The sequence below is a fragment of the Mytilus edulis genome, chromosome 6 (assembly GCF_963676685.1).
Source record: "Mytilus edulis chromosome 6, xbMytEdul2.2, whole genome shotgun sequence".
NCBI lineage: Eukaryota > Metazoa > Mollusca > Bivalvia > Mytilida > Mytilidae > Mytilus > Mytilus edulis.
The window spans coordinates 41,128,718-41,184,025 of record NC_092349.1 but is presented as its reverse complement, the minus strand read 5'-3'; the positions used below and the strand labels follow the sequence as shown (position 1 = coordinate 41,184,025).

General features: G+C 32.3%; 2 protein-coding genes, 1 long non-coding RNA gene and 1 pseudogene across 3 annotated transcripts; 3 read left to right on the top strand and 1 right to left on the bottom strand.

Annotated features, from left to right (window-relative positions):
* The first annotated feature begins 6,692 nt into the window (after positions 1 to 6,692).
* Positions 6,693 to 11,366, top strand: LOC139527645 (uncharacterized). Its single transcript, XR_011665406.1, has 2 exons — positions 6,693 to 10,619; positions 11,083 to 11,366. It is a non-coding gene; the product is annotated as an uncharacterized lncRNA (long non-coding RNA).
* Positions 11,367 to 21,797: 10,431 nt separating this feature from the next.
* LOC139527644 (fibrinogen-like protein A) lies at positions 21,798 to 40,272 on the top strand. Its single transcript, XM_071323182.1, has 8 exons — positions 21,798 to 22,817; positions 23,430 to 23,498; positions 25,503 to 25,583; positions 27,168 to 27,242; positions 29,674 to 29,807; positions 31,799 to 31,895; positions 37,717 to 37,878; positions 38,958 to 40,272. Exons 1-8 carry the CDS (start codon positions 22,634 to 22,636, stop codon positions 39,212 to 39,214), a joined length of 1,059 nt encoding a protein of 352 aa, XP_071179283.1. The 5' UTR covers positions 21,798 to 22,633; the 3' UTR covers positions 39,215 to 40,272.
* LOC139527643 (uncharacterized protein KIAA1958-like) lies at positions 33,166 to 36,302 on the bottom strand (annotated as a pseudogene).
* A 12,276-nt stretch (positions 40,273 to 52,548) lies between the features above and the next one.
* Positions 52,549 to 54,885, top strand: LOC139526090 (uncharacterized). The gene is made up of 2 exons (XM_071321243.1): positions 52,549 to 52,569; positions 53,716 to 54,885. The coding sequence occupies exons 1-2, from the start codon at positions 52,549 to 52,551 to the stop codon at positions 54,277 to 54,279; spliced, it is 585 nt and encodes a 194-aa protein (XP_071177344.1). The 3' UTR covers positions 54,280 to 54,885.
* Positions 54,886 to 55,308: the final 423 nt, after the last annotated feature.

The following is a 55,308-nucleotide window of genomic DNA, read 5'->3' as shown; positions in this document are numbered from 1 at the left end:
CCTTCCCGTTAGGGGTTTAGTATCATACCATCTTAACATATATGAGAAGAACATAACCCGTGTCATGCCAAAAACTGGTTTTTGAATAAATGTGTTTAGTTCCGATGCAAAGACCCTATAAGTGAATCAATATTAACGCCAAAATATGCAATCTTTAATGACCTGAAAACAGTATCGTAACTATATCCCTTCTTAATAAGTCTATTCAAAGGTTTTGTTAGTTTTTAAGGTGAATACTGACACCTTTGTGCTTTATAAAGAATATTTCCATAAAAAATTGGATGTGAAATACCTGAACGTATAAGAAGTCTGCATGTTGAGCTATATTTACGAATGATGTCCTTATACCGATGATAAAATTTAGTAAATGTTTTGACTAGTTTGTGATATCGAAAACCCTGGTGTAATAATTTTTCAGTAATGCATACATTTCTCTCGTTAAAATCTAAAACATTGTTACATACACGAGCGAATCGTACAATTTGAGATATATAAACACCGTAAGATGGTGACAAGGGAACGTCAACATCTAAAAATGGATAATTAACGATAGGAAATGAAAAATTATCTCTTTTATCATAAATTTTAGTACTCAGCTTTCCGTTAGTGATATAGATATCAAGATCGAGGAAAGGGCAGTGGTCATTGTTAGTATTAGCTTTATTTAAAGTAAGTTCAACAGGATTAATTCCTTTAATATACATACTGAAGTCGTCATTATTGAGAGCCAAAATGTCATCCAAATATCTAAAAGTATTATTAAATTTGTTTATCAGATGTTGTTTCGATGGGTCTTTGCTTATATTTGTCATAAATTGTAACTCATAGCACTACAAAAACAGGTCCGCAATAAGTGGTGCACAGTTAGTCCCCATTGGAATTCCGATTCTTTTTGCTTCTAAATTCCAGTGGGACATATAGTTAAGGACGAGACTGATCAATAATGAACACGAAATCTCAAATGTTATTTTTAGTTTTCTAACTGAAAGCTTGTGTCTGCAGAAATAGAGAACATGCTAGAAGTATCAGTACCATAAAGTACTATTTTATCGAAAAATGAAACCCGAAATTATTTGCTATTCATGAGAATACGCTACTCAGTTTTGTATTTTCAAACACATAAAAATATGAGAAAACCTTGCCTTTGGCTAACTTGTCTCTTGATATCAAGATGTCTTAATTGCTTAAATCAGGCACAAATAACTGATTTTACTTCATATAACGATTTGATTTGATAAGGCAGACTCGTCCAAAACGGTTCACGATAAACAAATAAACATTTTTGTTAAGAAGCCAGCTGAAGGACGCCTCCGTGTGCGGGAGTTTCTCGCTGCATTGAAGACATATTGGTGACCTTCTGCTGTTGTCTGTTCTATGGTCGGGTTGTTGTCTCTTTGACAAATTCTCCATTTCCATTCTCAATTTTATATACATATCTATTTACTTTTAGAATGACTTTAGAAAAGATCCTAGCATAAATGTATTAACAAAAATATCTACCTCCAGGGTAAATTCACAGTTATCACGGGTTATTTTCGTAGGCGGATAAAACAAAATCGCCAAAATATATTCCCTCCAAATTGAAAGTGCACATGCAAAGTTATGGATAAAAATTATGAACATGCCCAAATAATAACCGCCATAATTTTTCGTATACCTTATTCAATGGAAATTGCGAAATTTACACCTGCGAAAATAACCCGATATACGGTAATGTTTCTCTCTATCTATCAAAGAAGCTGCAACAACAAGAAAATTGGGAAAAAAAATTATTAAGGGAAATAGTTACTGGGTCCTGATTGCTCTTCGTCCTTTATTTCATCTTTTTAATTTTGGTGAGCGTCACTGATGAGTCTTTAGTTGATTTTTAGATTAACGAAATGTATGAAAACTTTGGACAATTCTGAGGTAATAATGCACAACTTTTATAAGATATTTATAAATTTGATGTAATGTTGATAGTTTATCCACCAAACCTTTTCTAACCATAAAACCATCCCCAGTATGACCCAATTTAGTTCGTTTTGTGATATAATTGATACTATGTAAAATTATCATCCTCTCACATAGAAATACTTGTAGACTTGAAACACTTCAAATTCTAGTGTTAAGTAGGATAGGTTTATTTTGAATTGTATATTATATTGTATAATAATAAAGAAGATAAAATAACGGATGAAGTCGTTTTGTGAAATTTACGACTGTTTTATGAAGAAAAGAAAACAGAAAATATTGGATTTCGGACAAGAGACAATCTTTTCCGTCTATGGCAAAAAAGGTGAAAATATCATTTGTATAAATTTTGGAGTTCGATCTTCTACACCTAATGCAACTTGGAATCTTTCTGATTTCTTTTTGGATTACATACGGGAAACTTTTACATTTTGTGTCAAATATGGTTAAGGTTATTTATACCTGGCATAAGAACATCCTCTGTATTTCGAATAATTCATAAATTTTGCAAACAGTAAATTTATAAAATATGACCATATTATTGATATTCATGTCAACTTCGAAGTCCTGACTACCGGGCTGGTGATACCCTCGGGGACAAAAAATCCACCAGTAGTGGCATCGGTCCAGTGGTGTAAATGAAGTTGTGATCATACAGAAAACTGCTTACTTGCTCGCAAAGAAGTTAGGCTATGAATGCATAGATGATTTGAAACCGAAAAAAATCCAACATGAGGTTTATTGAAGTTAGAGAACCATGACATGGAAAGTAAGGGGTATGTTGCATTAATTCGTAACACAAAGTTCCAACACTCAATTGACCAAAACCAAAATCTAACGAACAAACCTTTGATTAAAATGTATGCAGTGCATATTAAAATCACCGATGATAACAAGCTGGTCCAAATATCCAATTTTAGTTATTTTCATCTTTGTAACGTTAACTATCAATCAACATAGGGAAATCCCACTAAATGATCCTAGACAGCCACTTAACCGTAATATATTGTTGCTCTTGAAATTTACCATGCTATTAAATCGAAAGGTTTGACATTTGACACTTTCAAAGATTGTTGTAACAGATGTAGGATATCTTATAAAAGAACGAAGATTTCTGTGAGGTGTGTAACCATTTCTATAATGGAAGACAAAGAAGACCGACCACGACAGAGTCGAATTCATATATTTCTACGACGGTATGGTAGGCGACTGTTCATTTCTGCTGCTCTCATTGTTGGATGTTTGACAGTTGTAGGAATATGTTACATTTTTTTTGCTCTTGGCGAAGAATCAACAGGTAATTTCATTAAGGGTGATATAATATTAAACTATATACATGGATTCATGAAAAAAATATTTGTCTATTCGACACAATATATTAGGATAGAGATAAAGTTTAGCAACATTATTTTCATAGATAAATAATACAATAAGCAGATTTGAAAAAAACCCATCATTATTTTATAGCAAAAATAAAGGCAACAGTAGTATACCGCTGTTCAAACTCATAAATCCATGGACAAAAAACAAAATCGGGGTAACAAACTAAAACTGAGAGAAACGCATAAATATAAGAGGAGAACAACGACACAACACTACAATGTAACTAACACACACAGAAACGGACCAAGCATCAGACAAAATCCCACGAGAATAACAAATATAACATCAATACGAGAGTGTTGATATTAAATGCGGTATATTTGGCTGTAATTATTGTTTTTATGTGTTTTATTCCAGTATCACTTATCATGACATGTTTTATGTGTTAGTAGACGTGTTTGATAAACACCAAAAGATAGTATAGTCGAGATATGATAAACATTTAACAGTGTTGTCTCGAAAGGCATTTTCTGTCATATGTAAAGTCAAATGTAGCATGATGAAGCAATGATTTCATTAAATTAAATTGTGCCCTCTTTCTACCAAACCAGCGCAACGTTAATACTCTGATTTGATAAACATTTAAATCTTCGAATAACATATTTGACATTAACTCGGCATTATTGGATAACGGTTAGCCAATTTCTTATCCGCTAATATCAAAACTATAAAAATTATTGAAGTCCATATCCTATTTCTGACATCGAGTTGAATTATTGTGCAACATTTTGGTGCCCCAGGAAACTGCGGCGTACAAGTCGTATGCGGTTTTGGTCGCCAAGCAAAACCTGTTTTATCGATCTAATGAAGTAAGCCATGTTCAACAGATTTTTATCGTTTGTTCTTATGTTGTGTTGTTTTATTACTTTCTAAGGATAGGGGAGGGTTGTGCTATTACGACCTAAACAACCCCGCCACATTATTTATTTGCCTATACCAAGTCAGGAGCTTGTAGTTTAGTTCTATTCGTTGGTTCATATCTGTAATTTGTTGACATTTTTTTGAAAGAAAATGCTTTCGTTTTATAGGAAAAGAAGGGAAAACATCAAATAGAATATTAGGGAATGCAGGTAATTAAGTTAATTTAGTAACATCACATATCAAACCTTTTCGCTTACTAAAACGTTCTATTAGTATTGTTAAAGCTTTCGAATAAGTGTAAACGTGCTTTAGAGAGCAGAACGGATAATCATTAAAACATTTTAGATTGATCAGTTTTAAAAGTGATCTTATTCTACTTGAACTGTTTTAATCTGAGTGATTCTAGAGTCGGCGTAGGGAAATTATATTTTCTTTATAAAATGTTTTAAAAGATAAAAAAAAGGACAATTAGAAACTTTAAGTCAAAGGTTACGAAATTCCATGGCAAATTAGAAAGATAAAAGGCAAACATTTGAACAAAAATCATTATCCCCCAAAACCCAAACTAACTATCTAGGTTCATTCTTAGTTAGTTCAAAATTTAAGATCGCAGCAAACAATGTTTCTTGCATTTAATATAGGGAATATATAAATAGATATTATTTACTTCACTGATTATTTACATGAGTAAACATAGTTTAATATTTCAGAGGGTATTGTAGGCTTTACAAGTCATGAGAGGTTAGATGAGGCAATAGCAATACTTCTTATAAGAATGAGACTAGGTATTGTTTTTATTTCGGTTTGTATATGTGATTTGCTTACTACGTAGTTTTAGTACTTATTCATCGCTTAAGTTCTGTTTTAGTTTTATGTAGACGAAACGCGCGTCTGGCGTATTAAATTATAATCCTGGTACCTTTGATAAGTATTAGCATGTTGCTTACATTTGTCTTTCATTTGTTTAAACATGCATATGAAGAATATCATGGTTTGTATGTGTGTATTGTTATGTAAATGGTGTTGTCTGAAATGTACTGTGTTATTTTATGTAGTGGATTCAAAAGCACTAAATGTAATTTGTAAATTATTAACGTGTATTAAAACTTTGGAATTTCAATGTTTCTATTTATGTTAATAAGAATGTAAAATAGTGCTCAAGCAATTATATATTCAATTTGTGATATTTGTACAAAGTAATACCGGTATGATATGTTATGCATGTTTAGATTATGAGCTCTTAATTTAAAGTTCTGATTTTACTTAAACATGTCGGTATAACGTCTTACTACGATTTCTAAAATATAACAGGACAATAACATTGGATTTCGCAAGCTTTCCGCCGAAAATTCGAAACCAGACAATATTCAACAATCTCCTTAGTCACTATTTCAGTTCGGAAATATAATTTAGTATTGTGAATACATGGGTCTTATCTTACAGAAGAACATCTTATGACAGATACAAAGACTCTGATCAATGCACTCAAGAATATAAGTGTTATTAAAGGTAGGTTTAGTATTTTTTTTTTATATAATCATATAATTTACTGTGATACAACATAATCAAGTTTTAGTTCTAAATATTAGATTGTGGAATACATTGGACTAAGCTGACTCTATTTGTGACTTCATACAGGCACTTCTTAGGAAGAAAGATAAGAAGTTAGCAATATCCTTTAACTTTACGTTCCGCTATATAGATGATGTTCTTTCACTAAATAATACAAAATTTGGTGACTATGTTGAACGAATCTATCCCATCTAACTAGAGATACAGGATACTAAAGACACAGTTAAGTCTGCCTCATATCTTGACTTAAATCTAGAAATTGACAATGAGGTTCGGTTGAAAACAAAACTTTACGACAAGAGAAATGATTTCACAAGGAAGCTAACTTCTTATCTTTCTTCCTAAGAAGTTCCTGCATGAAGTCAGCCTCATAATAATAAAGAAACAAGTCGGCAAGTAGAGGGGCACAGTTTGTTCCCATTGGGATGCCGACAGTTTGTTGAAAAACACGTCCTCCGAACGTTACAAATATACTGTCAATCAAGAAATCAAGCATCTTGATAATATCGGTTTCAGAGAATTTTTTGTTTGAATCAGAGTGATTCTTTACAAAGTATGATTTATCCCTCCCTAAGACAAGATACTTGTATCTACGTTTGCCATTCTTTTTTATGAAGCAAAGTCATACCAACTCTTTCAATTTGTCTTTTAGTTTGGAATGTGGAATACTTGTGTAAAGAGTAGAAAAGTCAAATGTTTTAATACTGTTACAAGATGAAAGAGAGTTAGATTGTATGTACTCTAAAAGATCTTTGGAATTTTTAAGTATCCACATCTGATTCACGCCACCTCTAGAATAGGCAGTTTCACAATAACTTTGAAGCCCGTCTTTGATTGCTGATCAAATAGATGTTAATAATTTAGAAAGAGGTTTCGTGGAGCACTTGGAAGACCCAGCAATATACCGTTGTTTGTAAGGACACTTATGTAGTTTAGGTATCCAATTGAGTGATGGAAGATCCAGTTCTTCATCTTTGGTTGAAATACCAAAGGAACAAAGAACAGACCTATGATTATCCACGATTTCCTCTTTGGTAAGTGTCGTGAGGGTACATGTTGAGTTTCCAAGTGAATTGTCTATACCTAATTCGTTTATCAAGCAATTAATGTAGTAACTTTTACAGACAAAAACTATGTTATTGGCGGGGACAACAACATATTTATCATGGATGTCGGATAAGTGTTTAGCAACATTTGGGTCTTTAAAGATTGACGTAGCATGGGCATTGATGGACCCATTCAGTTTCTTAATTCTGATTTGTATTAACGACCTCACTGCCTTAATCCATTCGGATAGAGTGTCTACGTCTTCCTTTTCACGTTTAGCCCATTACCTTATAATTTACGCTTAAACGAGTATTCATTCAAACTCATAACCCCAGTGCTTACACCAAGGCCCAAGACAATATATGTCAGATATATCAATAAATAGAACAAAAGTGAAAATATTAAAACTCGCTGATTCTAATAAATCACGAATTGGTTTACTTCTCCATTTGTAAGCATAATTCGTTCAATTCGTCGACCCACTTACAGCATCAATTAGAAACAATCCTAATATAGAAGGAATTAAACTTCCAACTAGAACCGGGGACTATATTGAAACAAAGCTAAATATGTTTGCTGACGATACTCAACTCTTTAATATAAATGAGGATTCTATCGAAGAAAAATTTAAAAATTTAAAACTGAACGAAGACACCTTAGGGCCCGGAATGAATATTGAAAAGACTGAGTGTATGTATTTAGTCAGGTGGCGACCCCCCACACATTCAACCAAATTATATGGTCTAAGCCGCCTGTGAAAACATAAGGGTTCAAAATGGATATGGGATGGTATGCGATCAAATTGGGTAAGAAAAAATAAATACGATGAAAAGCTGTATAGAGGTTTGGAAATCAAAAGAATCTCACATTTGCTGGAAAAGTTTTAATTATATCATTCATACTGTCTATGATTGGATTCGAAATTAAAATGAAAGGTATTCTAAATATATACGAAAAACAAATGAATAATATTAAATGGTCCTGTATATGGGATTGGAAAACAAACCAAATCGCAAGGACAGTGTGCTTTTTACCGCAAGAAAAGGGGGGATATGAATGATAAAGTTAAGGGATTTTCTAAATTCAAAACATATGTAAAGTATGCACAGTATTGTAAATTCTAAAACACATAAATGGAATTCAATAGGTAAATACTGGTTAATGTCATTAGACTAAAAATATGTTTTTTTGGCAAATAAAAATGTTTAAATATTATAACAAAAATCCTTTTGATTTCCTAGACTAACTAGTAGAAAACTAAAAACATTCGTCACGAAAGATGACCTTTTACATGTAGAAGAAAAGATATTTGGCAATTATAAATTCAAGGTCAATGGTGGTGATTTTTCTTATGCAAATTTTGCCTCCTGTGGAATAAGAAAAGATATATAGAACTTAAACAATAAATCTTTTAAAACTTCATTAGTATCTTTATCAAGTAAAATATAAAAGGAACTGGATAGCACAATATAGCCACGTTAAAGGTTCATTAACGCCTAATGAAATTGACCTTTTAAAAACAGACACTGTCGTGCAAAGTCATTCTGATAGAACTATGAAAATAATAATTTCTTGTCAATTTTCAAAAATGGATTTGATGATGCCAAAAAGTTATGCCTTCAAAAAATTGAATGCCTTTATGAAAATAACATAACTCCAAAATAGACAGTTTAAGTAGAATATACCTTTTTGGAAGGAATTACTACGGAGAAATATTTGGGACAATTTGAATAGGAATTTAGCTAACAGGAAAACAAAACAACTTCAATGGATCACATTGCAAACACCTGATACGATGAAGTATTTCACATCCAATATTTTATGGTAATATTCTTTACAAAGCACAAACATGTCGGCATTCACGGCAAAATCTAACCAAACCTTTAAACACACGCATGCAGAAGGGATATAGTTACGATACTGTTTCCAGGTAACTAAGAGTGCCATATTTTTGTATAATTCACCCATAGGGTCTTTGCATCGGAAACAAACACATTTATTTTGTAACCTGTTGTTGGCATGATACGGGTTATTTTTTTCTCTTATATGTTATGATGGTTTGATACTAAACCCCTGACAGGAGGGATTGTGCTTAATTTTTATCTAACGAAGACATAATCTTTCAATCAATTTAATTGAGGTCTGGAGCTGGCAAATCCGTAACTACTAATAGTCCTTTGTTAATCTTGTATAATTGTTATTTGTCATTGACAACAATGTGTGAACAAAACAAATAGACATAACAGATAAAATGTCAAATACTTATCAAAGGTACCAGTATTATATTTTAAAACGCCAGACGCGCGTTTAGTCTACATAAGACTCATCAGTGACACCCAGATTAAATAGTTATATAGACAAACAAGTACAAATTTGAAGAGCATTAAGGACCCAATATTCCAAAAAATTGTGCCAAATCCGGCTAAGGTAATCTATTCTTGGGATAAGAACATCCTTACTTTTTAATTAAAAGTTTTGTTAACAGGAAACTTATTAAAATGACAATATAATTGATATTACCGAAGTGATGACTACTGAACTGGTGACGGGGACGTAACGAGAAAAACGAAAAAAGAGTACAGCAGTAAATATTTGTTAATCACTTTAAAACAAACAAATATATAACCAAGAAGCACAAAAAGGAATATAGACAAAGCACTTTACCAAAAATGAAAGACAAAAAAATAGAAAACATTAGCAGACATGAAAGACAAATACAAAATATATCATAGAACAATACCGGAAACAAAATGACGGGATGAATAAGTACAGGATAACGTCAAATTGATATTGCCAAAAACAGACCTAACAGTAAAAGTTATATTTATAAAGACAAGAAAAAGAATACTATAACACGTTATATAGATGATAAAAAACCCAGACATTATACAAATATAGTATACAGCAATACACGACTACCACTGAATTTAAGGGTCCGGGCCATGTACATACAGAACGTGACAGGATCAACAACCCTCCCCTAACATGGGACTACGTGTAACAGCATTACATATAAACAAACTGTAAAATTCAGTTGTACATTCCGTTTGGTCTACTTTTAAGTCGATTTATGACAAATCAAATTTTTACGGGTTATTTAGTACAAATGTAATGCTGTTTCTCTCAAGATAATGCATAAAGGAAAACTAAGTCTGATCAACATCTGATATATATTCCCTCTTTAGGCAATAAATTAAAAATGAACCCCATTTAATTCGACCTTGAAATCATGTCTTAAAAGGAATAATTGTATAAAAAGTCGTAATAAATGGCAGTGAAATAATATTTGAATTACTTTGATTTTAGTTTATGAAGAAGTGATAATTTTGCAACTTTCTGTTTCCTATTATGAATCGACGAAGTCTGTGTTGTTGATAAATTTATAACTAGTGTATCGTAACTCAAAGACAAGATTGCATTTAAACTGTGAAGTGTACATACAATAATTAATGCACACTTTAGTTGAGAACAACGTATTTTTTTTTAATTTGATTTGTTAATGTACCCAAAGCACTATAGAACAAATTGAATTGCCATTACATCATGTCAGATGCTTTGATTAATTCTGCATCAAATTATTAAAGTGGTAAACAGAGTTGCAATTTGAATTGTGCGACAATATCAAATATTAAGTTAATTAGCCCAATTATGTTTAACAGAATCCTGTTATAATTTTGCTCAATTGCTTTTTTCGTTATTCTATTATTCTAGCTTTTCTGTAAAAAAACAAGGAGGGTATTTAGTTGAGATATATGATAAAAAAGAAAACTTATACTTGAAAGGACTAGCAAGTGAGAATCAAGGTAAGAATTATCTGCAAAGGTGAGGACAAGAAAATCATTATAGACACCATTCTGTAATCAGACATTTCTATTTTTTTCTTTTTCGCTGCATATCTGTAGCTTTTTTGTGAAACTATTTAATAATAACTTAAAGACCGAGTTTGCATTTTTTGGGTACTCCCCTTGATAATATTTTCTTACAATCTGTACATTTCCTGGCTTAACTTCTTGAGCTGATACTTTAGTATATACGGATGACTTACAGATAGAGCGTCCCTTTTGCTCCCGTTGACCGACTTTATACGACAAAGCCGCATTACAGAATTATACATGTCGAACCAACATATCTAGTTTAAAATCCAACAATTTTTGGTGTATCTCATATTAAGACATGGAACTTTCCAAATGTAGGAGAGGAATACAAATTAATTTTGTGCTTACTGTTTTTTGTAGTTTTTTGGCACACATATAGTTTTCTTTATAGTTTTAGGAGATAAGAATGTGTACTTTACTGGTTGCAACGACATAGAGAACAATTACTCTTGGATTTGGGACCATAGTAAAATGGACATGAAGTTCAACGACTGGGGAAAAAGACAGCCTAATCACGGATATGAAAATTGTATTGCATTGGATGGTGAAGACAATTTTAAATGGCACGATTATCCATGCACGAGTAAACAACATTTCATTTGCGCTGCAGATTATTTCTAATGTAGATAGTATTCAAAAGTTTCAGTCAATAAAAGTTGTATTGTTTTAAAAAAAATAATATACCCTTTTTTTAAATTTAAAATCTGATTTATTGCACTATTGCTGGTATCATGAATACCATGTCTACAGCATTTGACAGGGCACCCCTGTAGTGTTAGTTTTACTAAACAAACAGGGAGATTGTTCAGTAAATTAATAATAATAATAAATGGTTAGATTTACATTCTATGTATCAATATTATGTATACAGATTACTACAGAAATTAATTTCCGGAAAGAATTACATTCGTGAACCGCTTTGACTCTTTGTATATGCTAGTTGACCTGGTCATGACCTATTAATCAAGGATCACACGATGGAGGCAAGTTAACAGGTGAAGCAGTTTGTACATATATTAATTATGTAGGTGTACATACTTGGTTGCGAATTGAAGTACATTATATTAGTTTATTTATTTATGAATATGTGATATATTAAATGAAGGATGCTTCAAGGATAGTAGGGATTTAATCTTTTATCACTGATCATGATCATGACGAAGTCCACAACACGTGGTTTTAAGATTAACTAATGTTGAGACACATGTATTGCTGAATAAATATAGCATAGAACATATATACAAGAATAATAATTATATGTACAAGCTTTATTCTTTAAAAATTTTACCATGTTTACCACCTGAAAGTGTCGAAATATTTAAGTAGTTCAAAAAACCTTTTTTGAACAGGACATACACATCAAAATTTGTAGTTTTATAATTTGAACTGTGGGTGCACTTGTGGATAGAAAATGTAATGAGTGTCACCAACAGATTTATATCATAATAATTGATATCACAGATTTTATATCCTATTATGAGATTTCTGTAGTTTAGGATATGATAACCAATTTTAACTTTATTTAATAGTATTTTGATCTTTTCCCAAAAAGTTTTAAAGTATTGACATTCTAGAAAAAAATGTTTATACTCTTCTGTTACATTACATAAGTCACTGTCTTCTTTTATCTTCCATTGAAAAAGCAGTTGTTTACAAGGAAGGATATGATGCATCAATTTCCATTTAAATATTTTTAATCTGTTATCTTTTAAATAAGTATATATAAAGTTTGGCATTGATTTAATTGGGATTAAAGAAATCTAAATTTAGTACACGTTTCCATTTAAAGAAACCTGAAGGCGTGTCTTCATTTCCAATATTAATGTGTGTGTATATCTGTTTGTTTCCATTACTTGTAAACTTATTATCTTAATTTTTTCTTTTGTTTTAATGCAAAGGTTAAGTTTATTTTTTACTTTTGATTTTATAGATTTTTCTGATTTAAGTACCTTGAGCAATTCATTTGGTATATCATATTCAAGTTTTGAAATTTCAAACATTTAATTGGATTTTGAGGATATTTTATTATATATTATTTCTTGAGAGATATTACCATTTTGGTCAATTATATCATTAACATATATAATACCTTCTTTTATCCATTTTATAAAAATTTAACACTTCCCTTGAAATTTTATCAATTTGTTTCCCCATAAGATTTGTTGTCTAATGTTTTTAAAATTCATATTAAGTTTGGAATTATTTAAATTTTTTACTTTGAACCAAGACTTTACAATTTCTAAGTAGAATTTTGGTAAAGTTTTATGTAGGTTTTGTATAAAGTAAATGTCTGGATTCATGTAAAGTAGCATGAAATTAGCACCAAATTTATTAAAGTAAAATATCGGAATTACTTTCTAGTTAGCAAAATCATCTGCAGTAAGTCTTTTGATCCATGCTATTCGTAGTGCAGTTATATAATTGACTATATCTGGCATCTTAAGCCCTCCATCAGTAGTATCTTTGCTTAGTGTGGTTCGTTTGACTTTTTCTTGTTCACCAACCCATATAAAATTGTAGATAAGAGTTTTAAACTGTTGAATGAATTCATGTGGTAGGTTTGTGACTGAAGCTAAATATGTAAGGTTTGGTATAAGAAGAGATTTTACAACTGTTATTTTACCTATCATTGTAGGATTTATTTTTTCCAATTACTTATTAATTTGTCACATTTCTGTATTATTTTTTCAGTATTCAGTTTTCACATTCAGCTCGATATGTTCCAGAATAAACTCCTAGACTTTTATTTGTCCTTTATTCCATGTTATATTTTCAAACCTATCTTTACAATGTTTTAATTTCCTTTACCAAATGCCCTCTGTTTTTGATCTATTTAATTTTAAACCTGATAGTGTTCCAAAGATTTCAATTATAAACCTTATGCACCAAAAGAGTTATCAGCTGTTTCTAGAAAGCAAAACTCTGTATTGAAATGACCCCTTGGCATATACTTTGTGCTCTGATGAGTTTTTGTAATTTCAATGTCAGTGAATATTACAAAATTTCGTTCGGTCTTCAAAAATGTGTCACCCCTTGGTTTGTTTCTTTTAAAAATAATCAATCAGATATGAATATTAAACGAAAATATATATGATTATCACAATTTAAAGATTACATGAACGAAACATATTCATCATGATTGACGTAGATATTTCGTGAAAATTCATCTGGTTACTCATTACTACCATTTACTTGCTTAATTTTCCTTAACCTCAGCACTCTGTTGCCTTCACTTTCTAATTCTATCGACACGCCTACATAGGTCACACAAAATCACCAACAGTATCTTCATTTATGCAATCAAATACAACATTTGGTACACAGTTATTCTGTAGTTATTATAGTTGGTGTTAGATTTACATGCATCCTGAACTTTTGTCTCCTTTTCTATGATAAATTTAAAAGGAACTGAACTATCTGATTGTTTAGGCAAACAATTAGTTCAGTTGCGGCTATGTTTAAATCAATTGGGTTAAACTAATCAGCTGTATAAACAAACTCTAAAACAGAGGTTTAATAGTTTGAAGTATGTACTGTAGAACATACATTGCTTCATATGGAAACCGCTTTATATCTTCATAAACGATTTTTTCTATATTTTTGAAACTATATACCGGTTGACTTTCTTATAGTGACATAGTCACATATTCAGCTCGGAAAGCATATCATGTATATCATCATTAGACCTCAACTTGGGTCAACTATGAACGTTGATGAGTTCTTGCCAAGTTCTTTCCGTTCTGATTTGATGGCAGCACAATATGAGATCACTTTATTTCATCATATTTGTTTCAACAGAGGACTCTTTTTCGAAAAACCAAGGATATTTTGATAACTATTTACACCACATGGGTCGATGTCACTGCTGGTGGACGTTTCGTGTCGGATGGTATCAACAGCCCAGTAGTTGGCACGTCGGTGTTGACATGAATATCAATTATGTGGTCATTTTGATAACTTTCCTGTCTTCAGAACTTGAATTTTTCGAAAAAGAAACTAATGATTTTCTCATGCCAGCATAGATTACCTAAGCCGTATTTGGCACAACGTTTTTGAATTTTGGATCCTCAATGCTCTTCAACTTTGTATTTCTTTGGCTTTATAGTTATTTTGAGCGTCATTGATGAGACTTATGTAGACGAAACGCAGGTCTGACGTACTAAATTAAAATCCTGGTACCTTTGATAACTATTGTTTCTTAATAGGGTTTAAAAATTCATCCAACTGCTAGACAATCAATGAAAATAAATCATCTTTACTGCCAGATGTCAGGAAAATAATATTTCTCCATGCATGTCTTCAATATAAACATATGTTATACTTCCTCCCGTCTTTAGTTAGATAGACCTGTTTATGATGCGTTTAAGAGACAACTAACTCATAGGAATATATATCAACATGCAGACATCTTATACGTTCAGGTATCTCACATCCAATATTTTATGGTAATATTCTTAAGAAAGCACAAAAATGTAAGCATTCACATAAAAAGATAATCACACCTTTAAACAGACTTATTTAGAAGGGATATAGTTACGATACTGTTGTTAAGTCATTTATAATGGCATATTTTGGTATTAATATTGATTCAATGATAGGGTCTTTGCAGAGGAAATACACACATTTTTTTAAACCTGTTGTTGACATGATACCGGTTATGTTGTTCTTTTATATGTAATGTAGGTAACGTTCTAAACCCCTAACGGGAGGGAGTGTGCTTGATTTTCATATGATGAAGTCATAATTTTCAAATCAGTTTCAATGAGGTCTGGAGCTGGCATGTCAGTAACTACTAGTAGTCCCTAGTTATCATTGTAATTTTGCTTCTTTTCTTTGTTATCTTTTCTGACATTAATTTGGGTTTTACTGTGTATATACTTTGTGTTTGATCATTCTATACTGGCAAGAGGTATTACCAATGTGTTTTCAACTGATCGGGCGGAGCAGACTGAGAGTACTCGCAGTTACTGACAACTAATAAAAACTATGCATCCAAGACTTTAAATAATCAATCAATACACATCCAACATTCGTATGAAAAATCCGAGAAAACCATGACCTTGTGCAATGCCAATATACAGGTATTAACAGATTGTAGAGCCATGAATAGATATATGTATAGAACAGTAGTGGGCATAGTGCAAGGCGATTTGGTACCACGATATCTCAGTACAATGAGTTAGAATCCCGGAGAGGGTTTGCGGAAGCAAATTTACACATCAAACATTGTTGGACTATCTGACATAATAATTTACCAGTAATAAAAAGATTTCATTCATTCAAATCCAAAACGTCACAACATGCACGGGCATAACGATCGAGTTGTGATATATAAACACCGTAAGAAGGTGTCAAAGGAACATATAATCATCCAAAAATGAAAAATAATAATAGGGAACGATTAATCGTATGAAAACAATAATTACTGGAGCCAAACGGTATTGCTTGTGTTTATAATAATATGCAGAATAATCAATGACGTTATGATTGTCCAATGAAAACTGAGCACAAAAGAGTACGGAAAATATGTTTATACAACTATTGAATAGTCTGTGAAATCAAATACCACAAATATGTTATTCTTCTGTATAAAAAAACAAACTGGGGTATAATAACATAATAATTAGTATATTGTTGCTAATAAAAATAAATTGAAAACTGTAGGATTTTTGTTAACCTTATTCAAATATTTAGTAATCTTTTTCAAATAGGGTCAATAGTTTTTTGACCGATGAAACTAAATTCTGGTTACTAATGTAGTCAACGCGTCTTTCATTAATTCTACTTTCAGCTCCATATTTTAGAAAAAAATAAAATTGCAAGATTAATCTCACCTTGAAACACTTACTTACCTACTTAAATCACATACTATTACACATTGATATATTAAAACAATATTAACTGCGCAACAAGAATAAATACGAGTAAGTTCCCGGAACTCCTTTTCCCCTGGTGATTTCTATAAAAAAAAGTTACAGTTATATCACTTTTATTATGTATAATCGAATAACTAAAGATTATTTTTTTTCATTTGGTCACATTTTCCAAAAACTACTGCAATTCTTAGATATTGTCACAGACAAATTTCGCTAAAATGCGATGTTTAATTAAGATAATAGCACAAAACCTGTACTTTTAATAAAATTGCAAGGTAAATGTCATATGAACTTGCAAGGAAAATATATATAACTAAATATTTATAAACGAGGCATAATTAAGTTGTGTTTAGAAAATTGGCACACTCAACATTATTAACAAAGTTGTAAAATAGAACGAAACATATCTGAATTCTAATATATTTGAAAATAGACGTAATATCACTAAATTAAGATTAAGTGATCATAATTTATCAATAGAAAAAAGGAGACACTTAAATATCCCCAGTAAAAACCGGTCGTGTCAGTCCTGCAATACAATTGAGGATGAAAAACATTTTCTTTTGTATTGCAGGAAATACACTTTCATTAGACCAGTTTTTATTGAAAAATTAACAAAGACTAAAAGTATAGAAAATTTTAATAGCCCCAATGAAATTGAAAAATTGATAAATATTCTTTACCCATCAAAACAAAAACAGGTAGAGAGCATAGGTTCCTTTATAAAAAAGACATTGGCACTAAGGATAGGTGACTCATAATTAAATTTTGAACTATTTTCATTATAGTTTGTTTAATAAGATTAAATATGCTTTTTTCTTGTCATTATGTTAATGGTGTTTTTGTCACAAATCTTATAAGTTGGTTTATATGGCAATAAAGGTTTGATTTGATTTGATTATTTCTATCAACAAAACATTATCAAAGTAAAAACTAGAAACATTGCATGAAACTCCTTGTACCTTCTCACAATTATTTTCTTTTACTGTGTTATGAGTTAGTGCATCATTGAAGTTTATCTAGCGTTTCTCTTTATTCATATACACACAACAAGAATGAAAAAGATATATAAGGTAAACGTCAATGTCCAAACCACAAAAATAAAAACGAAGCATGAACAACAGATGTTTATGAGGGTTTGAGGCAAAGAATTTCACTTTAAATCTGTTGAAAGGATGGTTTATTTCGCACTTAAAGTCATTGACACTTTCGTACGCTTTATTTTTTGCATTGTCTTGCATTTCTTATGACAGATTATTGTTTTTCATCCATTCTTGAACAATGTTAATTTTTCACCAGCCATGAAATTTTGTATTTTGGCCAGACGCGCGTTTCATCTTCAAAGACTCATCAGTAACACTCGAATATTGTTTTTTTTTAAAAGGCCAAATAAAATACGAAGTTAAAGAACATTGAGTTGAGGACCAAAAATTCCTTAAAGTTTTGCCAAATACAACTAAGGTAATACTGAGGTAAAAAAGCCTTAGTATTTCTCACTGTTTTGTAAACAGTTTATTTATAATTAGGAGCATATCAATGATAATTTATGTCAACACACAAATGCTGACTATTGGGCTGGTGATACACACGGGAAATAAAAACTCCACCATTAGTGGCATCGACCCAGTGGTTGTAAATAAACTAGTCATAGACACCAGGCTTGAAATTTTATATTTTGGCCAGACGCGCTTTTTCAAAAGTATTCAAAATTTGTACTAAGGGGACTTCTGATATTTATGGCTCCGACCATTTATCTCCATGGATAACACTTTGGGGGTATGATTGGTTTTCCTAGATCTCAACAATGTACTCGTCAAACCTTGATCGGTACATTAACAAAACATGAAATAAAAATACAATATCAATCTCTCGTAACATCTTTTTAGAGTGGCTTAAGTATACACTGTTGTTTACCTTTTATACATGTCAAAGTTTTATATTTATGTGCATCATGTGAGACTTTAATATGGTATGTGTCTATTCGTCTGTAACCTTATCATGATTGACTGATTAGACGTGAGTTAAAAGCACAATGTTGAAGACATGCATCCGGAACTTCATATTTTTTTTTTACCAATGATATATTGATACTAACTCACTTAAGATTTCTTCAAAGTGTATTGATTTATTATTTAAATGCTTTTTGTGCTGTTGTGAATCTTTGCTAATATGCATGCAACACAATTCTGTGGTATTCCTTTTTCTTTTGTTTTCTAATTTGTGTGATAAATTAATTATAGTACTGGCAGTTTTATATAATTTCTAGACGGCTTTCTTTTGTTATTTTTTGGAAACATCTCTCCTAATTTGAATTCCCGTTTAAAGCTATTCATGTAAATCATATAAATTTAATTCATCAAATTCTTGACATTTAAAGTTATAATATATGTATATTTTGTTCGTAAAAGATGAATTAATGTATTAATGTTTGTTACTTCAGATTAAAGTTAAACGAATCCCTCTGAATTTTGCAATATCACATGCAGAAAGTTTGAATGGTATACTCAACGGTATACAATACCATATTCCGACTATTTTTTTTACCACTGCCCACTAGAAAACGTATTTCATTTGTATGAGAATAAAAGACTTCTAATTGATTATTTCTTTTAATTTTAATGCTAATATAAATAATTTAAGTACTGTAGGTTAAGTTGAAAGTAAAAAACAAAACAACTGAACAAAAGGATTAGGGACAATATTTGTCCAGTTATCAGTAGCGAAAGAAAGATGCAAATAAAGAAATAGATCATTGAAATTTATAGTATCAAACGTAGTTCTTATTTTCCTTCTTTCAATACAGATTAGAAAATATTAATGTTTCATTGTAAGGTGAAAAGTCATAAAAATCATAAACAAAATAATGAACGGGAACACTTCACGGCTTATTTAGGTCTAATTTTGTAGATGAATATTATGCCGTTTGATATAAGCATTTCGTAGATTGCCAAAATAGTGCCGATTTGGGAAACTGTGGTCAAAGGTAAGAAGTTGGTTTTAAAAAATCGCATTATTTTGGACATTTTTGACAATGTATCAGTGATCCCGCTTGATAAATGAGCACAGAACTCTATGAAATCATGCTCTGGATATGTTGCACAAATTCAGCTTGTCATATTTATGACTGAGTGCCAGAGCCTAGTGGTTCTTTCAACAAGAATTAAGAAAAAAAATATCCACGAAAATCATCGACAAAAATATATATATTACTTATTCAGCTGTGCAATAATATTTGACAACAAATAAAGAAATTTTGAGGAATCCTTTTTTTTTAACATGCATTAAACACAGAGAAGAAATAAGTACTGTAAAGTTAGCACCCGATCAGTGATTCAATGAAAAAGGTGATGAAATTCATTATTGGTTATATCGACCATAAAGAATGTTGTTTCTATAAAACATATTCTTGATGCACACATGTCAGCATGAACACGATAGTATATTAAGATTTTTTTTATTTGAACAAGGCAATTGATTCAAGAGCAATAGCACATTGAAAAATATTACCCCTTTTATAAATCAACACTTACCATGGAAGATAAAACAGACTTTTAAAGCCCGATGTATATGTTAATTACAAGTTATCACGATTCGCAATATGCTATTTCATTTGAAACGGTTACTGATCACTAAGAAAGAAATGTGTCGATGGCTTGGTATGAAATACTTCTGAAATATTCGATACACAAATATTTCCAGTAAATATGAACGTGCACCATACAAGTCAAGGTCGGAGACTGCTGTAATATTTTTTAGAGAGAGGAAAATCTACCCCGAATCCAAGTAAAGTCGGAGGCCACTCACAGCATAAAAAAACAATAAAATATTAGGAATTGAGATTAACACCGGTAGTTGAATCATCATCCTAATCGTATAAATCAACTAAAACAGCCTGTTGAGTAAGCTTATTTCTACAATTACCACTTCACTGACAACAAATGTTTGGTCACGCCACATTCTGTTCGAAGCATCTTCAAGATTTGTTACGAATAGGGTTGCCTTGCATGTACAAAGAAGGTCATATAATATATCAGAGGATAGCGGACCTTCAAAGTATACTGGTATACTATGAAGCTATTTCCCATTTTCCATCATCTAGATGGTGGTTAGGCGAATATAGCATTCATCAAGATGTTCGCTTAGAGTGAAACTCGAAGAGTATGTTGTCTGAATGATGCCTCTGAAGGAGGTATTCCCACAAAAGAAGCATCCTTAGAAAAAATAAATGATAATCACAAATATACAAGATAATTATTGATTCGTATATAGTAGTTTGAATATTTGCGTTGCGACAACGTTGTTTGGTCGGTCGTCTGGATATCTCCTGGAGTCCATAAAATAACGTTGTATTTCATGTTTTTCTGTAATTTTGCGATTTTGTCACAACGGTTAACTACTTCACAATGGTGTTATAAAGTGGTAACTACTTTAAGATTTTGGCCGGGTTAGTGCACAAATATTAGTGAAATCCGGTCCCGCTAACAAATCAGAAGGGTAATTTTTGTGTTGTCTTTTGTTTTAATGTGCTTTGTCTGTATGCGTTTTTCTTTGTTGACATATTTGTTTATTTTAAAGTGTTTAACATTGTAACAAAATAGTGACTGCTGTACCACTATTTTTGAAAATTTTATCCGTTATTTCTGTTTGTTTGTTCACACATCGTTGTCAATATAATGTAATTTTATGCAACTCTCATATAAGTGGTTAAGCTAGCTATTACACTAGGTTTAAAACCCCATTTTCTACATAAGAAAATGTCTGTACCAAGTCAAAATTATGACACTTGTTATCCATTCGTTTGTTGCGTATGAGCTTTTGATTTTGCCATTTGATAAGGGACTTTTCATTTTCAATTTTCACCGGAGTTCGGTATTTTTGTTCTTTTACTTTTTAGTTGTATAATAATGCTTTCCTGTTTTAAAAAGACATGCTGGAAGCCGTACGGTGACATGTAGTTGTTTATTTCTGTGTCATTTGGTGTCTTTTGGAGAGCTGTGTCATTGACATCATACCTCATCTTGCGATGTTGTCACAATGGCAAATTATTGCACCATGTTGTTACAAAATAATGACTACTATGAATTGTTTGTCGTGTTTGTACACAAATACTGGTGTTATCTGGCCCCTCTACGAAATCAGAAAAAAAACCAACACATTACTGGTTGTGTTTATTAGTGATGCTTTCCTGTTTAAAAGATACATGTTAAATTTATTTATATTCTTTTTACAGTTTTTCTAGTTGATGTTTTGAAAGTACAGTTGTGACAACGTTGTTTAGACGGACGGCAAGACGTGCCTTTAAGTCCACACAATAACGTTGTATTTATGTTGTCACAACGGTAAACTACTGAATCATGATGTTTTATTAACTTTTAATTGTTTTCCGTGTTAGTGTCCAAATACTGGTGTAATCAAGTTCTATTACAAGTTCAGAAACCTCATCAATGGCTGTGTTTTAGTTGTACAATGTACATTGGAGTTTATAAAATAACGTTGTATAGATGTAATTTTGCGATGTTTTCACGATGGCAATAACTGCACCATATTGTTACAAAGTGGTGACAATTTGAATTATTTGTCGGGAAAACGTTAGTGCACAAATACTGGTGGTATCCGGCCCTCTACGAAATCAGTTGTGAATAGAAAATTGTCAACTGTGTGTTAAAAACCTCTTACAAGATTACACTTGTGTTTAGTGGTTCAATGGGCTGCTGTCATTTTCATATATGATATAATGTTATTCATATTATTCATGTGTTTGTGATCAGTTTTAAGAACGACTTAAAGTCCATCGTCTTATTAATGTAAATAAACGAATTTGACCCAGTGTATTAACCAAAGCGCTTAAAGATTATCATCGTCGGATGTAACTGCTTGAATGTGTATTATTACGGGATGTCATTTTATAAATCCTTACTTAGTACTCTTAACGAACTACGTTAAAATGTAATTTAAGTACCATCTGGAGAAAAGTAACGTGTGAGTTTTAAAGTACGTACACGTCACCTCATCACCTATGTTTAACCTGATTCTGAAGTAAATAGTAGACCAGCTGAAATAGATATAATGGATAATTTGGGTATGGACGAACATCTGATTGAAAGTCAGAAACGCACATTCTGGGTTCGTAATAGAACATTGATATACACTGCTGGTGGTTTGATTGTTGGATGTTTTGTAACTGTTGGAATAAGTTATCTTTTCTTCTCTCTGGGAAAGAACAATGCACAAGGAAATGTTCAGACAAATGGTGAGAAATTTTTCATATTTCTATCTACTCTATTTATAAGACTCTACTAAAAGCAACCGTTCGGCTTTTGTTATTGATTCCATGGTTCAATTATTGCCGTTTTTTCTTGACATGAATTATAAGTGTTCTTAACTTATTCACAACTAATTAAATCGTTATGCAAGAGAATACGTAAAAAATAAAGCAGAATTTAATTATAATACGGAAGAATTTAATTTGTTCAACCACTTGTCATTGATTCATATATGTAAACAAAAGTCACATGATCGATGTAATTATACCCGAGGGGCGATAGAGATAGAATGACGTTATCAAATACTCAGACAGCTGAATTACATTTGTTTCAAGATATCAATTGGTTCAGCATGATGGAGATTTCGTTTGTCGGGCTGTGAAGCTCAGATTTATATTAAAGCCGAGTTGGAAGATATTATTTAAAAAATGAACCTGTTGTGAAATAAATCCAGAGAAATTTTGAAAACTTTTTTTATTGTGCTCCCATATTGTTTAATTTTGAAATAGGTGTCATTAGCTTTTATTGGTCAAGAACATATGACCGATTACGACTTGTACATGTAAGTAATATAATAACGTTTCTATTTTTTTTTGCAGTTGGATCAATGAATGCAGCGCAGCGACAACAAAGTGAAACAATTGATGGAAATACAACGATAAGTAAAGGTGATGAAGTTGAAATATAAAACAAAATTGTATACTAATTATATATTTAATAATTTTATTAATTGTCATTAAACAGCTATGTTTAAACAGAGTCCCTGGTTTAAACTTGTATTGCCACAGTGTTTGTGTCAATACAAGTATAAACAAACAATAAACACCAACATAAAAAAAAAATAATAATATACGAAAGTTAATTCAATAGACACAAAACCATAAGTGATAAATTTATGATATTACAATATTCCCTATCCATGTTACAATTCGACCTCTGTCCTCAATTTTAATGACCTTTTAACAAAGAAGCCAATAATTCTAACATGTCCAAAAGAAGTGGGGTTTGATATATAGAATAACTTTTGATCATCAGGAAAATGAATAAAACGTTTATCATCTAATTGTTTATCATTACATAAATTTTGTCTGATATTTTCGTTTATCTTGCAATAAAAAATGAAATGAAATTCATCTTCGATGACTTTGCAGGTTTTGCCCATTCTTTGTTCTCGAGGAATTTTATTATAAACGGACCATTTTTTATTTTAAGACCATGCATGGTCACGTATACGAAGTTTAGTAATTAATAAGAATATGTCTAGATACACATGTTCTGTAAATAACACAAATATTTTAAACATATTAGCATATTTTGTTATAAACTTGACACACATTTGATATATTTATCTTAGCTCGATGGTTTCGTGGTACCTATATCTATAAATAACTATCTAAGTTCGACGGTCTATCGGGTTTTAGCTCGTCTCCAATGTGGGAGGTCAAGTTTTGATCACTGACTTTTGATAGGAGTTATTGCCCTTAAATGACAAATTTTACAATTTGGTTTCATTTTTTGACTCCCATCTTGAAAATTATAATATATAGAGGAAAACTGATGTAGCAAAAATCATCAGTAAGATCAGGACTACAAATAAGTTGACTTGTCGAAATCGTCAGACAACTCCTTATTGGAGTTACTAATATTGCCCCATAATGACGATTTTTATCATTATTTGCGTTTTTGTCGTAATCTGAAAGCTTTAACGGATAAATGATTCAAATCGTCTTATGATCCCATTCTTGAATGTTTACCCCTGAATAACGATTTAAATGATTAATTTGTTTTACCGTTTTTTGTGTTTTGGGCAAAACTATTGAAGATAAAGAGAGAATGTTAACAGAAAAAAAGATCAGCAATACATGATCATGTAATTTATTCTAGCCCACAATGTTGGAGAGCTTCCATTTTTGAAGATGTACATAAACATACAACTAGGTGAGCTACAGGGACTCTTAAGAGCCTTTAGTGATGCATCCATGGCTTTCATAATCAAGGAATTGACAGCGTTACAGATGAACATAAGGGTGGTTTCGTTTTATGACCAATAACACAAAAGGGCAAGAAAAAAGGAAATACAAAAAACCCAAGCACTTTATATTAAACTTCGACTTAAGTTTTTATTAATTATTGTATTTGTCCTATTGTAATCGCAAAAAAATATATAACAGAGTCGGTTAGTGCATCCATTTGTATGAATATCTTTTCTCTCTCTCTCTCGTATTTGATAGCATTAACGGTACAAATTTTACTGCAACAGAAGCACATTTCAACAATTAATATCTCTTCAGTGATGCACGAAGAAATTATATTTCAAATTCCAATACATTATACAAACATGGAAGAGCTAATAAAATACAAATAAGGACCAAAGGTAAAGAGAATATGACAACGAATCAGAGCTAGTATGTATGAGGAAGATAGATTACTTCAGTTAAAAAGAAGTATAATTCTCCTAGGTCAGGAACACATATATTTATGGTGAACATATGAAAATATTACCAAACAAAGTATATCAATAGACGCATTAATTACACCATGGAATTGTTGACGATTGGAATCTGGTGGTCTACAAAAATGTACTTGGTCAGCAAATCAAAAGAAATGGAAATACGTAGTTATTCAACACCCTAACATTTCACGCCGGAACTAAGTAATATTTTATTTTTCAGATAATTATATTCTATACTCAAAAGAAGATCATGCTGAACTTATTGCTTTGCTCCACAAATTCAAAAATGAGAGCGAAAAAGGTAAACAAATATGAACGTAATGGTTTAATTTTATGAATTAATATTTGGATTGAGAGTTATCTCATTGGCACTCACACCACATCTGTTGACGAAACGCGCCTGGCGTATATACAAAATTTAGTTCTGGTATCTATGATGAGTTTATTTACAACCACTGGGTCGATGCCACTGCTGGTTGAGATTTATTTCTCCGAGGGTATCACAAGCCCAGTAGTCAGCACTTTCTTTAATGACACGAATTGTCATTGATATGGTTATATTTATAAATTAACTGTTTACAAAATTTTGAATTTTTTGAAATACTAAGGCTTTTCTACCTCAGGCATAGATTACCTTAGCTGTATTTGGCAAAATTTTTAAAAATGTTGGTCCTCAATGCTCTTCAACTTCGTACTTTATTTGGCCTATTCAACTTTTTGGGATTCGAGCGTCACTGATGAGCCTTTTGTAGACGTAACGCGCGTCTGGCGTATATACAAAATTTAGTCCTGGTATCTATGATGAGTGTATTTCCTATATCTATGTAAAATAGAAGATGTTTAGAAATTGCAAGTGAAACACTTTCCACCAGACACCAAATGACATAGAGGTATGCAACTATTCGAAATGAATAAAACCCATACCGCATCACAAGCTATGAAAGTCATCAAAATGGCAAAAGTAAAAAAGATATCTCCACTTGATCTGCCAAATGGCATTAAATAAAACAAAATATTTTTAGCTTTTTTAAAATACATATCTTTCAAAAACAGTAGCATACCTTTAAAGATCGCCAACAATGGGACCAATAATGTTAGTTTCCATACATTTTTCCCCATTGGGCATTAGACTAAGACTAAGTTTAAGACTAATTTTCGAATTTGTATGAAATATTGTGGATTTTAAATTTTGTCCACTGCAAAGCAATGTTTAAAGCACATCACCGATTTGACTTAAATTCTCATATTTGATTTATAACCATGTTAAACATTTATATCTAAATTATAAAAAGTCTTAAATAAACAATGTACAGGACATAGGCTCGATTTTATGTAGCTGCGTTTCGTTCGTTCTTCTAGGTCTGTTTAATTTCATATTATAGATTAAAAATATATGTTAATCGTCGTTTTTAATTGTATAAGAATTATTTTTGTGGATCGAATCAGTCAATTGAATGATTTACCTTTGTTTTACATTTCCTTTGAATAACAGAACACGCACGATTCATGCATTATCCATCTCTAGCTAAGGGGTTAAATTGAAATTCGCATGAATACGGGTTCAAGGAGGTCGAATTATTCACTTGCAAGGGAATAATTCATCATCAATGTTTCTTTGCTTTATTTGACAAAATTAAACCATACTGGCTGCTAAAAGCGAATTATTATTTCACTATTTCTCTTAAATCATACTTTAGATTTTTTATATAACCTATCTTGTTCATTGTAGCTAGTGCCACTTTAACAATATTTTTTTTTCAATTATTGATTATAAATGTATGTAGTAATGCTTGCTTTAAATTGTTTTTATCATTTTGGTTTTATTACTATGCCTTAAATGTATAAAGGGCGTTTAAATTGAGTATGCATAATCACTTGTTTTCAGCTTTACTATCAATGAAGGATTCCAAAGAAGAAATCATTAAGCTGCTAGCAGACATAAAGAACAGAACTTCAAACGGTATGTTACAGATTTGTATATGATATACGCGTACTCTATTGATACATCTAACGTTTTTAGATTTGTATTCCATACTTGTGATACATGTAGTTAGGAAGGGTTAGTTAAAGGGATTTCAGTATGCAAGTCCGTCCGTTATATAATCATCATTTCCGATCTCATCAAAAATATTGTCAAACCCTTCATTCTATATCACGTATTCACGACACACACAGTATTTATATTTGACTTCATCTGAATAATGGCAAAAAAGGATGTCTTATTTAACCTGAGTGTACTTATTTCACTCAGACGCTCAAACTTCATAGAATGAGAAAAATAAAGAAAATTGTAAATTAACATACGGGTGATTATTATTCTTTTCCAAAATTTTTGTTTTATCCTTAAAAAAAATAAGAGAAATTAAACCAAAGTGTGAAAAATATATTTATGTTAAATGACCTCTTTAACTAGGTTTCTTTTGTATTGTAATATACAAGTGAATATAAAAAAACGTACGTTTGGCAGTGCAGGCTACCAGTTTACAATTTGGTGCCTCATGTAGAAGATGTGACAAATTTTTATCCCTATCCAATATACCCTCATTATCAAGTGGCAGTCTAAATTTCCCCGACCATCTGGATGAAGACTTCTTTTACAGGATCCATCTTTTATATTTATTTTCAATTTGATCTCATCCTTAGCATTCATCAAATATTTGCCTCTGTTTAACAACCAACAATCAAGCAATCAATCATTTATGAAATGATTCCTATTCTTATTTTATTTTAGAAAGATAACAATTCATTTGGCTAAGTAGATTAAGAGGAGAAATAGTGAAAATTAATTGCAGAAATGACTTTAAAGGGCAATAACTCCTTAAGGGGTTAATTGACAATTTTGGTCATTTGACTTATTTGTAGATCTTTCTTGGCTGAACATTTTTGCTGCTACCAGTTTATATCTATCTATTATGATATTCAAGATAATAACTAAAAACTGAGAAAAATATTCATTAAAATTACCAATTCAGGGGCAGCATCCCAACAACGGGAAGTTTGATTCGTCTGAAAATTGTTATCCTGTCATATTTTTTCTAAATGCTTTCAGATATATAAACCATAAACTACATTTACCCCCCCCCCCTTTTTCCCGTGTTCTATATTTAGCCATGGTGGCCATCTTGGTTGGTGTGCGGGGTCTTTAGATTCATTTTTAAACTAGAAACCCTAAGGATGATTAAGGCCAAGTTTGGTTCAATTTGACCTAGTGGTTTCAGAGGAGAAGATTTTTGAAGAGTTAAGGGACGACGACGGACGATTGGAAAAGATCACTTGACTCTTTGGGTAAGGTGGGCTAACAAAACAGGCGTTTCATCAGGTGCCCCGGAAGGGTAATCATCATCTGTATATATATATATACGAGTCTAAATTGAAAACTACGTTCAAACCTATGATTGCGTTGGATAAAAACCGCAATTTTTATACTTGTACATGTAAAACAAATTTCGTTGTAGAAGGGTCTAAATACAGCACAAACAACATTTTCCAAAAGACCAAAAAAGTGAAAAAGTATATTTAAACAAAACGCATTTGACTAACAGGTCGAACAACTGATGTTCTTAAACCCTGCTGACTGCCATTGGCGACTGCCAAATAAAATTGATCACGAGATGTAACAAAATGGATCTTAATATAAATTTAATACTAAACAGAAAACGATAAACTTGTGGCCAAGATGTTATGCCACAAACACAAGGTGTCAATATTTTTTTTGTACACCAGATCTAGATTTCGACAATATATGTCTCTTCAGTGATGTTAGGGATCGAAACGGTATTTGGAAGGCCATATAATTTACCCTCAATTTCAGATAGACTCTTGAATTTTAAGAGTCAATATAGGATGAACGGATCATATAAACCGGAGGGAAAATATAATACAAGCCCAAACGAAAAAATATAAACGAGTCTAAATTGAAAACTACGTTCAAACCTATGATTGCGTTGGATAAAAACTGCAATTTTTATACTTGTGCATGTAAAACAAGTTTCGTTGTAGAAGGGTCTAAATACAGCACAAACAACATTTTCCAAAAGACCAAAAAAGTGAAAAGGTATATTTAAACAAAACGCATTTGACTAACAGGTCGAACAACTGATGTTCTTAAACCCTGCTGACTGCCATTCGCGATTGCCAAATAAAATTGATATATGTTATCTCGTAATTACGCTATACTTATCTCGTAATTACTTGTTAACAAATCTTAACTCGTAATTACGCGATAGTATTCTCGTAATTACACAATAGTTATCTCGTAATTATGCGATAGTTTTCTCGTAATTACGAGATATTTATCTCGTAATTACGAGATACATAAATTTCTTTGTGGCCCTTATAGGCTTTCGTATTATAATGTCCTATGTCACACTTTAAAATTCCTTTTTATACAGATGACGTAATGAGAGATTGTGTTGACTGGCAACAGAGTGGTATGACAACAAATGGTATTTACAGTATAACACCAATAGGATTCAAACCATTTGATGTGTACTGTGATATGACAACTGATGGTGGGGGATGGCTGGTTAGTAGTTATAAATGCATTATTAGTGTAGATGAGTAGCGAATCGGATTTTAAGTCGATCTCTACAAATTTATTGCAAGATGAAGGGCATAAAGCCCTTACATCGCATATTTATATTTATTTATTTTCTTCCCCTCAGTACATTTCTGTGTGCTCAACATGTTTTAAACCAATCAAAACCCAAACAAGACCCCTTTCTTCTTTGCTCTGAAGAAAGTATATAGATATAAGAATATGTGGTATGAGTTACAATATGACATTTCTCAATCCAAATCACAATTTATAAAAGTAGACCAGTATAGGTCAAAGTACGGTCTTCAACACGGAGCCTTGGCTCACACCGAACAGCAAGCTATGAAGGACCCCCAAAAAAATTCTAGTGTAAAACCCTTCAAACGGCAACACCAACTAAATCTATATAAAGAGTTTGTTTATATTTTGTTTGTTTATTGTTTTGTTTTCGCTTGTGTTTTTGTTTTTTTGTTTGTGTTTGTTTTTGTTTTGTTTTTGTTTGTTCTAGTTTCAGGAGATAAAAATAAACTTTTGTTGAAGGTATATTTACTTTAATCATAAAACACTCATGCATGCACAAAGAGTTACAGTACTCTATACATTTCATGCGTCTATAACACTGGTACAAGTAATTTTCTTACAACCGGTCATGTGAAAGCGACAGTTTTGAACATACAATTGAATTTACCATACAATGTCACAAATTCTTATTGCTATATGACTGATTTTAACAGTAAATTCGAGTATCAACTACTTTGAAACTTCAAAACTTTATAATAGCTGCAGTATATCATATTCACGAGATTGCGTGTGCAAATATGATATCCTGTGCGGGACAAATTATTAAGTAATACTGCAACAAAATTTCAAAAAAACCAACAACACGATACCAAATGTTTCAAACCATTGAGGATTACTTGTCTAATGTAATTCTGCAATGAATTCCACGAAAAATCGTACTAGTAAAAAGTACTCGTACATTTTGTAAGTCATAAACATTTCAGTATAACGTGCGATCACATTTTGTTGGAATGTTTTAAACCCCTCTGATACTTGAAGTAAGAACGCAATGTTCATTTCCACCAACTTGTTCATCTCTCAGCTACTTGTGTACAAATATAATTATACTCATGTCCTTTCTAATTCGCACATAACTTGGAGGAAAGAGTACAGGGAATGCAATATTGGGCAATATGCGAAAACATATTATACAACAAAAACAATATGAATTATCTAATGGTAAATGGAAGAAATCCATTGCCTTTAAATAGTGTTCAAGCTGTTGATACTTGCTGAAACAATTTCCTGTTTACATAGCGCAAATTGCCAATAATGTCATCCTATTTTGAAAGTTAACGGACACCTTTCAAAATTAACTTAACAATTTACTATTTAATTATTATAATTTCCCGTACGTAGTTCGATTTTGTTACCTGATAAGATCAGCTTAATATATATAAAGATGTACCTAATCTAAAAGTGATTGGTACTACTGTGGACAAAGAAATTTTCAAAATTAAAAAAATATTAAAAAAAATATTAACAAAAGATGTGGTTTCATTGCCAATGAAGTCAAATTTCAACCAGACACCAACGTAGATGCAATCGACTCTACGAAACCGGCAATCGCCTTCCCAATGAGTAAATCCTACACCGCATAGTTGGCTATGAAAAGCTCCGAAATAATCAAAGATGAAATTATTCAAACGATAAAACCAAAGTCCAAGTTCACGTCTACAAAACAATTTGCGAAAATCAAATTACATAAACCAACTACAAACACAGGCTCCTGGTTTGGGACAAGTTCGACATAATGTAGCTAGGTTAACCCTATTGGATATTATACAAAACTATGGATAAAAAAAAAGAAAATAAAGCAAAGATTGGGAGGAAATATAATTCTGCGGTGATGACTGAGTTTCACATCAACGGATTAATTTAGATATGGACAAACAGTTTTGCTTCTTTTTTTTTTACAGGTTTTTCAACGAAGAATAGACGGCACGATAGATTTTTTTAAAGAGTGGGTGTCGTATGAAAACGGTTTTGGTGACATCAATAGTGAATTCTGGTTAGGTAATATTTTTTTTTAAACATTCTTAATTGTTTGTAGATCTTTCTTTAGAATGCTACAATGAAAACATAACCTGTATAGTGATACAATTTTTAAATTAATTTATTACAACAAATGTATATGATATACTTATACGGGATGGCTAAAGCTTATGTATCCGGGTAAGTACTATTGTGACTTATTTTGTTTCTGAAGGGTACGGAGTTTCTGTTCCTACTGTGGCACCCAGCGAGGTCTGGCTGCATGCAAGTACATTATGAGATAAGTATAATTCGGTAATTCGAGGAAAAGAGGACCGGATTTTGGTTACGAGAATTTGAACATATTCGTTGGCATCTGTGTCTTAGATATTCCATAATGATCACCCAAATCGTGTTGACATTCGTAAAACTTTCGGAAGTTGTTCCTTACTTGATATTTGCAACACTATATTAAAGAATCTATGATAAAAAAAAAACGAAAGCTCCGGAATATCTTATCATCTGAGAGAAATATTATATATATGTAGGAGCTGCTGGAATGTTGCTACATATATATGAATAAATAACAAACAATTGAAATTAAATTACCTGGTTATAAGCAAATGAGAAACGCAAGTTATATGTTGTATGTTAATGACGTTTTAAATATCTGTTAAAATAATATATATTAGATCGATAAGTTGTAATGTAGTTCATGAATTCATCCAGTTCGTGTACGCCTTCTGTTTTAATTAAGAATTGAATGCTTCTTTTGTAAAGTCATTGGGGTGTAAAAGCGTTGACCGAAGTACATTTTGTATAAAGCGCTTCATCCTAAAAATTGTACGCACGGTCAATGCTTTTACAACCCTATAAAATTACTAAAAAAAAAAGTTCAATACTTATATATGTGATTACATTTTTTCGCTATGATCATAAAAAAAATAGTAATTATCAAGTTTTTCTTTTATTTACCTGGGCACTTTATTTTGGAAACGTTTCATCATCATGTATGTTACAATTCATTGTTACAATTCATTTTGTAACATAAATTGGATGTTTTCCTTTGATGTTTTAATGAAATAATTTGCTTAAAAAGTGTGTCGAGGGAAAACCATGGTATAATATATGCAAATGTATGTTGTACCATACTTGCTAATTAAATATGCAGCTCAACTAGAATCCAAAGGAATAAAGGCGGAGCTTAGCTATGGTACAACATATTCATGTTCATGTTATTCCATGGCTGAAGCTCCACCCCATTTTTTGAAAGATATCCGCCTCTGAAATATTTTGGAAACAGAAAAAAAAGTGAAAGGTCATGAACATTTATTTGTTTCATTTGTAACACAAAGCAATAAGTCAATTGTAACACAACACATCGCAAGAAACATGTTTTAAACTCAAAACAAAAATTGCTTTTCACTAGCTCCCGTAAGTTGAAAAAAGATTCGAAAAGTTCCTTCTTTCAGTTTTGAAAAAAATAATAAAAAAATTGTTCCATTGCGAAAATTCCAATTAACTTTCTTTTAACAAATGTTTAAGTGAAAGAAAAATTGCAGTTGTTAAAATTTACAGTTCCACTTGTGTTAGTAATATCATTCAAACATTTTAGGCGCGTTGAAATGTCACGACAATTTGCGGAATTTTCAGTGTTGACTGGTTCCAGTTTTGTACACTTGAAAGGTGGCTCCTCAACTTCCAATTCATAATGGGTAACAGAAACTGTATCAATACTTGGTGGATTTAACACAGAAGACACTTTTTGCTCTATTTCATCAGTTTTTGATTTGTATGCCCTTACAGCTGACGACCTGTGTCCAGTACGATCCATTATTGTTTGTTCATCTAATCCTGCTTTGTACAATGCTGTTGCGCACGTCCTCTTCCCAGAATGATTTGTGTAATTTCCAGTTAAGCCCGCTTTTTGACACATCTCTTTCATTAACCCTTCTAGTTTATTTACACCAAGCGGCTGCTTTCCATACCGGATTGTATTTCCGAACATAGCCAAAGGTTTTCGATAAAAGCATCCATCATTACCAAGCATGTTGAGATATGTCTCAAAAATGTTGTACATACACCTAGGTCCTGAAAATGAATTATAAAACTAAAAATAATACAAATATTGTATATATGGCGATTTTAATAAATAATCAGTTACCGTAGGTAAACTTAGTACATGTATAACGGAGGGGTACCTCGATTTGCACAATTTCGAAAAGTGATAAAAATATACATCTTCAGCAGTTACATTGTTAGACCGAATAATCTGTCTCTTGTGTGGGTACATTTGTCATTTCATATTTTCTTTTCATCATTTGGCTATTTATTATTATTATTTTTTTGTGTGTCCAAATGGTGGATTAAACCTGGTTCTATAGCGCTAACCCTCTCACTTTAATGACACTCTCATCAATTTCCGATATTTTTACATACCTCTATCTCTTTTACAACATGTTTTTGGACAGCTGAATTCTGGTGGAAGAAGAAAAGCTGCATCATGATGTCTTTTGCCTTCGTGTGGACACAAAAAAAAAAAATAATAATAAATAGCCAAATGATGAAAAGAAAATATGAAATGACAAATGTACCCACACAAGAGACAGATTATTCGGTCTATTACATTGTCTTTTATTTATGAGTATTTTGCAATTTGAGAGTTAAACTATAAAACCAGGTTTAATCCACCATTTTCTACATACAAAAATTCTTGTATCAAGTCTTGAATATGACAGAAGTGTTCGATTCGGTTGATTTTGTCACTTTAAATACGGTAACGGGCTTTGCGCTTTACATTTTCAATTTTAAAACTTACGGTGGATGGGAGATAACTCTTGTAAAGAATGCAGTTTTTCGTCAGTCGTGATAGACAGAGCAAACACAAAAAATCGTAAAAAACATGAATTTGTTAGTGATCAAATAGATGGAACTTCACTGTACACTTCTCACGCTCCCTAATTACTATTTTACTGTTTAGTGTTTGGTAATATAAGCCTTAAAAATATGATTCATCAATGAATAATTAAATAATTAAATAAAGTTTCAAATTCATTAAATAACGAGTTAAAGCAGTTTGCCAAGAAATTCTTAATTGTACATGTTTTAGCATTTTTAATGAAAGGAACAACATGCAAAATAATTATATTTACAGTACGATATCTTGATTATTAACAATAAAACAAAACTTACCGTCATTAGAATAATGTTTTATATCCTTGTTGCTAATTTTCATATGAGCCAGACCACCGTTGAAAGTTTTGTTGTTACGGCCAATAAATCTAATGTATTTCCCCTTTCCGTCTTCTCCAAGTTCAAACTGAGAACATTGCAAATTCCTATGTTCATCCCTACCCCTCAAGCCAAACATTTTACAGGCATAATAAAAAACAGTATACTGAAGTGTTGTTGAATTTGATTGTCCAAAAACACCAGATGACCACAAAATTTCCTCATCTTCCTCCGATATTGCGTTTAGTCATTTTTGTTTAGTCCCCAGTCCTTTCGCCAGCAAATATTTCATTCTTGCATCAAGCACTTTGCGAAATTGTGCAAATGTGCCGTCTTTTTCATCAAAGAAGTTAACATGAAATAATTTGTTGTCCTTGCAATGTCTCATTAAACCACAGACGATGTAATACAACGACTTCGGAGGATATTCGTCTCCCGTTTTTTTTCGAGCCTCCAAAACAAATCTCTGTAGCCAATAATCCATCGTATTAACATCCATTGTTAACAAATCTGTTATTTCAACACCGTTTTGTCTTCTAGCTGCCCGCCATTCATTAAACACTTTTATAGCCCACTTTGTGTTCTTTTGTGTATTCGGGTTGGTTTGCGAAGTTATTAGTTTATCGATCTCGTCAGCAGAAACACATGTAGAAAAACGATTAATCCCTGTGTTCATGGGGTTTTCGACTCCGCTGGTATTTGGTTCCCGGGCCAAATAACCAAGTTCAAATGTTCCCAAGTCAAAATCTTCTTCGCCCTCAACATCGTATACGTTCATTGCTTGTGAAATTGTCAAATTGACATCCATTATATTTGCTGCCTGAGAAATAGCCAGATCGTCAAAATAGTCGGCCTCAATCTCTTGAGAACAGACTGCCAACTTGATATCATCTTCAATTTCGGTCGCGACTTCAGATAATTGAATATCTTCCTCTATTTCGGCCGCAATTTGTGATAAATGAACATCGTCTTCCATTTCAGCTGCCATTATAATGAGTTCGCTTTCCTCAAAATCCAATAAATCGGGAAGTTCTGCCATTTTTTTCTCTTTCTGCAAATTGTGCGGCGGGCTTTCTAAATGAAACACGCAGATTATACACGAGGCGCAAAAGTGATTTGCGCGAGCTTACTTTTCATTGGATAAAACTGTAACGTGACCAATTTCCAATATTAGTTCAAGGTCTTCAAAGCTGTCAATCATTTTATTTATATTACAAATTTTATATACCATGTGTTTTACTCATTAACATATTTAAACAAACTCATCCTTCGGATTCGTTTGTTTAAATATGGTAACTCGTAAGAACCATGGTATATATAGTACTTGAAATGCAGAATGACGCAAGATTGTCGTTAGCCAATCAAAATAACGTATAATAATGAAACATATATCTAACCTAACGTAATTATTGTTCAAATTAAGTTCTAAATTTATTGAGGGTACATGCTGCCATTCTACTTGAAAACTATACCATTAAATATGATACTTATAGTCAAGTAATTACAGTGTTACAATATTATACAAATATAGCCTTTGTATGAGGTCGATGCAAGGATATATTGAGAAAATTGGTACCGTTAATTTTATTGACTGAGGACGAAGTCCGAGGTCGATATACTTCTTTGGGTCGATATATCCTGTATTGACCTCATACAAAGGCTATATTTGTTATATTATTAATTTCTGACCATATTTGTATCAAAATCGTCATTTAGGTTTGTTGGAATTGTATAGATATTACATTGTCTCCTTGACAATAACTATTTCATTTACTTTTTTTTTGGACATCTTTAATTATGTATTTGAAGATTTTTTTGTCAAATAATCGATCACAGATATCATGTGTTTCAAAACGTTAAACAGTATCCTGAATTCATTACATGACGTCACAAAGTATATTGGATTTTAGATATTCTAAAAATAACCGTGCAATAAGCTTTTTGCAAGTCAATATGCGTTTTGCTATCCGCCGTTTTCTCTCTACCTTCGAAAATATAGTTTAACATGTGACTATCCCTAAACGAATCAAATTTGTTAAAATATACGAATTAATAATATTACTGTCTATTACACTGGTGCTCGTTCATATGGTCCGTGTTACTTGCCAATTTTTGTTATACCCCTTCCAAATTTAGTTCTCCATGTTTTATGCCTCATATAGCAAGTTCGGGGGTGAAATGACACTGTAAAAAAAATTTGGGTCATAAATATTAATGTAAAGTAGTGATTAGGTCCAGCTGAAAAAGGTCAAAAATTAGCACTTCGGAAGCTGTCAAAAGATTTCAAGACCCCCTTAACACAAAATTGTCCATACTTTGAGTTAGAGCTGATGAAGTTTTCTATAATTTTGATATAATTTGTCCCAAAAGTAGTACAACACACTGTAAAAATATTATTGAGAAAGCGCAGGTGGGATTTTTTTATTTTTCATTTATTGTCTAAAAGAAATGCACTACGAAATAACTGTGTACTCGGACCATATGTCACATGACAGAGTAATACTTTTTTTTATAAACAATATATGTTCATTACTTTTAATGAGTAGATTATGATTTGTCATACAAGGCTTTTGTTACAAATCAAAGTACAGTATCGATGGGCATGATTTTGTTTTACTAATTGACATTCCAGGCAATAAAAAGCTACATGTACTCACACAAGAACCTACAGAACTTCGAGTTGATGTAATGGCCTGGGACAACGAGAAAAGATATGCTAAATACTCGACATTTAGGCTCGGTGATGCTTCATCAAAGTATACACTGTATGTAGATGGTTACAGTGGAGACGCTGGTAAGATCAAACGATTTTATTACGAATAATTCACAAGAAGTATCACGATTTAGGATAAGTATGAAAAATATAAAAGTGTGATATATACTTTGATGAGTCATTATCCTAAAGATGTAACAAAATAAAAGACACAGTGAGAGTTTAACATCTTGATAAAATATCGAACTCAAATGTAATCGACTACAATTTTTTTTTCAGTTCATATAAAATTAAAAATATCTGCTAAGTATCCACTTTCCTCTGTATTCAAACTTTTCCTGAATACGAATCTTTGTACGTTTAATTTAAACGCAGATGCTTACTCTTTTGATCCATCGACTGCACATGATCATTATAATGATTTATACCCGCGCTTTTAAAAATTGGGGGTAAAGTCTGTCCCATGAATATTTTCGTCGCATCTCTCTCAGGAACTACATTACATGGATTTCTGAAATTCTGTTTCGAGGTTTATATGAGTCCGTTATTCATCAATCAACAACTTCCTGTTTACCGAACATTTGTATCAATTAACTCATGACAGCCAAGTTGAAATTTTCTTCAAATTTTCCTCAGGAACTACAATACAAAGATGTCTAAAATTTGGTTTCAGGGTTTATATAAGTCAGCTATACCATATAATACGTTTTCAGATTCTTCACTCAACAACGTCTTTTATACCGAATATTTCGGCGGGGTTATCATCAGTGAGCAGTAGCTTACAGTTGCGTTTGTATGGATAGCTGGTATTGTGATGGTTGATCAATCTTGACGAGAGGATATTCATTCAGTATTAACAAAATTGATAGTACAAATTTACTGCACCAGATGAGAATTTCGACAAGCAACATATCTTCAGTGATGTGCTGTGGGCCAAAATATTTAAAATATTTAATCTGATTTACGCATTTTAGAATTGATAAAACCGAACAGAATCAAAAGTAAAGTTCAACCCTTACAAAGAGCTATGCATGATGGAGAAATACAATCCTTGATTTATAATGATCTGAAATTTTAATGAAATTGAAATTGAAATATAAATTGTAATATTATAAAAGAAAATATGGATAGTAAATACATTTTATTTGTTTTCCTTGCAGGTGATGGTCTAGCTTTACACCACGAGGTGAAGTTCAGTACGCGCGACCAAGATAATGATGTACAGCGTAAAGACTGCGCCGGGTCAAATAAAGGTGCATGGTGGTACGAGAATTGTAGCCATTCCTCTCTCAATGGCCAATATATCAAAGGAACCGATGGTGTCGCGGGAAAGAACTTGGGTATCAATTGGGAAAAGTTTAAGGGCGACTACTACTCAATGAAAACTGCATCAATGAAGCTTCGCCGGAAAGTGTGATCTGTGCATTTATGTTGGTTTTTATATTAAAGACAAACTTCGACGATGCATAAAATGAAAAAAGTGTTAAAGAAAACTTAATAATGAATAATATTTTTACTGAATTTTATTTCTTTGATATTTAATACTTTTTTAACACATGCATTAAATCCATTTTCTATGTTAAAAAATGCCTGTACCAAAATAGGTCAGGAATATGTCAGTTGTTATATGTTTGTTTGATGTGTTTCAGCTTTTGGTTTTGCAATTTGATTAGGGACTTTCCCATTTTGATTTTTCCTTGAAGTTCAGTATTTTTGTGATTATACTTTTTTCATAGTAAGCACTTAGAAAAATATAAAAACAACAAAGAGAAAATGTATGACCAATCTTCCCTGTCTCTTTTTCTAGTTAAGCAAAGATCTATTCGGCCTTTTCTCATATCTCTGTCCTATTGTATATTGCGCCATGATTACTTCAGATATATACAAATGTATGTCTATTTTTTTCTCAAATCTGTCCCTTTTAACGTTATAATTACCAATGAGTTTACGTCAGAATTATCAAAACGTCATTGGACGAAGAGACATCAGTACGAGTTTATGTTCGAATTAAATTGATATTGTAAATACCAGCAGCTTACAATTTCACGCATAAATTATAAAATCGAAGCATTTTCTATCATTAACAGTAATTTGTCAGTCAGTTCTTACCTTATTATCAAATTACTATATTTTTGTTTAAATCAGAAACATTTTCTTTGATTTTTTCGGGGTTCTTCAAATATGTAACAAATCATTGAATGGCAAACAGTGAACACATTTGAGTACTCATTAGTCGTTACTGTGTGTCTTTTCGTTTTTGGTTTGATGTTTCTTTTATTACTGATCTGTCGAGCAAAGATTATTCAAACGGATTTTTTTTAGTTTACACTTCTTGTGAGGTATTACAGCGGTCTCAAGTTAAGGGACAGCTGAGCGCTTTAACTCCACCGCATTATATATGTACTTGTCCAATGTCTCATTTCTGAAAGCCTACTTTATGTAAAGGACACGGATTTGAATAAACATACAGCCCCACTCGTTGAGTTTCAATATGTTACAGGACAAATATCTCAGTAAACGGACACAGATTTGATTATTATACTTCACGTTAAATTGCCATATTTTGATTGGCCGCGGTTGACAATGTTTTCTCGGGGTTACAATCTACTCTATCGCCCCCTCAGATATGTGTTATGTTTATAGTGTCATTACGTCACATTACATAGATCAGAGGAAAGGACACATATTTAAAAATGAACATGGCTTTGACTTATGACATTAATGCTGCCAACTTTTTAAAGATCTATACATATCTAACTTGATAAAAATTTGCAAAGTGTACATGCTTAAATCAAAATTTAATTGAAAAAATGCTCTTTCTTTTTGTTAATCCTTCTCAAATTTCAGGTTGATTCCTGAAGATGTGTTTTTGTGTCTCAATATTTAGAAAAACAAACCGATAATTCCTGTAATGTTGTATAACCTTTTTTTAAATCCCGAGTTATTCTAATCTATATTTATCTTTCCACTTGTAAATGACATGTTTTGATATTACCTGCTATAAAGTCAACAAAAGACATTTGATAGGTCAAATACGTTTATGATCTTTTAAATGTCGAATTGCATGATTTTATAAAGACGAAAATACTTCCTAGACCGTATTTGGCACAGCTCACCTATTGGCGTATTTATAGTTTAATCATAATTTGTAAAGCCTAAGTGTCAAGCACATCTATGTTCTCATGCGATAAAAGCTTAGTGATTATTTAAAAAGTGAAAAAAATATATAAATTGCATGCGTCCGACGCGTTTTCTAAATTTACTTAGTACCTTCACCAGGAACGTGAAATAACTTCCAAGTGCTCCACGAAACCTCTTTCTACATTATTAACATCTATTTTATCAGCAATCAAAGAAGGGATTCAAAGTTATTGTGAAACCGCGTATTCTAGAGGTGGCGTGAATCAGATGTGGATACTTAAAAATTCAAAAGATCTTTTAGAGTATATACAATCTAACTCTCTTTCATCTTGTAATAGTATTAACACATTTGACTTTTCTACACTTTACACAAGTATGCCACATTCCAAACTAAAAGACAAATTGAAAGAGTTGGTATTGTTTCATAAAAAAGAATGGCTTACGTAGATACAAGCATCTTGTCTTAAGGAGGGATAAATCCTACTTTGTCAAGGATCACTCTGATTCAAACAAAAAAATTTCTCTGAAACTGACATTATCAAGATGCTTGATTTCTTGACTGAAAGCATATTTGTTACGTTCGGAAGACGTGTTTTTCAACAGACTGTCGGCATTCAAATGGGAAAAAAGTGTGCCCCTCTTCTTTTCGACTTGTTTCTTTATTATTATGAGGCTGACTTCAAACAGGAACTTCTTAGGGAGAAAGATAAGAAGTTAGCAACATCCTTTAACTCTTCTTTCCGCTATATAGATGATGTTCTTTCATTAAACAATTCAAAATTTGGTGACTATGTTGAACGCATCTATCCCATCGACTAGATATAAAGGATACTACAGATACAGTTAAGTCGGCTTCATATCTTGACTTACATCTAGAAATTGACAATGAGGGTCGATTGAAAACAAAACTTTACGACAAAAGAGATGATTTCAGCTTTCCATTTCTAAGTAGCAACATTGTAGCCGCACCTGCATACGGGGTATATATCTCCAAATTGATACGATATTCCCGTGCTTGCATTTCCTATCATGATTTTCTTGATAGAGGGTTGCTTCTCACAAGGAAGCTATTAAACAAAATGGTGAAGTTGAAATCAACCCTTCGTAAATTTTACGGACGCCATCACGAGTTGGTTGACCGTTATGGATAAACTAATCATAAATAACAGGACTAAAAATACCGTTTCACAAATGATATCGGATATGTTCTTAACGTCGTAACTACAATCCCCTTCCCTTTATCGAATGTGACCTACCGAATTAGACTATTTACCGGGTTTGTTATCAAATAAGCAATACGACGGGTGCCACATGTGGAGCAGGATCTGCTTACCTTTCCGGAACACCTGAGATCATCCCTAGTTTTTGGTGGGGTTCTTGTTGCTTATTTTTTTAGTTATCTATGTTGTGTCAAGTGTACTATTTTTAATCTGTTTGTCTTTTTCATCTTAAGTCATGGCGTTGTCAGTTTATTTTCGATTTATGAGTTTGAATGTCCCTTTGGTATCTTTCGTCCCTCATTAATTCCACAGTCCCACTAGGCCACGATCGCACTACGATCTGAGAAAAAAATGCAATTTTTGATGATCGTAGTGACGTTACGCACGGTATTGCGTCGCAAGACGTAACATGTATAATTGACAAATGTGACGCCATATACTAACTTTGACATTTTTTTTTATCAAGAGCCGAGAACCTACTCGATCGACTTTTATCAAATAAATACAATAAGCTGAAGAAATGTTTCAAAATTCATTATGTATAAGGCAATTAAGTAAGGATCGTTTTTATTATCTGATCCGTAATGAGATGAAAACAAATGCAAATTTTTCCAATTTTATTTTGGATAGGATACATAGCAACCTTTTAAAAATAAATCTTGCTCCCGGAGGGACACACTCAAACAAAAATATAGCTGAACATTTTTTAAACAAATTGAACATAAACACTTAGGGTATTTATTTCATAAAAATCGGTCATATAATAATTTAGCAATATTTCTTTTTATTAGATTGAACTTACTTTTGTCCAATATTTGTATGTGTCTGTGCGAGTTTTTAGACTATTTCTCTATCTTTTTAGCACTGATGGGTTTATTTTACAAATACGTATTTATTTAATTCTTTAAAAATTATAAGACCATTGTACCTCGGATTCTAATCGGTTTCTAATCTATAAAGGTGTTTTAGATTTGCGTGGAAACTTTTGTCCATAAGAAATTATCCCTCGGCCCATCCCCCCTTTTCCCCTATGCCTATAAAGGGTGTATTCCTTATGTGTGTGTGTTTTTCTAATCTGAGTGTTTTTTTTATTCAGCAGACCATTTTGGAATGAATATTTCCCGGCATCATTTTAACTGCCTAAACAATTCGTAAATAGTGTGTATTTGTATAAAAGACGCCACTGTGCAGAAACGTCAAAATGACGCCCTTGGACATAATGACTAACCATAGGGAATGCTTTCCGAAAAAAAATGTAAAGTCATCATATTTGTGAAAACACCCGAATCATTTAGCCATTTGTATGAACTTATACTAGTTTGTACTTTATAAATATGTTAGTTTTGTATTATAAATGCAAATGTAGTATTTATACAACATGTTTCACCTAAGGAATGGACAAAAATTAAATTTGGACCTAGTGGCTAGACAGTCGATTTTTTTAAATTCTGCTTCAAGAAAAGTTGTTTTTTCACATTTGAAACTTTGGAAATGTTTATCTTTTTCAGAACTTTCTATTGAGTATAGTTTTAATATGATTTTATTACTTTATAGAGATAATAATAATACTGAAATGTTGATAAACTTTCCTCATAACACATTTAGACAGGTTCCTTTGCTGAATATTTCGTTGAAGGCTTGCTTCAAATTTCAGCCAATACCAAAAAACGGGTATGATGTTATAATATAAATCTAGTAGGAAGCCGGTATACTAAATTTCGCAGATTTAATGTGCAAAAATACAACGGAATAAAGAAAAATGCATTTTTTTTAATTTGAAATGTTACGCCGGACATGCAATTTTTAAAGTAAAAGTAAGATTTGTGTTCAATAAAATAAATGTATGGTGCAAAAATTTATAGAATTAACTTAAGATAAAAAAAAACATGTCCGGGCCTTTCTGTAGATATATGGATGTTGGTGATTTTATTTTGTATAGGCAAATTGTTGCTGTTCTTAAATCATATAATAACGAACGCATTACCGTGCGAAACGTCAGTACGATCGTGTAGATCGCAGTGGTCGTATCACGTCGTGGTGAGGTCTTTAAGATCGTGATGAGCGTGGGCAACTTTAAACATGTTCAAAACAATCGTGGTGCGGTCGTTGAGAAATCAGATCGTAGTAGAAGCGTAATAAGAGCGCACTAAGATCGTATTAAGATCGCAAAAGTCGCCGTACCATCGTAGCGAAAGCGTGATTCTATTCGGAGAGACTGCGCTACAATCTTACAGCGACGTTATTACGACCTCACTACGACCAATAAGTTCTCACCGCGAACCAATTACGCTTCCACTACGACTATACCACGCTGTTCACGACCATAGTACGATTCTAGCACGCCCTTGTCGTCCTCATCATGCTCTTCTCACGACCTGACAACATTCGTACTACGACCATCATTCTTATTGTCATTTTCACATAAAATATATTAAATCTCTCCAGGATTTATCTGTCTGTATGAAATAAGGACTTCTTGTCAATTTTCTCTAACGGCTCAACCATGCGTCTTGTTTTTATATAGATTAGACCGTTGGTTTTCCCGTTTGAATGGTTTTACACTTGTTATTTTGGGGACACTTTATAGCTTGCTGTTTGGTGTGAGCGAAGGCTCCGTTTTGAAGGCCGTACCTTGGCTTATAATGGTTTACTTTTATAAATTGTAATTGGATGGAGAGTTGTCTCATTGGCAGTCATACTACATCTTCCTATATCAATGACATATCTGTGTCATCTCTGCTATCGTACACTAAAATATCGTCATTTGAGCTTTATGGACCAGCACTAGGTTGTAATTTAGGTTGGATTTGTCGGTCCGACATCTCTGCTTGATCAGGATACATTTCTATCAGAGCTCCCTCTGCCTCTCCATCAACCCATACCACCACGCCTACGTGTTTTAGTGGATTTTGGTGGCTTGACTGACAGTCTGTATTGTTTCCGAGAAATCTATGTATTTATCAGAAATAGAAGGAATGGAACTGTATTGATATGGAACACGATGTTGACGTTATTGCTGAGAACTACTTATAATCGTGATAAGAACGTTCTATAATCGCAGTAGAAGTGTTGCAATCGGATAACTCGTGGTATGGTCGTAGTGAGAACGTGATAAACGTAGAAAGATTAAATAATTGATAAGCGTAGCGAGGTTGCAGAATAAGCGCGGTGAGAACGTGTTTTTATCGTAGCGGGATCGTTCTAGAAGCGTAATGAGGACGTAGTAGCATCGCGAAAGCAACGAAAATTTACATTTTCATGCCGCTCATACCACGACCTCACCACGATCGGAATTGATTTTAGATTGCGGTGAGCGTGGTGCGATCGTGGTCTAGAGGGACTGGGGCTTTAAGAGCTATATGAAAGGGAAAAAATATCCAAGTAATAGCCAAATCCACCAAAGATCAACTTTGCCCGATAGAGGTTAAACCGTATTTTTTTCAAATTTTTTTTAATTTGTAAAAGAAAGGTTTTCCATAAATCATGTCAGTACCGATAGATTTGACTACTGAACTGATTGTACCCCCGGGGACTTAAAGTCTGTATCTACATTTTGATGTAAAATTGAAAACAATACTAAATTATATAGTACATGTACAAATAAAGCAAAAGTGTATTTGTGTACCTGTTACTTTTACAATAGTTAGCTGATTGTAAGGTAAAGAAATAGATCTAGCATTTGCTTAATAACAGTTCATTGCCAATCAAACCTTTGCAGTAGAATTGTCAGTTTATATTCGACTTATGAGTTTGAATATCCCTTTGGCATCGTTTGTCTCTTTTTCATCTTTAAAATAAAAAGGCGAGTCATCAAAGTATAAATCTGCTTAAAAATATGGACTTTCAAAGATATTTTAGAAAAAGATCTGAAGCACAGACTGCAATGACTGCTTCAAAATTCAATGTGACTCAAACACAATTTTGATATTAACGATGGCTAAAGACTGGTATGATACAAATAGACGATTTATCAATATTTATGTTAATCCTAATGCAAAGAATAATAGTATGCCATTAGACATTTTATTTAATTCATACAACATATAAGAGTTTTCAGTAATATGTATTTCCTTTTTTAAAATTATAGACAAATAAATTTAAACTATTTCTACGAAATTGTCTGAAAAAGACTTTATACCAATTGAGAGTTACAAATACTTATTACATGCGGCAAGCATTTTCCGAGTTTTTCTTAAGACCACACATTTTGAGAAATTACTAGACGATCGTGATTCTGCTTTTTTCTGTATAATAACACACTAACTTCCAGCTGTTATAGCAAGATTGTTGTTCTAAAAGCCAGTAAATAAATTTATTATATTTGTTCTATTTTCACTGTGCTTAAACGGCTGTGGGTAACTTAAGTTACCCACAGCCCAAGATGGCGGACTCTAAACTCGTTGATATTTAATTCATACAAAATGTACCTTTTGCGACGTCTTTCATGCAGAATGTAAATATTTATAGGATTATTGAATAAAGAAATGACTAACAATTACCTTAAATTTGTTAATATAGAGTTCACTAAAGCGCAAGGTCAACTTTAAAAAAGAGGCCCCTCATGGGGGGGGGGGGTCCTAGTAATCACATAATCACCATTTTTTTGCCAATATAATCACATAATCATTAAATATTTGCTTATCTTTAGTAATCAAATAATCATAAACTAAAAATACAGTCCTAGGTAATCAAATAATCATGAAATATTTGGCTTAATAATCAAATAATCATTAAAAAAACGGCCAAGTAATCACATAATCAAAAACCCCATGAGGGCCCTCAAAAAATGCATAAGATGTCCGTAACTTTTTGATCGAAACTAAGCAGACTGTCCATAACTTTATTTTTAGATGTGGGTAACTTTTGATTTAAAATTTTAAGAATTATAATTTCAACAATTAGAAGACAATTAACATCATATTTGTAACCTTCGCGTTATACTGAAATACTACTCATTCACCACTAAATGTGATTTGATTAACACATCATACTTAAACCACAGAAGTTTTATGTGGGGTTTGTGGTACTCCATCCTGGTTATGGTTTGAACTTTTATTTACTGATGTGCGTCTTATCGACGTTTTTCGCTTGTCAGACCAAGGCTTTTTCATACTCTTTAATGTTTTGAGTTTAATTATATGTTTGCGGTTTACCTTCACCTCTGTTTCTTTCTATGTGTATTTTGATGAATACTCTTTGACGCGGCTCGGTATTTATACATCCCACCAGTTATTTATAATGTTATGATTTTTTGAATATGTTTCCGCGGGGTTTTGGTGATGTAAACAGAAAGATACGAGGACCGAGAATACTGAACACAAACAGAGAAAACGTTATTTAAATGGTATCTTTGTGCTTCTGAAGGTTATCGAAATGATAGTTTTAAACATAATTTATACTCAAATTTAAACACGTCGGATATCTTTTTTTAAAGATAGTTCTTGTTTGAATATGTTTCCTAGTATGTTTTTTTTTCTCTCTCTCTTTGTATGTTATCAGGGTTTGTTAGACTATTAAATTACCCTGTTGTCCTACGTAGTTATTTATATTTTTATATACTGTGTCGAATTGTTACACTATGTTGACTGCTCTTTTCCTTTTATTGTCACTGACTTTTACCTATTGTGTCTTTTAGTTTTATTCAGTTTAATGAGATTTAATGCAACTTGCATACAAATGAAATATGCAGCTAGCTGTAAAACTAGGTTTATTCATTTATACAAAATCATTAATGTCCTTTTTTAGCTCACCTGGCCCGAAGGGCCAAGTGAGCTTTTCTCATCACTTGGCGTCCGGCGTCCGTCGGCGTCCGTCGGCGTCCGGCGTCGTCTGGCGTCCGTCGTCGTTAACTTTTACAAAAATCTTCTCCTCTGAAACTACTGAGCCAAATTTAACCAAACTTGGTCACAATCATCATTGGGGTATCTAGTTTTAAAAATGTGTTCGGTTACCCGGCCAACCAACCAAGATGGCCACCATGGCTAAAAATAGAACATAGGGGTAAAATGCAGTTTTTGGCTTATAACTCTGAAACCAAAGCATTTAGAGCAAATCTGACCGCAGTTAAATTGTTTATTAAGTCAAGATCTATCTGCCCTGAAATTTTCAGACGAATCGGACAATCGGTTGTTGGGTTGCTGCCCCTGAACTGGCAATTTTAAGAAAATTTTGCCGTTATATGGTTATTATCTTGAATATTATTATAGATAGAGATAAACTGTAAAAAGCAATAATGTTCAGCAAAGTAAGATTTACAAATAAGTCAACATGACCAAAATGGTCAGTTGACCCCTTTAGGAGTTATTGCCCTTTATAGTCAATTTTTAACCATTTTTCGTAAATCTTAGTAATCTTTTACAAAAATCTTCTCCTCTGAAACTACTGGGCCAAATTAATGCAAACTTGGCCACAATCATCATTGGGGTATCTAGTTTAAAAAATGTGTCCAGTGATCCGGTCAACCAACCAAGATGGCCGCCATGGCTAAAAATAGAACATAGGGGTAAAATGCTGTTTTTGGCTTATAAATCAAAAACCAAAGCATTTAGAGCAAATCTAACATAGGTAAAATTGTTCATCAGGTCAACATCTATTTGCCCTGAAATTTTCAGATGAATCGGACAACCCGTTGTTGGGTTGCTGCCCCTGAATTGGTAATTTTATGGAAATTTCACTGTTTTGGGTTATTATCTTGAATATTATTATAGATAGAGATAAACTGTAAACAGCAATAATGTTCAGCAAAGTAAGATTTACAAATAAGTCTGATGACCGAAATGGTCAGTTGACCCCTTTAGGAGTTATCGCCCTTTATAGTCAATTTTTAACCATTTTTCGTAAATCTTAGTAATCTTTTACAAAAATCTTCTCCTCTGAAACTACTGGGTTAAATTAATCCAAACTTGGCCACAATCATTTTTGGGGTATTTAGTTTTAAAAATGTGTCCGATGACCCAGCCATCCAACTAAGATGGCCGCCATGACTAAAAATAGAACATAGGGGTAGAATGCAGTTTTTGGCTTATAACTCAAAAACCAAAGCATTTACAGCAAATCTGACGGAGTAAAATTGTTTATCAGGTCAAGATCTATCTGCCCTTAAATTTTCAGATGAATCGGACAACCCGTTGTTGGGTTGCTGCCCCTAAATTGGTAAGTTTAAGGAAATTTTGCTGTTTTGGTTATTATCTTGAAAAATATTACAGATAGAGATAACCTGTAAACAGCAATAATGTTCAGAAAAGTAAGATTTACAAATAAATCAACATGACTGAAATGGTCAATTGACCCCCTAAGGAGTTATTGTCCTTTATAGTCAATTTTTAACCATTTTTCGTAAATCTTAGTTATCTTTTACAAAAATCTTCTCCTCTGAAACTACTGAGCCGAATTAATCCAAACTTGGCAACAATCATATATGAGGTATTTAGTTGAAAAAATTTGTCTGGTGACCCGGCCATCAAATCAAGATGGCCGCCATGGCTAAAAATAGAACATTGGGGTAAAAAGCAGTTTTTGGCTTATAACTCAAAAACCAAAGCATTTAGAGCAAATTTGACAGGGGTAAAATTGTTTATCAGGTCAAGATCTATCGTAAATTTTACTAACATTTTCCACCGAAACTACTGGGCCAAGTTCATTATAGATAGAGATAATTGTAAGCAGCAAGAATGTTCAGTAAAGTAAGATGTACAAACACATCACCATCACCAAAACACAATTTTGTCATGAATCTATCTGCTTCTTTTGTTTAATATTCACATAATTATACCAAGGTGAGCGACACAGGCTCTTTAGAGCCTCTAGTTTAAGTTTTCCCATTTACTGTAAATCTTGGCCAGGGTGCCGCAATATCACCGTGCGCAACGTCCCAGTGTGTCCAGATTGACACCCCTTTTATTTTACTGTCAATGCTGATGGGATTTGTTTTTGTGGGGATGAGAGAAAAGTATTTTTGGCTTTTTCAAAAAGACGGAAAAAGTTGGTGCATTTAAGTCTCGTATAGTCTATCCACTGCATGCCTGGGCAATTTGGGTTCCCCTCCAAAATCCCAGATTCACGCTACCCTTGTCGTTGCTAGCGATCAGAAAATCAGTAAGTGTATACATGCTACATGTATTTGTAAAAAATACTTGTGTAGTCTACTTGTTCAAAAATAAAAACGAATAATGATGTTTCAACAGTTTATCTGCTATGATCGAAAACAACCCTCCGAACTAGGCGATTCGGGTACATCGACGTTATACAAAATGAGACCCGAGTTTTGCGGATTTATCGTGATTTTTTTCATATTTTTCCCAATTTTGTCTTCCATCGATACAATGAATTATATCATACTAGACATCTACTTCGTTTTGTGAATATGTATTCGATGCAATCTCTATCATCAGTTTAAACATTACATCCGCGTATGTCGATTCTTTGAAAGTTACGGACATCTCTATTGGTATGATGAAAAAAGTTACGGACAAGTTGTTTTGAAGTTACGGACAGCCTTAGTGTTTTTTTTTAAATCGTGCTGTGATCGTTTATTTTGTAGAATTTAATCACCTTTCCAGTTTAAGGGTTTCCCTAAACGATTAATACAACTTTTAAATTCAGTTGTTTAATTGATGCATTCGTGGTATTGTTATTCTATAGAAGAAAAGTTTCTAACCGACGCAAGGCGGCTCCATCTTGGGCTGTGAGCCGTTTAAGCACAGTGATTTTATAATCCTTTCACAGACTAATTGTCAATTAATATTTCCAAATGCTATAAACTGCCAGTTAAAGTTTTCAAAGACTACTTACCAGGTAAATTGTGTTGCAACCATACTTCAAAAGATCTTTTCAGAATTCATTTTTATCGGACAAAAATTAAATCATTGAATATTCATGTTGTTTGGATTTTTTTGCATTATAAGGTACAACACTTAAATAGCTGATGAATGCAAGTTTCAATAATCGTCGTTTTCGAAGTCTGCTTTCAAATTAATGAATTTCTAATCAGGAGCTATGTATAAAAAAAGAAGAAAATCATGATACATTGTACATGAACAGTTACATTTTTATAGAACTAAAGCAGAATAGTACTAAGTCGTCGTCGTCATTTATCGGAATACTTTGGTGCACGGTAATAGATTTTTTTTACTAAGCCGCAATGATATGAAATGAAATTTTAACACAAAACTCCTGCTTCTGATTACTATAAATAAGATACTTTCAAAAAATATATGAACAACAAAATGTCATCTTTTTGTGCATCCTGTGCTTGTCTTTTCTCCAGATGATGTATTTTGAAAAATGTGTTACTTCATGTATAATAAAACACTGGCAATTAGTATACAAGCAACCCTGTCTCTTCATTTCCAACTATTACCTTCAGCTTCGCCTTTAGCATTTCTTTAACTCAGGATCAACAAACTTGATATTATTATTTAAAATCCAGAAATGGATGGTACAATGAAAATGTGTTCTACTTATTTCTATTGTTTGTGTTGCTTTATCAAATTTACCAACTTTATATATTTCAAATCAAAGTTATAAATAATTTATAAACACAGAAAACGGTGAATGATCAGTTGCAATAGGGTTGTTATTGATTGCCACTGCTGGAATTATGATAGCGGATACATGTAAAGATATCATGCAATGGTATCGAGGGATAATGCATGAATATTAGTTAAGGTTTTTATACTCGTAGCATTAGCTTCAAGCAAGCAACCACAGAGAGGGAGACTAAAGCTAATAATACACACAAGTGCATATACTGGTATGAACCATAACCAGATGATCTACAGCATATATCAATGTATACAAGTACACTTAAACCTGTATCATAGTTTATACAGTTATAGAACATGAGGTAGATGGGTTAATATTGTAGGTTGCCATATACTGATTTGACAAATGAAATTATCTAACAGGCGGAACTATTTTGTTAGCGATTTATACGTATGCATTCATGATGTTAAGCTTTAAAAGCACTTGTGAAGACATTTTAGGAATTAACTGACAGTGTGTGAAGTCGAATGCAATGATACCACATCTCATTACTTATGTATATAGATCACTTGGTTACTATTAGCAATTAATTAAGTATACTCAAAGAAAAGCTTCTTACTGGATGGAATAACATCGAACTATTTGATTTATTTCATTTTTGATTAACGTACAAAATCTATTCATTATATCTAATTTGTAACTCTAATTTTTTTTTAAATATTTAATTGTTCAAAAGTAGCGGAAGGCACGAGCCAATGATAAGTATTTGGGGAAAAACAAGCAGGTCATAACAGCTATCTTTCAATGGACGAACATTTGTCAAATGAGAAAAAAGAAAATCAGGATGTACAATATCAACAAGTTATATAAATAGATACCTACCTTTAGTACAGGTAAACATTTAATAATGAGACTTCGTTTGCAACAGGTAAGCACGATCATACCTGGTATATTGAATAACTGTAATGTGGACGCTGCGCTGGGTATTAATGAAAAAAATAATTTTGAATGAGAACTTACATCAAACCTTATTCTGCAGATCCAACAAATCCTGGTTTTTCTTATCGGAGTTACAGGCAGATAAATGAGAGTCGATAAGGCTCACCTATAATTCAGAATTCAACATTCGGAATTCAGCATTCAGAATTCAGAATTCGCAATTCAGAATTCGGAAAAATGTTTTTTTTAATATAGGTGAGCCTTCTCGGCTTTTTTTTTTTTTTTTTTTTATCAACAAGTTCAAATGTTATTTCTCGACAAAAAACTCCGTTAAAAATTCGTTCATATACTCTTTTTAAACTGTAATCAAGGCTTATAGTTTAAACTTCTTTTGATTATTCAAATTTGTTTACCATTTAATCGTGGTTATCGTACCCGTCGTAGACCGACAAATTTAGATAAAAAAAAAAAGAAGTTGCATACAATTAATAGGGATAATAAAATACTTTATAAAAGTAAGGTCATCTGATGTTTTCCCCGTATATTTCAAATTAGAAAAACAAATTAAATTGTACAAAATGTTCTGTACATATTTAAAACAGTCGTCATAATAAGATAAAACACATAATGTTTTTCACGCAGATTAAAAGTATTAAAAATGTATATTGTTACCATAGTGTCCACCTGCATAACGTTACTTTATGCCCTGAAATGAAATGCACTATATGGTTTCATTCATAATTTGAAATTACGGCGATCTATCTCCAAAACATCCTTTTGGTAAAATCCGCTTCTTTGAAGAATTTGTTTTCAGAAACGAGGTTACATTTTAGTTACATCATTAGTAACAAACAATATCACAGAATCAAGAAAAGAAAAATCGGCCCTCCCCCCCCCCCCCCCCGTCCCCTCCCCCTGTGATTAGCAAGAAATACTGAAGAATACATATTGGAAAGGAGGGAATGGTTTGGAGAAGATGTTTTTCTTAACATCGTACACAAAAACTTTAAAAAATAATTTATTTGTCTTTACGCCACCATCAGTCAGTCAAGATGTGTTTCTCCCATTTCTCTAACTTTAACAATTCAACACGCATGCCTGTGATTAGGATCAAACTTTATCTTTTTTTCTTCAGATTTCTACATTGATTGTTTTTATTTTACTGTTGGACTACATTATGATTGTTGCGAGTGCCAGTATCAATAAATGTTCCCGGCCAAGTAGACGAACAATGAGACGGATACGAGCTGACTTCTTTCGTAAACTTAAGAGAAGGTTACACGATAGTTTTGGATCTTTAACACACCTTACACAACAAACTCTTCGAAGGTCAACCAATGAAGGACATAAATATATCCGTAAACGAAACATTAGTGATGACCCAAAAGAAGGAAGATGCCCAAGAAATAAATATGTAGAAGAATCGTGTCCGCATTACTTTGTTTTGGATGTAGACGATAATAGGATACCAGAAGTAATTCTCCAAGCTAAATGTAAATGTTCTAAGTGCCTGGAGCTCAATTCGTATGGCTCATTTCAAAACAGTTCATATGCTGGATGTGAAACTGTAGATTACTACAGCCGTGTTCTTCGTGTTACCGATTGTGTAAATGGTTATTTCAAGTATGACGAAGTTTGGGAACCAGTGGCTGTAGCATGTCGCTGTACTAATCAACGTCAAGTTCGGGTAAACGAATAGAAAAGTATGCTTGTGGTATTTCTGTATTAGAATTAACAAGAACGCTTGCAGTTTTTCTTTTTCAGAAAATACCAAAGATATATCAAATCTTAACTAGTTGAGTTATAATATGTGTACTCATTATATGAGAATAAATCGCGGACATTTATTGAGTAAAATGGTACGTCCATGAAAAATCCACGTCTTCGATCAAGTCTAGTTGAAATCAAGAAAATTTTACTTGGAAAATACAATTGTCAATCATATGTACCCTGAAAGAATTGTCACTGCAATGAGAGTTTAGAAACAAACAAGAAAAGACTTGTTTACCGTTACTGAGTTTCGATAAGAGATTAAGAAGTAAAGCGCATAAACAACATAGAATAAAAAGAAAGAATTATACCATTAGACTTTACTGGAAAAGACATAGAAAGATTTAATCAGCCAACCGGAAAAGAGATGTAGTTTTCATTACAAAAGTTTATCATGTCGGCTCATTCTGCCACGATGGTAAAATCGACCATTTCCTATAACCTTTCGTATGAACTGTTGTTTAAACTAGCCTTCACTGCCAAACATTATATTTCTAGTCATCAAATATATTTATAGATTGTTTTATTAATTTAGAAGGAATAAAGATTTTTTTTATATTTATGTAATTATGTCGTGTTTTACCTAGAAGGTTGACTGTCTGATGATTTAAAATGCTGAAATTGTTGATAAATCACAAGTACTTAGGTGTCGCAATCTCATCTGATGCAAACTGAACTAACCATATAAATGATACAAAAAGCAGGTAAATATACCGAGGAAACTAAAATTTACACTTTCCAAATAAACAACTTCAAATATCGAAATCTATATCTATACTACTTATGAAACAGACCGATTTCATTCAGCCGAAACTCATCTGAAACGATACAAACTCGGAAATATTTGTGATATGACGTATAAATGTAGTGTTTTGTACTTCCTAAATTTGTCTTTAAAACAATCTTTTTTTCCACAGAAAAAGCTCTATGATAAAAAGAAACTAAAAAAGACACATCC

Excerpts from the sequence above, each read along its gene's own strand:
- LOC139527644 (XM_071323182.1), top strand. The coding sequence starts at position 22,634 with ATGGATAATTTGGGTATGGACGAACATCTGATTGAAAGTCAGAAACGC. Across the intron at positions 22,818-23,429 it reads AGGAAATGTTCAGACAAATG|TTGGATCAATGAATGCAGCG; the intron begins GTGAGAAATTTT and ends TTTTTTTTGCAG. Across the intron at positions 31,896-37,716 it reads CAATAGTGAATTCTGGTTAG|GCAATAAAAAGCTACATGTA; the intron begins GTAATATTTTTT and ends TTGACATTCCAG.
- LOC139526090 (XM_071321243.1), top strand. The coding sequence starts at position 52,549 with ATGAGACTTCGTTTGCAACAG. Across the intron at positions 52,570-53,715 it reads TGAGACTTCGTTTGCAACAG|ATTTCTACATTGATTGTTTT; the intron begins GTAAGCACGATC and ends TTTTTTCTTCAG.